The following is a 68,779-nucleotide window of genomic DNA, read 5'->3' on the forward strand; positions in this document are numbered from 1 at the left end:
CAGAAGGCAGCAGAGAATTCGCCCTTTTCAGCTTTCCCCCCCCGACCCGGGGCTCAAAGGGGGGGCTGCAGCCGAACCCCAAAGGGGGGAACACAGCGGGGGGGTGGGTGGGGAAGCGGCGCAGCCCCCACGGGGCAGAGGAACCTTCTCGCGTCTCCCAGCCCCGCCCAGACTAAACAGCTGATAAAAGGTTTTCTTGATAAGGGGGGTGGGGAGGTGTCTCTTGGGGGAGGCCGGTGCCACCCCCCAGCGCTGGGTCTGGGGGGTCCCTGTCCAGCAGCAGGCGGGACCCGGGCTGCCCTGGAAGGTCTCAGCTCCACTCTCACCTCCAACTGAATTTGGGGAAAAAAGGGGAAATATCCGAACTTTGGGGGCTCCAGCCTGAGCCCGGGGGCGACGTGGCACTTTGTCCCTCCCCCCCCACGGAGGGAGCAGAGAACCAACAACCCTTATTTCTTTTTCCAGCCCTTTTTAACTTCGGCTCCTTCCATCCTCGGGCACTTTAATTACAGAGCAGGACAAAACCCAACCTCTGGTGGTCCCTCAACTGGGTGTTCCCAGGGCCGGGCTGCTCCCTCCCCACAACCCCCCCTCTGTTTTCTCTCGGTTTTCCTTCTTTTTCTTCTTCTTTTTATACCCCGGCACACACCACACAACCCCCCCCACACCCCTGGGGCGTCCTGGAAACCCAAAGGCACCACGTTAACCACCCCCCCGGAGCCCAGCAGAGTATTTTGGGGTGTGGCGGTGCTGGCCGGGGCTGCCCTGGCCGGACACCCTGTAATTCTGGGGCCGGGGGCCGAGCCAGCGCTTAAAATTAGCTCCAGCTCCCCCCCCCTCCCCCCCTCCTCGCTCACCCCCATCCATCCCCCCGGTGCTGCGGGCGGGGCCGGGTGACTCGGGCTCCCCGGGGACCGGCGGGTGCCCGGTAAAGCCGCTTTCCCCGGCAACGCGAAGCCGGCACCGACCCCCCCCTCCCGCAGGGGGGTGGGAGGGGGATTTGGGGCAGCGTTTTGGGGGGTCGGAGCCCCTCGGCCGGGGGGGAATTGGGGCAAAGTCCCCCCCGAAATGTCTCTGTTGTAACGCGGAATTGGGGGGTGCGGGGGGGGGTGGGGGGGTGGGGGCCGGGTGCCTTTACCCCCCCACCCCCGCGGCGAAGGGGCCGTGTCTCCGCAGGCCCCTCCCCCTCCGCTGCCATTGGCCGCGCGGGCGGTGACGTGCGCGGACTGCGGTTGTTCCGCGGAGCGGCCCCGCGGCTCCGGGCGCTTCGCTTTAAAGGGGCCGCGCTGGCGGCAGCCCCGGCAGCGGCCCCGCCGCACCCCACCGCGCCCCACCGCGCCCCCGAGCCGCCGCTGCCCGGCCCCGGCCCCCTCCGCGGCCGGGAATAGCACCGCGCAGTCTGCGCGCCCGCCGGCACCGGAGCGACCCGGGCGCTCCCGGGAGGTTCCCACCCGGTAAGGAGGGCTCCGGGGGTTAATCAGGCGTGAGTCTGCATCGGGGCGGCCGGTACCGAGAGGTACCGACCTGGTAGGAGGCTCCGAGGAGGGTGCACCGGGTGTCAGCACCGGGAGAAGCCGGTCTGGTGGGGCTGGCGGCGGTACCGGGAGGTGCCCGCCCGGTGCGGGTCTTCGCTGGCCGGTAGGACGCTGCGGGCAGCGGGGCGGCTGGTGCCGGTACCGGTGCGTCTCCACCCGGTTGAGCTCTCGACGGACCGGTCCGGCTGGTACCCGTACCGGGATGTACCGACCGAGCAGGATGCTTCGTGTACCGGTCGTGCGTGAGTCAGCCCCGTTGCGGGTATCGCCGGTACCGGGAGGAGCGGCCGGGCGTGAGTCTGCACCAGTCCCGGGTGTCGGGTTGAGCCGGGCCGGTACCGGAGCTGGAGCATCAGCCGCTGCCGGTCCCGACACCACCGACCGCGGGGAACTGACACCGGGCTGGTCCCGGGAGACCGAGGGGCTGCGGATGCTCAGCGGCGGCTCCGGGGAGGGGGGGTGGGGGGGGGCGGAATCAGGGATCCACGGGGAAAACCAACACCGTTAAAAAAGGGAACATCATCCATGGGGTGTTCCCATTCCCCCCACCCTGGGGGATCTGGGGTGAAGCGGGACCCGCGGGGCAGAAGGTGGGACCCTGGCAGAGGATTGGGGCTGGCTGACACCCTCCGAGCTCTTCCCTCCTCTGGTTTATTAACTCCCTCGTTTGGCTCTGCTCCGGGAGGAGTGTGTCTGGCCGGGGATGGGAGCAGGATGAGGGGGTATCCCAGGAGCGATGCGAGCCTCTCGTGACGGTGCCCCCGTGGCCCCGTCATGGGGATCACGAGAGGATCAGGTTTTGGGGCACAAGAGCTTTTGGGGCAGCTGGACCCTGTCCTCTTGCTTTGCCCTCCAAGGGGTGGGCAGACGCGTTTCCCCAAGGTCAGTAGTTGGGTTGGAGTTAAACCCCCAAGCAGCGTGTTCTACACCCCAGCCGCATCCAAATCATTTGTTTTAAGGTTAAAAACATTCAAAACAAGCAAGGGCAGAGTACAGCCGGTGATTCAGACCAGCCCGGGGGCTCTGCTTGCAATTGGGAAATGCCCCCGTGCCCTTCTGCTTTCCAAGCCCAGCAGGTCCCGGCTCCAAAACTGGGTGCTGAGCCCCATCCGGGCCGGCTCAGGGATTCACACGGGGCTCGACCCCGTGGCAGAGGGTGGGTGTGCAGCTCCTCTCCGTGCAGCTCGTCCTGTGTTGAACCCGTGACGGGACAGAGCCCACGGCGGGGCAGAGGTTCCCTGGGACACAGAGCTGATCTGGGGAGATAATCGAGGGCGTCGTGGAGTCGCGCTGGGCTCCGGCCCTTCCTCCCGGCAGAAGGATCCCCGGGATGGCTGGAAGGATTACCAGAGGGGGGGGGGAACCCAGAGATTCGGGGGATAAACTACCCCGGGGAATCATTTTCCCGCATGTTTGGATCCTCAGCCCGAATTCAGTTCGCTGCAGCCTTTCTGTTGGAGGTGGTTAAGGAGCAGATACCTGGGTTTGTTCCCTGTCTCGCCCTCCAGGCTTTGCATGATGTTGGGCAGCGCCGCCGCTTTGCTGTTAGCTCGGAGGGAGCCCCTTTTTTGCAGAAGGTGGACGGACGCGCTCCCGGGAAGCAGCAGCCGCCGGGTGAGTCATCTCTGTGCAGAAATAGCTCCTCTGGGAGCCGTGACAGGGTCCTGCAGGGATTTCAGAGCTCTGCACCCCGGATGGAGCCGGATGCTCCATCCCACGCTGCTAACGGCATCCCACAGGCTCCTGGCTGGATTGAACGGGGTAACATAGGGCTGGGAGATCAGCTCAGTGGTTTTTTTGGGGGTGTTTTTCTCACCTTTGCTCCCCTCCTGCGTGGGGCAGAGCCAGGGTTTGAGGTGGCTGCTTGTCCTGCAGCCGGAGCGCTGGGTTATCAGGAGCCGCTCTCAGCGCTGGTATCTCCCTGTTCTGTATCTTAAAGGGAAAACAGCACATGGGGGGGGATGTAATTTGCCCAACAGCCCCCGGAGGATGGTGAGAAGTCCCACCCCAGACCTTTACCCACGCTGGTTTGATTGTGACTGTTCTTTTGCATAAAGGTGATGCTCGTTGTGGTACTGGGGACAGCTGGGAGCCCAAAGCAGCTCCTGTGGGTCCGTGGCAGGGATGCTCCATCTCCTGCCAGTAGCCAAGAGCAGCAATTGTCCAAACCCACTTCCATGGCTTGTGGTTTTCCTTCAAAATCCCACCAAAAAACACAGTCCAGTGCCCTCTCCTCCCAGTACGACCCACAGAAGGGAAGCTGCTGTGTGGGGGAGGTTGCTGGGGACGCAGGGACAAGGAGCCTGGTAGTGGAACTGGTTTTGTTGTCCAGCTCTCTGGAGCAGCTGGATTTAGCCCCGCAGAGCGGAGCCGCCCCTGGGAGGTGGGAGGGCAGAGCTCGTGTGGGGCTGGGCTGAGGATGAATTAACATGGGATCGACGTGGCTGATGCTGAGTCCAGCTTGTGCTGCTCAGAGCTACAAGAAGCCAAAAGGGACCAGAGTGGCTGTTCCCCAGCTCACAGGTCAGGGTTTGTGTATGAAACATGATGGATGGATGGATGGATGGATGGATGGATGGATGGATGGAGTCCCAGGAACCTCAGCTGAAAAGCCACTAAAGGGACTCTCTGTCCAGGTCTGTGTTCTGCCAGCCATTCCTGTTCTGCAAAGCACAAAACTCTCCCCCCTGAAGAACTTTTTCAGGGCTCTCCCCATGTCCACGTCCCACTTACAGCCACCTGCAGTGGGATAACCAGCCCTCCCCGTGCTGCTGCACCAGTACCACAACGTTTCCTCCAGGCTGAGACCCAAATTATTCTCTCCCTGCTGGCAGCTCGTTACAAATAACAGCAGAAATTACAATTAGTCCTTCACTCCTTCACTCCTGATTCTTTTCTTCTAGTTCTCTTGGTTCAGAACTGAAAATCCCGGTGGTTAAAGCCACCCCCAGGGCCAGCTGTAGCATTATTGGGCTCCAAATAAATACCTGGCTGCTTCCCCAAAGAAATCAGCAGCGTGTGGCTGGAAGGCTTCACACTGAGGGGCTGTGATGAGCTGTCCACACAGGGTTTCATGTCGTGTCCCCTCTTCCTTGTGCAGTGTCACCTCCACGCTGCAGCCAGGGTTTATTTCAGCAGAGTCATGAAGCGTGTTTGTGCCTGAAATAGTTGGATGCTGGGCTTCAGACCAGCCCAATCCCACACAAATCACCTTCAGCTGAAATAACTCTTCCTGTTGGCATGCTGGTGACCAAAAAAAAACCCCACCCTGTAATCATTGAAATCCTCCTAGTGCCAGGCTAAGCCGAGCTACTGGTTACCCAGTTAAAATTTCCAGTGTCCCAGTTGGGTTATTCTTCCTGTTAACCATCTGCCCAGGTTTCCAGCCAGCTCTGGCTGTGAGGTTGTGGGGTTTTGGGGGGGGGGTTGAGGTTTGCCATCCCTCTGCTTTGCTTGCTGGGGACCACAGCAGGTCAGCAGAATTCAGGAGCCGTATCCTGGGTTCTGGCATCACTCCAGGGCAGGAGCCTGGCTCATTCTCCCTGGAGCTGCCTGGGCACCAGCTTTCATTCCAGGATAACAACTCCATTTAAAAAAAATAACCAAAAAAACCCCAAACTACTGATACTGGAAGAAAACTGGGGCAGTTTTGGCCCAGGGCTTGTGTCGCTGGGGTTTACTGCTGCTGGCTCGCTTGCACGTGTGGCACAGCCCGGGTGCTGGGGGGAATTAAGAGGGATCAGAAGCATTAAACGGGCTCTGCCCCTCGCTCTGCTCTCCAGAGACTCTTAATTCCTCCGTCCCTGGTACAAAAGGTCCCAGGCTTGGGAGATGGCTGCAGGACACAGAGCCTGGCCGTGCCGTGACAGTTGTTGCCGTGCCGGGACGTGGCAGCTGGGGAGAAGCCAAACCCTAAACCAAACTCTCCCCCCCACACCCCCCCCTCTTTCTTTGTGGTTTGCAGCCCAGCGAGCCCTGAGTGCTGCCTTCAGCATCGCGGCGCCAGCAGAGTGATGGTCTTACAATGAAAAGGTGCTGCGAGGGCGTGGGGCTGCCATGCCTGTTTAAGGTCAGTGCCATCCTCCCCCCCCCCCCCCCCCCATCCCCTCTCTGCTCAGGGAGCAGGACTTGGGTCCCCATCCTGTGGAGCCAGGAGGTGGGTGGGTGCTGCTGGAGCCAGGGTGGATTCAGCTGAGTGGGTGGGCACGGGGCAGGGGGGCTGGGGCTCACCAGCTTTGCACTGTGTCATCAAAGAGGATTGATGTTGGGTTGACGTTGGGTTTAGGGCAGGGCAGGAGGTGGCTCTGTGCCATCCCTGGCTTCTCCAGAGCGTGTGGTGCCTGCAGAGCCCAAGCCTGGGAGGAACCACACCCTGCAAAGTGTTGTCCTCTCTCTTGGCAGCAATGCGGGGGGGTCTACAGGGACACAGACCCCTGCCAGAGGTGGGACAGGAGCAGGCTGGGGAGCAAACCCCCCCATCTCCTCCCCAAGGCCCCTCCCTGCACTAAACACCCCAAGGCTGGCACTGTCCCCAGGTCCCCTGGGAGGGGTCACTGGCACAGTGACCGCCTTGCCTGTGGGGATGGGATTAGCGGTGAAAAAACGAGCCCTTTATAGGCAGGATAAACCCCTTAGGGCCAGGGAGGGGGGTAAATCAGCAGGGGATTATCCCCCCCACCAAACCCAGCCGGGTTAAGGGCCGGGTGAGGACCCAGGGGCCGGGGGCCTGTCCCCGCTGTGGTTGTGCCTGAGCTGAAGCGAAGCACCTTGACCTAAGGGGTGGGTGTTCTCCCCCCTCCTCGCAGGGCGTTGGTATGGCCAGTCCCCGGCCACCCAAATACCTCCTCGTCTTCGACTTCGACGAGACCATCATCAACGAGAACAGCGACGACTCCATCGTGCGGGCGGCGCCGGGGCAGGTGCTGCCGGAGCACATCCGGCAGACCTTCCGCGAGGGCTTCTACAACGAGTACATGCAGCGTGTCCTGGCCTACATGGGGGACCAGGGCGTCAAGATGGGGGACTTCAAGATGGTCTATGAGAACATCCCCCTGTCCCCTGGCATGCCGGAGCTCTTCCAGTTCCTCTCCAAGAACCACGAGCTCTTCGAGATCATCCTCATCTCCGACGCCAACATGTTCGGCATCGAGTCCAACCTGAGGGCAGCCGGTTTCCACTCCCTGTTCCGTAAGATCTTCAGCAACCCATCCGGCTTCGACAAGAGGGGGTACTTCACCTTGGGGCCCTACCACAGCCACAAGTGCCTTGATTGCCCGGCCAACATGTGCAAACGCAAGATCCTCACAGAGTACCTGGCAGAGAGAGCCCGGGAGGAGGCGGAATTCGAGCGGGTCTTCTACGTGGGGGATGGGGCCAATGACTTCTGCCCTTCCATGACTCTGACGTCAGCCGACGTGGCTTTCCCAAGGAAAGGCTTCCCCATGCACCGCATGGCCCAAGAGATGGAGAAGAAGCAGCCTGGAGCTTTCCAGGCCACCGTTGTCCCCTGGGAGTCGGCTGCAGAAGTTGCCCACTATCTCCAGGAGGTTCTCAAGAAGAAGTGTTGAGGATGGGAACAGACTCTCTCACTCTAAGCAGCTGGGAAAGGAGAAGCTTGGGGGAAATGGGGGGGTGACATCCTGTACCCCACGCTCCTCGGCTCTGCACGCTCAGCCCCCCACCCAGCTGCTTTCCTGCCTGTCCTCCCTGAGTTCCTCCTCCCCCCGGGTGATTAAAGCACTTTCTCCAGGTCCCCCCTGCTCCTTCCCCTGCCGTGTTGATGAACCCTTCTCTATGCAGCTCGGCCATCTCCTCCAGCGTTGCTGTTTGCCAACACTAAGAGTGATTTGGGTGGGTTGGTTGGTTTTCTGTCCCTTTCAACGTCACAAAAGACCTGCAGCCAGCTCCTGGCAGGCTGGGTGCTGCACATGCTTCCTCCTGCCTTCACCTGTCCCTCACCCACCCGGCCATGCCAGGAGCTGCAGTGCTGCTGCCTTGAACCTGACGCTCAAGGGCTCCTTTGCCTCTTTGGGAAGCCACTGGAAGTGTGATCTGGGGACTTGGTGCTGCCCGGCCTCCCCTCCGCACCCCGCTGGGGCAGGTGGCTCCTGGCTCAGCTCCTGAGCCTTGCGATGGAGTCAGCTGTCCCTTGAGACGTTATTCTCTGAAGAAACTGCGATGTGAGGGACAAAAAAACCTTTTGGAGAGGTGGGACTTCAGGAACAAACCCTTTAGTGTCCATCCCTACTCACCCAGGGCACGGTGAGTACATCCCTGGGCGGGGAGGAGGACCTGTCCTTGCCTTCCACCTCCATCCTCTGCTTCTGCTTCCAGGGTGAACCAGCCCCCACGTTCCCCAGGGCAGGCAGGTTCCTCCTCGCCCTGAGCCAGTACCAGTCGTCTCCTCGTGTCTCCCACTGACCCCCCCACTCACCCAGGGGTCCATTCCCCTCCTGCCCTGGTGCCCAACCTCTCTTGGGAGATGTGGTGCTGTAGCATTTCTGGCATCATGTCCCCAAGAGGCCAAACCCCACCCCCACCCCACCCCCCTTTGCCCCACTGCAGTATTAATTACCCCTTCTAATTGCACTCTGCATGGGGGAACCAACAGTATTCGCTGCTCTCTGGTGTTGGCTTCTCCTGGATTTATCCACAGCCTTACCAGCCCCCGAGGGCGGCTTGTGACTCCTCCAAAGCCTGGAAACCCTGACAGCAGCCCTGAGCAGTGAGGAAATAACCAAAGCAGCCCTGAGTTGTTCCTCTATTTCATCCCCCACCCCAACAAGACCCTCCCCAAAACTTTGTTCTTCCTCCTCTGGACCCTGTTCAACTGTGTGGAACTTAAAGCCATGGAATTAAAAAGAAGAGTACCATTATGTACATAGAGATATATCGCGATATATTGCAGGTACGCGGGCTGGTTGTAGCCAGAACATAAACCCAGTGTGAGACAGCGCGCCCAGTTACACCTACGTGTTGTCTCTCATCCTTGGGTTTGGGAAGGGAAGGGGGGGTGGCACTGGGGGGAGCAGCAGAGCAGGGCCAGGCTCCAAGGGATGCTTTGCAGGTTGGGGCTGACCCTATCAGCACTCCTTTGGGGCGGGATGGGGCTCTGTCTCACCCCTCCTCTGCCTTTTGAGCTCATGGGGACAGCAGGCAGGGTCCTGGGGCGGTGGTGGGTGCTGCTCTTCTCCTTGGCCCCCGTTGCCTCCCTCTGCAGTTTGGGATGCTCAGCAGGAGCATCACCAGGCTCATCCCAACGTGCTGCCCACCGTGTTTACATCAGCCCAGCACCAGTGTCCCGGTGCTGAACCTCCCCAGCACCAGCATCAGCCAGAGCTGCTGCCATTAAAAATGTAAAGACAAGGCAGAGGGGAGAGGGGATGGGCTGGAGGGGGGTGCTCTGGGCACTGGCACCCAGTCTGCCCCAACAAGGGCTGAGCTGTGGGATATCCCAGCTGTGCAAAGCCATAATTCAAAGGCGAAGCACAGCCCTGTCCGAGCAGGATGCGACCCATCCAGGTAGGTGATGCGGGGTTTGGGGGTGCAGGGAGCTGCCCACCCTTGGTGCTCAGATGGGCTCCACGTAGTTGCCGGGGAAGAAACCAGCTTCTTCACCCATGACGCCCTCGTACCAGCCGTCTGAGTACCGCCGCGTGACGAAGAGGATGGCGCCGGGCTGGAAGGAGAGCTCGTTGTCCTTCTGCTGCTCGTAGGGATAAAGGGCCACCACTGCAGGAGGAGGGAGAGAGGGGGCATGGAGCCCAGCAAGGCCACCCCAGGGGCCAGCCCACCACCACAATGATGTGACCAGACCACAGCATCACTCGCCATCCCACCCTGGCCAACGCAGGACCCTCGGTGTCAGGTTTGTGGGCAGGGGCTCAACTGAAAGCACCACGGCAGAGAGATCTGAGGGGGGTCTGGGGAGCCACTGTACCTTTCTCCAGGTAGTTCTCGGGGGCCCAGGGAGGGTCCTCTGCTGCAGGAGGTGGTGGTAGGGCCATGTCCTCAAAGTCAGGCAAAGCTGGTGGTGGCAGCACCTCCAAGTTGTCTAGGGCTGCAAAACCCCCAAGAGATCAATGGGGAAGGAAGGACCCCATGGGGGGGGCAGAGGCCAACGCAGCCCTGGAACCTCCCAGGATGAGCATCCCAGGACCACCGAGCACTTACCTGGAGGCATTAGATCCAGCGGGGGCAGGGGCAGGTCCTCTGAGGGTGGTGGGGGCATGGCCAGGTGCCCCGGCAGCGGTGGGGGTGGTGGGGCAGCAGCTGGGGGTGGTGGGGCAGCAGCTGGGGGTGGTGGGGCAGCAGCTGGGGGTGGTGGGGATGGTCCTGATAAGGAGGGGGGTGGTGGTGGTGGTGCAGGGATGCCTTCACCAGGGGCTGCTGGAGCTCCGCTCGAGCTGGAGGAGGGGGAATAGCAGCAGTGTCAGGATGGGGGGCCCAGCCTCTGCCCCCCACTGTCTGGAAACAGCCACGTGCCCAGTGCCAGGACAGGCTGCTATGTGCCGTGGTCACCATGGGCAGGAGATCTGGCAAATCCCCCCCAAACCCCAGACCTTCCATCCCAACCCAGCAGAACCTCTTCCCACCCTGGTCCCTCCCGACCCCCAGGCAGCGCCGGTACCTGATGGAGACCAGAGAGGTGGTGGAGGAGGCCGCAGAGAGCTTGTTCTCAGGAACCACGGGGGGCTGGATGGGTTCAGGGACCCGGGTGCTCCTCCTGTGGGCAGAGCAGGTGCTGACTCCCCAGCGCAGGGCCGGAAGCCCAGCGGTGACCCCACAGTGCAGCTGGTGGCTCTGTCCCCCACCCTCATCACCCACTCATCCCTGTGCCCATCCCCACGCAGCCTCACCCCAGGGTGCCTCCAGCCTGTGCCGTCGACTTGATCCCCTTCCGAGACAGGGTGCCGGTGCGGGACAGCTGGGTGCTGTGGTCCTGTTGGGCGCAGGGAGACACGGTGAGGGCAGCCAGAGATGACCAACAAACTCATTGCACCCCTGAAAGCTTCGACCTTCCGCGCCCCCCCCCCCCCCCCCCCCCCCCCCCAGCTGCAGGAAGCAGCACCCCAAGGTCTCTGCTGGGTCCCCCCACCCCCCGATGGGAGCAGCCGAGTGGAAAGACCCATCTGAGATGCGGAGGCGGCTGAGAGGCACCCGCCACCGTGGGAACCGCGGCCCCAGCACCCCAACTTCCCCTCCGGCCCCACGGCGGCTGGTGCCTGTGAGGCTGCCGAAACCACCACCCCCACCCCCCCCCAGCAAGGCGCCTTCCTGCGCAAGCGTTTTCGGTGCTGGGAAAGGCGCCGTGGGGGCGAGAGCGTTGTGGCTCAGTACAGGTCCCAGCAGCACTGTCGGCCCTTGCTGAGCATTGTGTGCCTCAGTTTCCCTTTGCTGTATCAGACTGTGTCTCCCCTCCCTGAGCTGGGACCGTGGGCCCCACATGGGCTGCAGGGCATGGACAGACCCCCTTTCTCCATCGAGGGGGGGTTTGAGCCCACCCATGCACCCATCAGTGCAATGCTGGGGACATCGAGACCAAGAGCACCCATCCAAACCCCCCTCATGCCCCTGGGACATCCTCCTTGCCCCAGGCTGACCTTTATGCCATGGCCAATGTCATCCAGGATGTTGAAGTTGAGGGGCTTCCTGTAGTAGGGCTCCAGGCTGGGGGGGTTCGGGGGGGATGTGATCTTCTGGTAGGACGGGAACTTCTTGCTGACAGTCAACAAGCCGATCTCCCGGCGAGACACCTTCTCCTTGTGCATGTCAACCCTCTGTGGAGATGACATTGTCCCCACCATCCCATCACAGGTTGTCCCCACCTCCTGCTGCCCCCTACAAGTCCCACCACCACTCCCAGCCCCATCTCCCTGCCTGGAAGGGAAAGGGGTGGGAGGGAGGTCGCAGGGGGGGGATCAGGATTGAACCTGAACCCCTTGGCCCAGCTGAAGGCACAGGGGCAGATCCTGCTCTGCTCCGTAACAGCAGGACAAGCGATGTCCTTGATGGCAAAGCTGGCCCTTCCTAAAGCAGGGATTGGGGGGACATGGCAGGGACAGGGGAGGGGGCGGTGTGAGGCTTGGCCACCCAAAAACTGTTTTCCCACTGCTTCCAGTGTGACGACATGGTTCTGTCTCCTCCCATAGTTGGAAAGGCTCCAGGCAGCTTCCAAGTACCAGGAAGAAGATGGGAGGCCACAGGACTCTGCATCAGTGTCCAGAAGCTCTGGGAGGACCAGGCCAGGCCTTAACAAGGGGACACTACGCCAGCCAAGCCAACAGTCCAAATCCCATCACTTCACTTCGGCATCTCTGAGGTTTCCTGGGCAGTGATTCCCTTCTCTGGGATTTGCAAGTGCCCAGACTGGGAGATCACCCCAGACACCAGTTTCCTAGCCCCGGGGTGGACTTCTCCCTCCACGATGTGTTGGGTGACCCCCCCCACCACCACCCACAGAGAGGCAATCTGGCATCTCCACTGCACGGTGATGCTATGGGTGGGCTGATGGGCTGTTGAAGCTGCGGGGAAGGAGGGTGTCCAGCCCTTTCAAGGTGCCCAAACCCCCTTTCCCAGAGCCCATCCCCTTCTCAGGACCCAACGCCAGCACCGGTTGGGGCACGGTCCCACCTGAGCCACGCAGTCGATATCCGCCTCCACCTTGCGCAGCTGGGCTGCCTGCAGGTCCAGCAGCCGCAGGAAGGCGCTGGCCAGGCTGCTGACCTGGTACGTCACGCTGGCCAGGGACTGGGTGCTCATCGCCATCGTCTCCTCCAGCGCCTTCCGCTTGTCGCTCGCCTGGAGGGGGAAACCCGGCTGGTGGGTCTTGCCCAGCCCGTGCAGCGCAGCCACCGCTGCCCTCCCTCTCCACGCTGGAGTCACACGGTAGCCAAGATGCTTCCTTCTGCTTTCCAAATGCATCAAACTTCCTCTGGCTGCGCCGGCAGGACACACGGACACCCGTGTTTGGCTTTCCCAGCACCGGGGACTTGCTGGGATGCCTCCCAGGGGTGCTGCTGTTTCGGAGCACAGCACCCAGCTCAGCCTCCCACCGCCCTTGGGGACAGCCAGCCGGCCGTGCCGTGCCACCAGCCGTGCCAGGGACGGTGTCTCAGTGCCCTGAACAGCTCACCATGTTTCCTGCTCAGCTCTGCTCCAGTGGGCTGCCCACCACCAGCACCCACATCGCAGGCTGGCCCCAGCCAAGACATCATCCCCCGGCACACAGGGCCTGAACAAGCCTTTTCCCTCCTGTTTCACCCCAAAAGCTCCTGTACCCCGCTCCCGTTGGGAGGGCTACCAGGTAAGGAGGAGGAGGGGGAGGGAAGCTGGCAGCAGCAGAGCTCCATGCTTGCTCTGTGTGCCCAGGCGTCTGGCTCGCCTCTGCCCTGCCAGGAGGCACCTCAGAAGCCTTGGGGACAGCCCAGGCAAGGCTGGTGGCCCTGATCCCCTCCTGCAACCCAACCCCCACCCTGAGAGCTGAACAGAAACCCTGCTGTGGAGCCAGAGGGGAAACTGAGGCACGGGAAGAAAAACATCCAAACCCCAACAACTGAGCGGCGTCAGGCAGCGCTCAGTAAGAAGCCAACAGGGATGCTCTAGCTCCTGTCTCCCAGGGCAGAGCCTTCACCCTCACCCACCAGCCACCCCTCCAGGACTGGGGCTCCCAGCTGCCTCCAGCATCACACCCAGCCCCGAAGCCAGAGCTCGTCCCCAGCCATCCCCGTCCCCCTCACCTGCAGGTAGTTGCTCTCGCAGTAATCGGCCACCCGCAGGAGGTTGCAGTGGTGGTCGCGCAGGACCTGCCGTCCCGCCGGGATGTCGCTCTGCTGCAGCTGCTCCAGCTCCGACATGGTGCAGGGCTGGGTTCCCACTTCCTCCCCGGCCACCTCGGCGCCGCGTTTTGAAGCTCGCGGTGGTGCTGACGTAGGGCCTGCGGGCGCCGCGGTGTCCCCATCCCCTCCTGGGACAGCCCGTGGCTGTGGAGCACGCCCCGGCACCTTCACATCGTCTCATCTCATCCTCCCAGCCGCTCTCACATCGTGGCCCACACAGGAGAGCTGAGGAGAGGTGGGGGCCCAGCGGGGAGGAAGCCCCAGCCCCATGGGGGGAACATGTTGGGGGGACAGGGAGAGGATGTGGGGCAACTGTGGGGAAAGATGTGAAACTGGCAGAGCAGAGTTAAGGACCAAAAGGGATCCCAAACCCCATCTCTGACACCCACAGCCACTCTCCAGGAGCCCAGAGCTGAGCTTCCAGGGAGGGCAATTCCCTTCCCTTCGCCTTGGCAAGGGATGCAGCAGATGACAGTGCAGGTCCCCCCACCCTGGAACAGCCCCGTGCCCCCACAGGGCATCACCCTGGCTGCCCAGACCCCACTCAGCTTGGTGCACAGAGCGATGTTGTCCCCGTGAAGACACCCAGCGTCCCCTCACCCAGGCCAGCGTGTCCTTCTCAGTGTTTGCTAACAACAGTTCAGAGCTCCACGGGTGAGGCTGAGTTAGAGCAGGAAATTCCCACTTCCCCGGTGCTTGGAAATCCCCCTCCACCCTCTCCTCCTCCTCCTGGTCCTCCCCCCGCAGACGCTTCCTCCAGGCCTCCCCTGCCCTGTCCTCAGCCCCGGCAACTTTGCAGGGGCCAGACAGGAGCAAACCCCAGGTCAGGGCTTGGCCCTTCCTGAGCCCACGGCCCCACCAGCACAAGGATGAGGGAAATGATGAATTTCCTCCAGCCCCAGCCCAGCTCCTCACGCCCTCCTCAGGACCAAGAGCTGCTCCCTGGCCCGATGAGGCCACACCAGCCCCCAGAGATCCCCTCACCACAGCTCCCCTCCTCTCCATCCCCTCCCAAACTCCCTGAGAGCTGCTCTCATCTCTGCCCCAGCCAGGGCAGGACCTAGATACACTGTGGACTCAAAGACACCCATGGTGGGAGCTGAGGGGCTTCCCAGTTGCCCCAGTAACCCACCCAACCCCTCCTCCCCCATCCTCACCCTCCCCACAGCCCCACCACTGATTACCCCGGGGCTTTGAGGTTAATACCCAACACCTGACCAGCTTATGCTCCTGAGTCCATTATCAGCTTAAGGACCAAAGACATCTGCTCCCCGCTGCCCTCCCAGAGAGCTGGTGGCATCTTCAAGCCTGGAGCAAGAGAACCAGGGCTCAGTCAACAGCATCTCCTCTCAGATGGATCTCTGAAGGTCTCTGCTGCTGAGAGGGGCAGCCCCTTGTCCCTGAGGTAAGTGGCTTTGCTCCCTCAGGTAAAGAGCATCATGGGGGCCACACGGTTTGGGACCCCTCCATGGGTGGGTGGCTTTTGGCTCCTTGTGCTCTGCCAGGAGCATCATCTGGGGCTGGGTGTGTGTTGAGGGCATCCATGGGGAGAGGAGCACTGGGCACAGGCACCAGGAGAGCAGCTCTGGAAGCCCAGCTGAGGCCAGGGAGCGCATCTTGACACCTCCCAAAGCAAGACCAAGGCACGTTCCAGCTTAGTCACCTATTTAAAAGCTTCCAGCCAGGTTTTCAACCCCACGTTTAAATGGGAACAGATCTCAGCAGCGCAGACCTGGGGATCTCACATAACCCTTGGAGAGGCTTTTTTGGCTCTTCCAACCTGCGTGGCCCCAAAATCCTTCTGTCCCAGCAGCTGAGTTCAGAGCAAAGGGGCCTCCATCCATTTTGGGGCTCACAAGAAATGTAAATCTGGGGACAAGAAGGGCTTTGAAAGGTGCCTCCTTTCCGGTTTGTAGCATCAGCCCATCTCTCACCATGGGGGTAGCTCAGGCATTAACAGTGTTTGCATTCTTAGGGCCAAAGCAATGGTCCTAATTTGCTTTAGGAGAATCACAAGGTTGGAAAAGACCTTTAAGATCATCGAGTCCAGCTGTTCCTGTCCTCTGCTAAGCTGTATCTCTAAGTACCTCATCTCCCCAGCTGTAACTAATAACAACCCGTTTCCCTGGGGTTACAGGGCAAAATGGCTCAGGACATGACAGAGAAGGAGCTGCTGAAGATGGAGCTGGATCAGCTGAAGAAGGAGGTGAAGAATGAGAGGCAAATGGTGAGTTTTTCACCCCAAAGGCAAAGGGACTGTTCTGTGGGGTAATTTCCTGACCTGGCCATGTTGCAAAGGGGGGAAAAAACCCCAAACTCTTGAGATTAAACCTCAGATGAAGGCTGAAGTGTGTGCAACCACACTTCTCCCCTCAAGCCTGCCAGAGCCTGGGAGCGGCAGCCCCACGTGTAGTGAGGTGCCCATAGCACCCCAGGGATGCTCTCGGGAACACCCCATGCTGGGTGGGATATTCATGGCCACAGTTCCCCTCTCCTGGCTGCAGGAACGGGTTCGTAGGCAGCTGATGAGTGGGAAAGCAGCTCTGCAGTGAGGGTTCATTCCCATAACCCAGGCTGAGCATCTCCTTCCTTGGCAGGTCTCCAAGACCGGCAAAGAGATCAAGGAGTACATCGAGTCCATGGCGGGCGAAGACCCGCTGCTGAAAGGAGTCCCTGAGGACAAGAACCCCTTTAAGGAGAAGGGGGGCTGTATAATAAGCTGACCCCCCACTGCTGTCACCGCTGGGCACGGGGATATCCCCGTGTGCAAGCCAAGACTGTCAGAAAGCTGCTTTCCCTGTAGTCTGACCTCAGCGCTGGGGAGTCCAGAACCAAAGCGTAGTGCAGCTAAAGGATGGCAAAAGGAAAAAAAAAAGGAAAAAAAGAAAAAAAGAAGAAAAAGAATTGCCCCACTGCCACAGGAGATGAGGCTCAGCAGCCAGCACAGCGTGTGATTCTGTGCTCAGAGCTGATTTACATCTGGCTTCCTGCAAGCAAAACTTCTCCATTCTCAGCAGCCTGCAGCAAACTGGGCTGTAATGAACCAGCAGAGCTGTGGCTGGACTGATGCTTCTCCATGCAGCACAACCCCAAAGCCGAGCTATGGAAGAGCCTCCCAGCAGGACCCTGCTCAAGCCAGTTCCTCTCGGTGCCTCGGTTTCCCCATCTGACACAGGAGGGCGATACCCACCCCACCGCTCTGAGGCTTCCAGGGGTCTGAACCTTTGTTCTCCTTATTCCTACACCTCGCCCCAGCTGCTCTCCAGTCCTACACAGCTCACACCCATCATGTACCTTGAGTTGAGAGCCAGGGGATGGCCAGGGGTGAGCTTCACCCAACACAGGGCAGGGCATGGGAAGGAGCGAGCCCCCAGGCAGTGGGTTTAACCCTCACTCTGCCTGTCGGTCTCCCTTCCTCCCTTTGGATCCCCCCTGGCAGCTGTGGGAAAGCAAGTCAGGTTGGGTCGGGTCCTACCTGTGCCCATGGCAGCTCTGAGTGCTTCCCTGTCCGCTCCCTTCTGCTGCTGCAGGAAGGCACAGAAGAGCAGCCGGGCTCTGTGCAGGCAGAGGGGCTGTAAAGTCTCATCCCACCATGTCCCATCGGTGATGGGGATGACTTGAAGCAGGTAGTGTGGGGGGCAGCAGGTCCTTAGAGCAAGACAGGACTCTCCAAGCCCTAAGCTCGCAATGCCAGGCTGTGATCCTCCTGCTCCATAGCTTTTCTTTCCAGGACAAATTTCATCCCCTGCTGATCACCTGGGGCACGGCCAGCTTCTGAGTTCAGTAGGGTGACTGCAGTTTGGTTTTTTTGGGGTTTAGTTTGTTCTTACTCATTTTTAACCCCCATGACGAATACGTATTGTTTCAGGGAAATCTCTCCCAACCCCCCCAGATATCAACCCCACACAGAAGCAGCAGCTCTTCTCAGTTCTCAGAGTCCCTCTGTGTCCTGGTTTGGTCAGGATGGAGTTAACTTCATTTGTAGCAGCGGATGGGATGCTGTGTTTGAGAGTTAGAATGAAAGCAGTGCTGATAACACCCTGATGGGTTTAGTTGCTGTCAGAGAGTCAAGGACTTTCTCAGTTCTTCATATTTCTCTATTCATGAGAAAGGAGGGGCGAGGCCAGGACAGGTGACCCAGACTGGCCAAAGGGGGTGTTCCATGCCAATCACGTCCTGCCCGGTATAAAGGGGGCTGATGGGAGGAGGAGAGGTCGGCTCCAGGATGTGTGGTTTTTGGGGGACAGTCGGGTTCCGGGACGGCTCTGGGTGGCACGGCCTGAGCTGTGGGTTCGGTGAGACACTGCATTGTGTATCAACAGTTTCATCTATCTTTTGCTCTAAAGTCCTGTCAGCATTGTTGTATTTCATCTTTCTGCTATTCTAGTAAACTATCCTTATCCCAACCCACGGGCCTTTGGTTTCTTGGTTTGGGGGTTGTTGTTTGCCCCTTCCTTTTCCCTTCCCTCCCCCCCCCTTCTCCCCCTCCTCTTTTCCTTTAAAGAGCAGGCAGCTGGGTGGATCTCTGCTCTCAGCCGGGGTAAAACCACGACACTGCTCTGTCTCTGCCGCAGCACCTCCCATCCTGCTGCTGCTTCATGCTCGCCCACCTCCACCGCAGCAGCAGCCCTTGAGCGGATGGCAAATTGCTCCCCTGAGGCTCCAAAACCCTCTGCTCGCGGATTTAGACACAGCGAAGACAACGGCTGCAAACTCCGGTCTAGAGCCGACCTCTTCCACCCCATGGGACGGGGCGTTGGGAAGAGGCGATGGGGTCGGGCCCATCCCCGCGCTGGGGGCTGCGGCTGGGGCTGCGGGAGCACACGGACACAGGCCTGGCAGTTGCTCAAATGCTTTCGCATGCAGGGAAAGCGGGGTTTGACCCGCTCCCAGAGGGGGTTCCCTGCCTGGGGGTGGGCCGCTGCTTGGCCTGCGGCCCTGCCCAGCACCAGTGGCAGAGGCAGGGGCTGCCCCTCAGCCCCAGAGCCGCCCCAAGGTGGGGGTTCCCCGGCAGAGAGCACAGGGAAAGGCTTTTCCCCGGGCAGGGGGTGTCCCCACCGCTCCCCGTAGCCTGAAGAGCCCGACCCAGAGGCGGTTCTGCTCCCCTCGCAGACGCTCAATAAACCCGCCAGCTCGGCCGCGGCCTCTGTGTTTACTGGGGCTGGGGGGGGCGGGGAGCGCGGCTCCGCCGGGCCCAGCTCCCGGGCACCGCGCTGCCCCTAATCCGGGGCGGTAACCGGATGGGCCCGGAGGGGATGGAGCGGTTAATCGCCGTTAAACGGCTGGAAAACGACGTCAGCGGCACTAAGCTGCTGCCGGCGGGATCCGGCCCCTCCCCTCAGACCGCCCTGAGGCAGCGCCGCTGCACTGGCGCGCGGTGGGGGGCGGGGCGGGGCGCGCTCTCAGCCAATGGCTGCGCGGGAAAGCGAGAGTGTCAGCCCGCGCGCCCAATCAGCGCCGGGAATGGGGAGGCGTGCCCGCCCGCCGCCCTCTGTCCCGCACGCGCAGTGAAGAGGCGACGCCCCCGCACAAAATGGAGCCCGCCGGGCGCCCAGGGCGAGGCGGGGAACTGACAACGAGCTCCCGTCCCGCGTCCCCGCACACACACAACTCCCCCCCCCGCACCGGAGAGATTCGCTGCCGCCTCCCGCCGCGTTACCGGCGACGGCGGAGCCCAAAAATGAACACGAGGTCCCACCGAGATTTGAACTCGGATCGCTGGATTCAAAGTCCAGAGTGCTAACCATTACACCATGGGACCGCTGCGTGCTCTGCGCGCCGCCGCGCCCTCAGACTGCCCCGCGGCCGCCCGCGGCTGAAACCAGCCCCCCCCCCCGGCCCCGGCCCGGCCAGGCCGCCCCCTGAGCGGGGTCCCGCTTCCCTCCCTCCCCACCCCGGGACCCGCCCCCGTGCGTCCGTCCATCCCGGGGTGGCTCCGCTCCACTCCCCCCGCGGGAGGACGGGAAAGGGCGGCGGGGGGAGATGCGGGAGAAGCGTCCCGCGTCCATCCCCCGGTGTGTCCGTCCCCCGCTTCCCCCTCCCCGGGCGGCTCCAGGGCGACCGGTCCGGTCTCTCTCGGTGCCCTTGAGCCGCCCCGGAGGGTGCGGAGGCTGCAGAGCGTGTGGGAGCAGCACCCGTGCTGCAGCCCGGGCTACACGTGCCTGCCGGGCGGGGGTGCAGAGGGTCCCCCCCAACTCCCGCGCAAGCCAATGTTGTTAATTATTCCCACCAAGCACGTTAAATCACGGTACCGGCCCCCGCCGGGAGCTGCCGGTACCCGGGACGAGGCCACAGCATCCTCCGGCAGGTCCCCGAGCCTCGCTGCTGCCACTCGCTCCTTGTCCCAGCCCTCAACACCCGTTTCCCCCTTTAAATTCCCAATATTTCCCTTATTCCCTCCTTTATTTATACTTTTCCTTATTCTTTTATATTTTATTCTCATTCCCCCACTTCTATTTTTCCCTTTACATTTTTACTTATTCCCCCCTTTTTTCCTACTTCCTCCCTTTATTCCTCTATTTTTTTCCTCTATTTATTTCCCCTCCATTTTTCCTGTTTTTTTCCTGTATTCCTCTATTTTTCCCTCTATTTCCCCTTTATTCCTCTATTTTTTCCTCTATTTCCGCCTTTATTCTTCTATTTTTTCCTCTATTTCCCCTCCATTTTTCCTCTATTTTTTCCTCTATTTCCCCTTTAGTCATCTATTTTCCTTTATTCGTATTTCCCCCTTTATTCCTCTATTTTTTTATTTCCCCTGTATTCCTCTATTTTTCCTCTATTTCCACTTTATTCCTCTATTTTTTCCTCTATTCCCCCTCCATTTTTCCTATTTTTTCCTTTCTTCCTCTATTTTTTCCACTATTTCCCCTTTCTTCCTCTATTTTTTCCTCTATTTCCCTTTCTTCCTCTATTTTTTCTCTATTTCCCCTTTCTTCCTCTATTTTTTTCTCTATTTCCCCTTTCTTCTATTTTTTCCTCTATTTCCCCTTTCTTCCTCTATTTTCTATTTCCTCTTTCTTCCTCTATTTTTTCTATTTCCCCTTTCTTCCTCTATTTTTTTCCTCTATTTCCGCCTTTATTCCTCTATTTTTCCTCTATTTCCCCTTTCTTCCTGTTTTTTTCCTATTTCCCCTTTCTTCCTCTATTTTTCCTCTATTTCCCCTTTTTCCTCTTTTTTATTTCCTTTCTTCCTCTTTTTTCCTCTATTTCCCCCTTTATTCCTCTATTTTTTCCTCTATTTCCCCCTTTATTCCTCTATTTTTTCCTCTATTTCCCCCTTTTCCCTCTATTTTTTCCTCTATTTTTTCCTCTGTTCCCCCCTTTTTTCCCTCTATTTTTTTCCTCTATTTCTCCCTCCATTTTCTCCCCTTTTACCCCCCCCCTTTATTTGTTTATTCCCCCTTCTGTCTCTTTTTTCCCCTGTTATTCCCCCCATAGACACACAAACACTCTGTTATTTTTTTAACATTTGTTTGGTTTTTTGTTTTTTTTTCCTCTTTATTTTCAGAAACGGAACAGTTGGAGTCACGTGGGTTGTGGCCAAAAAATAATTAAAAATTAAAAAAAAAAAAAGAAAGAAAAAAACCCCCAAACCCCCCAACCAACCTCAGTGGAAGAGAAATGGAGCCCCCAGGTCCCTCCCCACCCCACATCCAAGCCACCGAGGGACAAGGGACGAACATGGATTAGAGGAGGCAAGGAGGAGGGGGGAACATTTTGGCTGGAAAGAGGAAAAATAAAATCGTTACAGGACAGTACAGTTCATCTTTTTATTGATTTATTTTTCTGCAACAGCCTGAAATTGTACTGGGGGGAGAAGCAGCACCCTTGGGTGCACCATCCTGTGGATGAGGAGGTGCTGGGTGTTCCTGGTGTTGAGGTGCAAGGTGATGTAGCCCCCCCCCCCCCCCCCCCCCCAAATTCAGCTCCAGCACCTCGTGCTGCCACCATCCTGCCCGCTCCCCCCCTCCCCAAAACCATAAGAAAGAACCCACCAACTGGGATTTCCCCCAGCAACAGCTAACGGGGTTCAGCCCATTAGGCTGGGGAAGTGAGGAGGATGGAGGGGGTTCTGCTGATGGAAGAAGTAAATATCCAAGCTCAAAAGGAGAAAAAATAATTAAAATAAAATGGAAGATTGAGCATCAAAAAAAATGAAAATGGAAGATTGAGCATCAAAAAAAATTAAAATAATAAAAATAGTCACAACCAACCATTTCTGCCTGCTGAGGTCTGGAGCTTTAGCAACTAACACCCACTTTCAAGTGAAAAGAAAGCCCATAAATTCTATTTTTAAAGAACATTTTTTTTCTTTGGAAAAAGAGAGTCACTTTTTAATTAATTTTCTGCTTTTTCTTTCTTTTTTTTTTCCCCCTAAAACTACAGCCTGTGGAGTCGCCACTACCTAGGTTTCCATCTATTGTCACTAAGAGGTAGATAAACAAAACTGAATTGGTTATATATAAGGTCGTGCCCACCCCCCCTCTGCCCCCCAGTTTGATGTGAGGTGAAGCTGGGGGACCCTACGGGCACCGGCCCCGCTCGGGGGGGGTCTCAGAAAAACCTGGGGCCTCACGGGGAATTCTGCCTCCTCTGGAGCCACCCCCACATCCTTCTGGTGCAGGATGGGAGGGAGGGGGCAGGGGGATGGAGGGGCTGGGTGGGGGTGGCATGGGTTAGGGTGACTTTCCTCCTGAAGTCCAGGAACTCGATCCTGAGATGAATCCAGATGTGTTTCTAATGAACCAACACAATTAACAGCTGGGTAATGAGCGCTGCCACTGATTATGGCCACCTTAAGGATGACTTGCTGCCCCGATCCCAGTCAATCCCATTCTCAATGGGGAATGGGAGCACCCACCAAGCCCAGCACCATTCCCTGCCTCCCCTCCCTGCCACGGGCAGCTCTGCTGGGGCCGTGCTCTGGGGCAGCCCCTTTCCTCTCCAGAACGTGGGCAAACTCCCCCCTGCCAGACTTAAGTGTTGCTTTGCAGAGACCATTTCCCAAACTGGTCCAAAAGCAAATTAAAATCATGAAAATGGCTTCAGTTCTGTCGTCCATCCCGACTCCTGGGGCTTCAATCCTTAATTACAATTATTCTTCAAGCAAAAATACTTTCCACAGTTCATATTCCACCTCTCTGCTGCACTGGCAGGGATGGGGTGCTGCCCTGGTCCAGCAGACAGCATCTCACCACGGCAGGACATCCTGCCCTGGTTCAGCAGACAGCATCTCACCATGGCAGGACATCCTGCCCTGGTCCAGCTGAGCATCCCACCACGGTAGGACATCCTGCCCTGGTCCAGCTGAGCATCCCACCACGGTAGAACATCCTGCCCTGGTCCAGCTGAGCATCCCACCATGGCAGGACAACCTGCCCTGGTCCAGTGAACATCCCACCATGGTGGAACATCCCACTGTGGTCCAGCTGAGCATCCCACCACTCTCTGCTGCTGCTCAGAGAGGCATTAATCTTCAACAACCCCCCTCAGTAATTCTGTATTGTACAGTAAAGCAGCAGGGATCCAACACACACCCAAGTCAGCCCAGGGCTGACTCTTCAGGGGTCTGCCTGGGCCACTGTCCCATCCCACCACCCTCCCAGCATCCTCAGGAGCCTTCATCAGCTCTCCCTAACTGCAGGGTGGAAAGTCAGGATGCCAAAACTGCCTCCCCACCAGCCAGGAGGGTCTCTGCTGAGCTCAGGGGTGCCAGAGACCATGGGGGATGGGGGCGTTGGGGGGGCAATGAGGGACCCCCACCTGTCCCTGGGGCTCCCTGCCAGCTCTGAGGTAGTTTGCACATGTACATTTCCAGCTTGCAGCACCTGCATGGTCTCAACCCCCCCCCAAAAACCAGGCCTGAAGAGCCTCTGGCTGTTTGGCTCCACTCTGGATCTCACCCACCATCACAAGTGAGTTAGAGAAAGAAACCTGTAAAAAAGCACCACCAAAACTAAGAGGAAAAGCTGATCCGACTGCAGGGAGACACATCCCTGCTCCCCACACCCTGCCAGAGGGGAGCTCCTGGAGAGCATCCCCAACTAATCCTAACCCTGAACAGCTACTGCCAAGCACCTGCTCGGATGCCACATCCATCCCGTGGCCACCCACCTCAGACAAAGGGACTGAAGCCTCAAACATCACCCAGTTCCCGCTGCTCCCACCTCCCGAAGCAAATCCAGAGCCAAATCCTTCACCCTCCAGTCAGGCACAGCACCACCCAGGAGCCAGAGCAGTATGAGGATGCTTCAATAGCCCAGGAGAAAAACTCCTTTCACAGGATCACACCCATTTCACCCCAACAAAAGAAAAAGTTACAATGGGAAAAAAAAATAAAAGAAATTAAAAACAACCAGGAAAAAAAAAAACCCAAATTCAACTCAGAAAATCCACCCCACACCCCCCCCCAAAAAAAAACCCCAAACCACCTCGGGTATTAAATTCTCCAAACACCAAGAAAGTCCCTTAAAAAGATATGGGAAAGCCTATGTGGTGTGGGCCAGCGGGGCCAGGGAGGGAAGCCCTACATCAATAAACCAAGATTAAATTGAATTAACGTCTGTGTTCCTGATCTTGAGCCTAGAAAACCCTCCCAGTAGCTGGAGTGAGGAATTAGAAGCCTTTTTCCCTGACTCATTAACTACCTGACTCATTTTTCCTTCTTTTTTTTTTTTTAATAATTTTAAACAAGCTAAAAAATCAAAGCAAACCCAACCCCAATGCCCAGGAAACACAGACTGGAGCTCAGAGGCAGCTTCATTTCAGTATTTACAATGGATTCTCCTCTGTAACACCCCCCCCCTCAGCAGCCAGGTCTGGCTGTGGGGAAGGAGCCCGGTCCCAGCACTGCTGCTGAGCCCACAGATGCTCCCAGCAGCTGAGGAAGTGGTCAGAGCGTGGAAGAGAAGAAAGGTTAACTAGGATTTGGGGGATTTATCTTTTTTTTCCATGTCCTTTTTCTCTCTCTTTCTCCAGCAAAGACTCTGAGAGCTTTAAAAGGAGGTGAACCCCCCCCAACCCAAGTCTCTCCTTAGCGCAGCGGCGGCTCATTCCGGTTGATGGGTAATGACACTGAGAAGCACCAAGTGCTTTCAAGACATCAATCTGCTCATCCCCACACCAGCCCTGGGAGGTAGGAGACCAGTACCACCCCCTCCTGGGAGGAGGGGGGAAACTGAGGCACGGAGAAGTGCTTGGCTCGCTTTCCTTTCCCCCCCAGGGGCACAAGCTCTGCCTGCTCACTGTCTGCCTGCAACAGCTCCCCAGCACGACCCAGCGAGCTGAAACCCATTTTAGCCCATTCCCCCCACCCTGCCCAGAGGTTCCCTACATCACCCCCCCTCACCCCAGCTTTAACAAACCCCACATCCTGCCTCAACCCCCCAGACAAGGATGCTTCCAACCTGCTACACATCCCCAGATGGGGTAGGGCTGGGGCTGCTCCTTGCTTATTAGTGGGGGGAGGGTGGAGGGAGGGAAAGAAATGGTAGAATAAACCAGAAAGAATTTAAAATAACCCCAAATTATTCCTGCTGGGATAAAAACAGGGCAGGGGAGCTGGTGGTGCTGTGCTGCTCACCTCTCCGGGCTGAGGTTTCCTCTTATTCTAGTGCAAAGAGGACCCAGGGGGAGTTAAGAGGAGGCTGGGGACCCTCCCTGCTTGCTTTTGGGGTTCACTAGGGCTTTGTTTTTGTTGTTTCTTCCCTGTTTTTCCTTTCCAGGCCTGACCCAGGGCTCGCTCCCATCTCCTGCCACCCATCCCGGCTTCGCTCTTCCTCGCTCAAGCTTGAACTCCAGAGAAACACAGGAGCTGCTCAGAGGCGTCATCCTTACTGCAAATCACTTTATATAAATAATTTCCTTTGGGAAAACAAAGAAATTCTCCCCCAAACCCCCCAAAAATAGAAGCACCAATCACTCCTCCATCACAGCAGCAGGACTGGTGAGGATGGAGGGGGCGGGGGGGGAAGAAGCATCAAAGGTTTCCCTGAATCATCAGATTTTAAACCAAGATCTCACTGCAACAACCAGATCAACAGGACTGGGGGTGCTTAGGGTGGGATGTTGGGGGTGAGGGGGGGGTGGTGGTGGTGTTTTGTTTTTTTGTTGGCTTTTCTTTTTTTTTTTTCTCTTTTCTCTTTTTTTTTTCTTCTTTATCCCTCAGTGATACAGTTTGAACCAGTTATCCCAAAAAAAAAAAAAAAAAAAAACCGCTTGCTGTTGGAAAAGACAATTATAATCACCGATGTCTGAATACACTGCTCTGTGCAAGGCTGGAAAACAAACCCCAGGTTAAAAAAAAAAAAGGAAAAAAAAGAAAAAAAGGGAAAAAAAAAAGAAAAAAGTAGAGAGCCAGAGATTTCAAGTAATAAGAAACCGTTTTTCCCCCTCAGAGAAATGCCAGTTGTCCTTAAAAAAAAATAGAATTAAGGAAAAAAAAAATTGAAAACCCCATCCCACAGCCCAGGCAGGAGAGCTGCTGGCCCAAATTCTGCTCCTTTGGCCCCAAATTGATGGGGAAAAAAAGTCAGTGCTTCCTTATTGCCAGTGATGTTGGATCCCTCCCTTCTCACCCACAGCAATTAGATTTTGGGGGGTGGGGAGAAGCAGGGGGAGGTGGGATGGGGACGGCAGCACCTGCTGCTCCCATATTCATCTTTTAGCCCAAGGATCTCTTTAACCATCGTTAAAATACAGGTCTTTTTTTTTTCCTGCAGGTAGTGTGAAAACCAGTGAGATGGGACTTTAAACCCCCCCAAAAAACCTTCTAGGGAGGGCAGAGACATTCACACCCCTCACTCCTCAGGGCTGAATTTATCCTCTCCCTCCTCGATGTGCGTTTACACAGAGAAAAAGAATCCCAGCAAACAGAATTGGCTCCCATTCATTTCTCTCCTTCTCCCTTTTTTCTTTTCTTTTTTTTCCCTTTTTTTCCTTTTTTTTTTTCCTTTTTTTTTTTTCTTCTTGAATCACTTTTCCTCGTTAAAACGGAGGCAAATCTCTGTAAAACATTTACCAGCATCATAGTGGAGAAGATGGTTTGACGCTGCCTCCGTGGCAAGGCAGGAGGCTGATCTGCTCAGGTTCTGGGATATATATATATATATACACATATATAAAAAATAATATATATATTTATATATATATGGCTTCCAAGTGTTTAAAAAAATTCAATTGCCTGAGCTGGTGTGGTTTAAATCCCAGCAACCCCCCCTGTACCCCACTTTGCATAGTCAGTGCTGCCGCGGAGCCCAGCCTCGTGTTCCCCCCAGGAGAGGAGGATTTGGGGATCTCAGAAAGTTCTTTTGCAGAAGCTGAATGTTTGGATGGAGTGGGATTGAGAAAAGCCTTTGGGGTTTGGGTCAGGGGTTTTAAAAATTAATTTAAAAAAAAGCAAGAAAGGAGGATTTTTTTTTTTCCCAATTGAGAAAGTTGCTGGGCTCCAACTGGTCCAAGGTCTTGAATCGTGACACCCAACAGCACTTGTGCCATGATGAAATTCATTAAGGGGCAGAAAACACCCCCGAAAAAATAGGAAAACCAAAAAGCTGCTGCCATCTTTTCCACTATGTCTGAAATCCCTGTCGTTCTCCATAGAGAGCTCATAACACTTGGTTACCTGCACATAACTCCTGGCTCATAAGAAATTATGAAACTTAACTTCTCTTTTCATTAAAAAAATAAAATATTCAAGACTATCAGCTTTTATATAAAATATCAGCAAGCCCCCCCCCAAAAGAAAAATTAAAACAAAAAATCAATTGCTGAGGTAACTTCATACCTTGAGGTAGCTTTTTTTTTTCCTTTTCTCATCTTTTTTGCTTTTTTCTCCTTTTTTTTTTTGTCTTTTTCTCTTTTTTTCCTCTCTCTCTGCTCAAACACACAGCGATACCTGGCTTCCCCCCCACATCTCCCTGTTGTTGCAATGGTTTATAAAGGACAATAACTGCTGCCGTGTCCCCTTAATCCATCAACCACTCGTTTTCCTGATGCCGCCAAGGAGTTGAACTTCAAGCTGGGTTTGGCTTTAGAGGATGCTCCCAGGAAAATCCATGCTCTGGAAGGGGGTTGGGGAAGGGGAGAGGACAACACCTAGTCTCCACTTTGGAAAATTCAACAGGGCAAAGCATCAGTGCCAGGGTTTGTTCCCAATTCCCTCCTTTTAAACCCCAAATCGGGGATGCTCCTGGGTCTCCTCCTGCATGGTGGGTGCAGGATCCAGCATCATCCCTCTCTTTTCTCTAAATTAATCCCAATTTTTTTTTTTTTGCTTTTTCACCCTCCCCATCCTAAAAGAAATAAAAAGAAGCCCCCATAACTCAGTGTAAATCTGTGTTTCAGCTGGACTTTGCAGCAGAAAAACGCAGTGTGGGGGCTCACCCCGGGGGCTGCCCCATCCCCAGCGTAGAGACAAGACCTTCCCCTGCCTGGAAGAGGTGATGGCAGCAGTTACTGTCCCTTCCAAATACTCAATATTAAAAAACAAATCCTTAAAATCTCTCTAAAATATAAAAAATCCACGTAAGAGTGACGGGAATCAGTAACCATATTACATTCCTTTGACGTATATATTTGGCATCGTCTCATGAGAACAGTCTCACCACAGAAAGGAGGCTGGTGGGTGGGTTTTTCTTGGGCTGCTTCTTTTAAATAACTGGAAAATACCTTTCTGAACTAAGAAAAATGTGCCAAATTTCAAGATTTTTTTTCCCCACCTGGAAAGGTTGAGGGGGGATAAGACACAAATAGTCCCAGGGGAGTTGGTGGGAGCTGGCATCCCCCTCTGGTTGCTAATAACATTCCCTGGGTGTTTTCTGGAGGCTCTGATGGGATTTCGGGGCACAAACCTCCTATTCCAGGTGGGGAACTGAGGCTGGGGCAGCTGGCAGAGGATGGGGAAAGGAGTCAGGCATCAACCCAGCTCCAGATCAGTGGCAAAGCCGAGTCCCCCACTGCCAGGCATCTCCCCGCTACACACTCAACCCCTCCAGCTCCTTTTCTGACCCCCAAAAAACCATTCCCCATCCATTTAGTTCCCATAATCTGATTATTTAAGAGATGAAGATTTAGATTTCCTACCAAGCAGGGGTTTCTTTGCCTTACTGTTTTGTTTGGTGGTGGTTTATTGCTCTTGCTTGAAGGGAAGAGGGAAAAAATCAAGGTCCCTCCCTCACCCCTTCCCTTCCCTGGGCAGTTTGCCTCGTCCCTAGGACAGGTTTGTCACCTTTGTGACAGAGATCACTAAAAAATACACCCCAAAACGATGGCACATCCCGCTTCCACCGTGAGTTCATAGGCTTAAAAATACAGTAATTAAAAACAAAAAGGAGATTTCTTTCTTTAAACTACCCTAAAATGAAAAGAAAAAAACATTCCAACAACTGAAAGGAACAAAAATAAAATCATCCTGGAAAATGAGAGGTGCTCTCCTGGCTTCAAAGGCTTCAACAAGGCACCACAGGCAGTGCAGGCAGGAGGAATCCTGCCCTCCCACCGGTGGTGCTGAGCTCCCAAGGGGCCCAAATCCATCTGGTTCTAAGGTGGGGAGTTTATGGTTTGGTTTGTTCCCCCCTTCTTTTTTTTTTCCTCCCTCACAATGGATTTTGTTGCCCATGGGAGTTGGCAAAAATCCACTGGAATTCTGCTTCCCCTCCCCAAAAATGAAAATAAAATAGGGGGAAAAATAATAATTAAAAAATAGATCAGAATTAAATGCTCCCAAAAAACATTTAATGTCACTCTGGGAACGTCCACCAGCTGCAGGGAGGGAGCGAGGGGCCGGGGAGACGCAGCCCACCGGGCACCCCAGCTGGGATGGGACCTCCAGAAGCTACTTAAACAAGAGGGGCAAATCCTGCACCCAAGAGAGAGGGGACCCAACACTGCAGCAGCCACAGCTTCGCTGCACAGGTCATCCCTGGGCACCCAGCACCGGGGTCCCAGCTTCATTTAAGCAGCTGTCGTGGCAACGTGGAGCTGTGAATGGATGAATTTTTTTTTGCCTTTTTTTGTGTTTTTTTGGTTCATTTCCCCCCCCCTAGCCATCTACCTCAGAAGCCAATCAAACTGCCTTTTAATCTCAATCGGTTAATGAAAGAAGAAGTCATTAATTAGCATCTCTACGGTAACTGATTCCCAGCCACTCTTAAGCCCGGCACTGGCTCGTTCCGCGTTTCACGTTGGTGTCGGTGCTGCTCTTATTTCCTCCGTGCTTGTGTCTGGCTGCTCTGTCCCTTCTGGTGCTGCTGCTTCACCTGGGCCAGGATGTCTCGGATCTTGCGCTGAGCCATCTGTGGAGGAGAAGAGTGAAGAGTGGGGAGGGAGCTGGGGAGGACCCCGAAGGAAACTGCTTTGTACATCCCAGAAGATGCCGCAGTGTTTGCAGGGCTGGGTGAAGTTGCTCCCTGAGATCTCTTCCTGCTCTGGTTTTAGTGCTGTTTCCTCCAGAAATTGGGTTTGGGAGGGGATGCTCTGTGTGTGCACGTGCTCCCCCCCCACCCCCAGCTCCTCCATCATCCCCCCCTGGCAGAGAGGACAGCTCACCCTCACCCGCTTCAGCCACCACCACCAGCCAGGCGTGGAAACAAACCTCCACTGTGGACACAACCTCATGCCAGCCACCAAGGAACCCACTGGTGTTGGCGTGGGAGCTGCTGGGGTCGTACCTGGCTGGCGTAGAAGTGCCCGATGATCTTCACGATGACCTGCTCGTTCTCATCAGGGGTCTGGTCCCGGGGTACCACCACCTCCGCTGCCGTCAGGTTCTGCAGCTCATTGACCTGTGGGCAAGGGGCAGGGATCACATCACCGTGCAGGAGGGATGACTTCCCCCAAGGAATCCCAGCCCTGGGATGTCCCCAGGCACTGGGACAAAGCAATCCCCACCTCTGCCCCCATCCCAGGGATGTCCTCCCGCTCCCACGGTGCTCCCATCCCACCCGAGCATCACTTCTGCTTACGGTTTTGCCCCCTTTGCCGATGACCCTGCCCGCAGCCGAGGCGGGGACCCGGATGTGCGTCTCCAGCTTCACTTCTTCCTTCGGTCCAAAGAAGTTCTCCTCCTTCAGCTTCCCATAAATCCTGCCCTGCGCCTGTGGAGGGCAGAGAACATGGAGTCAGGAGCCGTCCAAGACACCCTACCCCTCACCATGCCCCCACGTGCTCGGTGGGTGTCCATCCCTGGGGACCCGGAATGGGACAGCATCCCATGGAATCCCTGTTCCTCCACATTTCAAACCAGTTCAGCCTCTGCCAGAGCTGATGCCGAGTTTATCCAGCTGCAGACTGGGCTCAAAACTGGGATCACCACCCTGCTCCTCCCTTCCCAGCTCCGCAGGGTGGTGGAAAGGGACACCCCAAATCCCCCCATGGCAACAGCAGCACAAGGGGAACCTTGAACTGAGCTTCTGGAGGGCCTGTGATGACGACCATGCGCACTTTGGAGTCCGGCGTCTCCGGAGGGGCAATCTGGAGGGGGGAAAGAGACAGGAGCTGTGGTGAGGAGCAGCACGGGCAGGGTGGTGGCTGTGCCCTCCCTGCCCTGCGCCGCAGGATTGGGCCCCCAGCCCGACTGCCTAGGCTTTTCTGGAGGGAAAACCACCAGAAAGGTCCCCACTCAGGGAGGTGGTGGCCTTGCAGGGACAGTCCCTACCTTGATAGAGGCACTTGCGAACCGGGAGAGCTGCTTGATGTGCTGGCCCTTCTTGCCGATGATGGCACCAACCGCCTGCGCGGGGATGAAGACGTGCACCGTCTCCTGCTCCGGAGGCTGTGGGAGGGAAGAGCCACCATTGAGGGCTCACTGCAACCCCTTTGGGGATCAGGGGTCCAAGCTCCCCCCACCCGAGGTGATGCCCACACCTCCCTGAGGGTGAGGGGCTGAGCCACCACCCTACTTCACGGGCTCTGAGCACCTTCACCATGCTCACCAGATCCTGCACCCACGCCAGACCTGACCTGCCTGCTGACAGGATGGGATGCTGAAGGCATAACCCCGACCATCGCAAGGGGTTTCTCCATGCCAGGGAGATCCCTGAGCTGGAAGCAGGCCCAGTTTAATCTGCTGAGTGTTCACCTACCATGAAGGAGCTGTACGGAGCAGCCCCGGAGACACTGCTCGGCGGAGGAGGTACTGCGTTGGAGGAGGCAGGGAAGAGGCCAACAGCAGCCAGGTTAAGGCCAGGGATGAGGTGAGATTGCAGCTGAGGGCGAGAGGAGAGAAATGCTCATTGCTTTCACCAGGGCATCCTCCTGGAGAGCTCCCCTCAGCCGGGACACGGGGCAGGACCCGACCCCACTCACGCTCATGGCAGCTACATCGTTCTCGTAGGCTTCCCTCACTTTCTTCATGATCTCCTGCTCTGCCTTGCAGCAGTTCTCAATGGAGCCCTTCACCGTGATGGTCCTCTCAGGGTTGTACAGAGTCAGGTCCTGCAAGCTGATAGGAAAGCCAGTGTCAGCACCCTGCCTCACCTGGGTCCACTGGTCCTTCTCATGGGTGTACTGGGGAGACGGGGTGTCACTGCCACTGTGTACTGGGACTGCCTGGTCCTGGTCAGAGCAGGGACCAGTGTGGTGCTTTGCACTGGGAAGTCCACTCTGCTTTCACCTAAAAACACGGCTTAGGAGTAAAAACCCCAGTCCCAGACACCACACCAGCCAGTCCCCAGCTCTGCAGCCCTGGAGGGATGGTGAGGGGCACAGATGGGACAGGAAGGGGACACAGAAGGGACAGGGCATACAGAAACTATAAAGCCAAGATTTTTTGAGATCTTTGGGGTTAAAGCCCCTACACCACCAGGTGGGTCCCAGCTGGAGGGCAGGCACTGCTCTCATCACTCCACCCAACTTCTCCTCATCCTCCCCATGCACCCTGGCCCGAGGAAGGTCTGCCCTGGCTTCCCCGAAGGGAGTGAGGAGCCTTACGATGAGATGGTGATTTTTGTCTCTGTGTCCTGCTCCACTTTCTTCAAGTTCCTCCCTTCTTTGCCGATCAGGCGCCCCACAAAGTTGTTATGGGCCAAGATCTTCAGAGGCACTTCATCAGCTCTGGAGAGAGGAATGGGTGGAAAACAGACATGAAGGATGACTGCAGCCAGGAGGGATTCGGTGCAGAGGGAAGGGGAAGCTCACATCCCCTTGCTCAGCATCCCCTGGGGCCCTTTGAAGCCAAAGCTCCTGCACACACAGGGGAGCATCACCCAGCTCCAAGCACTGGGGCGGTACCAGCACCCAGCAAAGAGCCGCGGATGGGATACACACGGACAGAAAACAGGGGGGAAACCTTACGTCTTGGTGTCCTTTGCCTCCTTCTGCATGATCTCCAAGATCATCTTGCAGGCAGCAGAGCAGCCCTCGGGGGTGGAGTGGACGCTGATGGCTTTTTCTGCAGCCCCCGCGTTCTCTTTCCGGTGCACATCGATCCTGCAGGCACGGGGTGGGCGCTGGGACGGGGCAGGGGGAGCGACTCTGCGGCTTCCCAGCTGCTCCACTCCCCCCTCCACATCCCCATGGACCACCTGGAGCTTCACACTCAAGCATAACGTTATACTGCACCCAGGGAAGGAGATGGGATTAATTCTGGGCTCTATTTTCAACGTGGACACCCCAGAGAGAAGCTCAAACCACAGAAACCCAAATTCCTGTGGTTTGAGCTTCACTCTTCATCTTCAGCATCTATTTATTTTAAGCAATGGGAACGATGAAGTGGTGGAACAAGCACGTGGCTGGGGGGTGGGATGGGCTGCCCATCACTCCACTTAGATCAAGCCTTCCCTTCCCTGAGGGACAAGAGCCAACACAAGCTGGGGGGCCAAACGCAAGAGCCTGCAAAGCTCAACAGGTTTGTGCAGAGACACCCCCCCCTCCATGACTGCTCAGGTCCTGTCCCATCCACAGCAGCCCCAGCAAAGGGAGATGTGAGGAGAAGCACAGCCAAGAAAGCCTGGGCTGGGGGAGGTGGCTCTTGGACACATTGCCCTACACAGCAGGAGGAGCTGGGGGGGAGCTCCAGAGAGCTCCAAAAAATGAGATTCTCCCCAAAAGGGTAATTAACAATCCAGCCTTGTCTGGCTCTGCAAACCACGGGGCTCAAGGCAGCACAAACCAGCTCGTGGGGGGGGGGGAAAGAGACTCACTTGGACTGTGTCTGCTTGGTGATGTTCCGGATGGTGGCCCCTTCCTTGCCGATGATGGCACCCACGTACTGGGTGGGCACCAGGAGGCGGAGGGGGATGTCCACGGGCTGCTGCTTCACCGGCGCTCCGGCGGTGACGGGGGAGCCCTGCCTGGGAGCCCCGCGCGCCCCGAAGCCGCCCCGCCGCCCGTTCTCCGGCCCCTGCACGGACTGCTCGTCGGGGATGTAGGAGACCTTCAGCGCGTGGTTCTCCAGCTGGTGCCCGTTCAGCTTCATGATGGCTCTGGAAGGGGAGAAGGGGTTGGGATAGGGGCGGGGGGGGGTCTCTCCTCGTGCACCCCACGCCCAGCAGCAGCGCGTCGGCACCAGCTCGACCCTCACCAGGGCGGGAGCACCAGGAGCAGGGACAGGAATCATGGAGTCACCTGGGTTGGAAGGGACCCTTTAGAGCACAGAGTCCAACCACAGCCTGACCCTGCCTGCTCCACCTCTAGATCATGTCCTTAAGGACTTCATCCATCCACCTTCTACACCCCTCCAGGGATGGAGACCCCACCACCCCCTGGGCAGCCTGTTCTGATGCCCGACAACCCTCTCAGTGAATAAATTCCTCCTGGTACCTACAGAACCATCGGAGGTGCCAGAGATGCTGTGGGGACCAGGGATGCAGGACTCCCCACCCATCCAGGACACAGCTAAATAGTTAAAGGGGAACCTCTCCAAGCACACGGGGGAGGGGATGGGAGGGACAGGGGCAGGACAGGACCGTGCAGGATTCCCACAGATCTTCTCCCTTAGGATTTTGGGGGGGGGGAGCGGAATGTTTCAAATCCCTCTGCTGGCCAGACTCTGGTGACTGCAAGAGCCGGACGCTGTCGATAGATGGGGCTGGTAGCAAGAGCAAAGCCTCAGCTTTTGGCCACGGCTCTTGGCGGCTCCTTCAAACCTCCCTGGGCTTTGTATGGAGGAAATCAAAGCTGCGGTCAGTGACTCACCTCTTGGAAAAAAAAAAACCCAAAACCCACCCCAAAAACACACCAAAAAATAATATAAACACAAAGAAAACCCTTAAGAATGCACCGAAAAACCCCTAAAACCAGCTGAACAGAGACTTCCCCACCCCAACAGGATGCAGAGGGACCAGAGGAAGATGCTCTGCAAAGCATACCAGCCACAGGTGATGTCTCCAGGGATGGTGGGGAGGCCACCACGGCTCCACCAGAGATGTGTCCACCTCAGTGATGGAAACCTTTACAGGTAAATCCCACCCATCACTCCCCACACTCCTCCAGGCTGCCCCTCCAAGGAAAAGAGCTGATCCCATCCAGCCCTTTCCCAGCTCCCCTGAGGCCTCCATCGGGATGAAAGGGAGATGAAAGAAACAGCAGTGGAACCCTGATGATTTTCCATATGGATTCAGCACAAAGCCTGATCTTCCCCAAGCAGGATGGGGGATGGAACTACAAGCCCCCAGTGACACAGCCATCAGCCAGAGAAGACACATGGAGCCTGACACCTACCAGCTCCTACGATCCCTGCTCTCATGGGTACTTTTTTCTGGAGATGTAACTCCTGAAATCACACTGGGAGAAGAAAATCTCTGCTTTGCCTTGAGCAGAACATTAAGGGTTTACTCACTGGGCTGCAGAGAGCAACCCAAACACACAGACATCCCCTGATGGGCTTCAAATCTGGGTTCTTTCCTCCAAGACTTGCTGCTTTTTTAGCCAGGATTCAGGAACTCTGGGGTAACCTGACCCCCAGCACTGGAAACGCTGCTTTGCACAAGCAGGGAAGGGGCTGGAGGTGCAGGGGGGGGCAGCCTGAGCTCCCAGGGGACACTTACTGCCTGGTCTGCTCCCGGTTGGCGTAGGTGACGTTAACAACGGCGGTCTCACTGTCCGTGTTCACTGCAAGAAGAGAGGCAGAGTGAGAGAGGCAGCACCAACCCCAAGGTGTTCTTCCCTCCCTGCCTCCCCCAAACAAGTCCCTGCCTGGATGTGTCTTCACCAGGGCACCCTGGGGAGCTGCAAACCACCTTCTCCTGCACGGGAGAAGCATCCATGGCCATGCTGGGACTCATCCTGCACGGCACAGCCCCTCCTGCCTTGTTCAAAGGACCCCACCATGCCCCACAGCGAAGTCACCAAAGCCAACTCATTCCTGCCGTGCCTTGCTGCAGCCCAGGGACGGTCCCTGGAGCTCCTCTGATCCCTCCTTTCCATTTCTAGGAGCATTATGGTAACTCTACTCTCACTAAACATCCCAGGGGCAACATTAAACCCTTGGCCTCGACTGATTGCCATTAGAGGCCGAGATAAGATCTGCTGAGCAGAGACAGCTCTAGTCCCCAGCCAGCCTGGGGAGAGCATCCTGCACCTTCCCCGGGAGCAGCCGCTGGTGGGGACCCCACGGGCACGGTGGGAACGATGGGGATACCCACAGGTGCTGCCCAAAGCCATCACAGGGGACTCCTCCTCTTTGTTCTTTTAGTAACAGGGATCAAATTAAGAAAGCCCCAGCGCCCAGGCTGAGACCTCTTGACATCTTCAGCTGCAGCTTCTGCTGACAAAGGAAAACCACGTGTTCCTCCTCACCCTCCTCCCCCCACACACACCAAAAACACCCAGGGCAGAAAATGTCTCAAATCCATCTCAAAGCCAGCTGCTTCTTTCTCTCCAGTCCTACCTTGCTCACAGTTCTCTACAGTGCCATACTGGGCTAGCAAACCATCCAGAACCTGCAAAAAGGGAGATGAGGGGAAGAAGAAATAACCAAACCAACCCAAAACCAACCACTGCACACCGGGATCGTCAGGACAGACCAGGGAAACACAATCAATTGGCAACAGCAACTTTCTACTCATTAAGGTTTCACAAGCAATTAGATGGAAGGAAGCTCCTGCCTGCCCCAGGATGCTGAACCCAAAGGGGCTTTGGAGTCAGGTATGGGAGCAGGAGGAGAGTCAGGGAAAAGTCCTGACAGTCAGAGGAAGAAACACTCTGGTTTGCTCTTTATACAAGAGATAAATCAGAATAACTGATTGTTATTAATGGGGATTTTTCTTGGTGCAGTTTATGGAGCTCCCACCAGCTGAATTTACTCCCGTAACAGAAGAGGAATAAGCTGCGTGGACACGAGGATCGAGCGTAATTAGACATTAATTAATAATGAAGAAAAGGGTAAATTGATTTTAATCCCAGGTATAGAAACCAGGGCAGAAGGGGGCTGGAATCAGTCCTTAAATCTGATCTGCCCTTCTCAGCTCGCCCCTCTTACCTCCCATCGCAGCTGGGGGGGGATGTTGCGGATCTGAATCTTCCGGCTCCTGAAACAAACATAAAGTGATTAAAAAGCAGGTTTGGTGCCCAAACCCACGGACATCTCACCCAGCTTTGGCATGTCTATGCTCTACCAGGGTCTCTGATGGCTTTTGGCTCATTAAACCTCAGCTCTGACCAGGGTTGTAAGCCAGGAGCTTCACAGAGAGCAAAGTGCCCCAACCCCCCCCTGCCCCCCAACCCTCCTGCACCGGCTGCAGCCCCAATGCCAGCACAGCTGGGAAGGGAGAGATTTGTGCCAGGTCAAATAAAAGGATTAGAAACCAAAGAGGGAGCCCTGTGCTCACAAAACCTACCCAAGGGATGACCCTGAGGATGCCACCAACCCACTGGAGCATCCCCTCCGCATCCAAAACCCTGGGTGACTCTGAATCAAGGTGTGAGCATCCCAGCTCCAGCACCAAAGATGTCTGGGGATGCTTCTCCACTCAAGGGTTTTGGCTCTTCCCAACCTCACTTTACCCAGAACAGAAATTGGTGGTTGGGTTTTTTTTAATTGTGATGCCGAATTTACCCCAGGGATGCTGGTCCCCACCCTCCCCCACCTACCCCTCACCCTGCAGCTGCTGCAGACAGCTGAGAGCAACTATGGGCTTGTCCAGCAGCTCCAGCACCAGTGTGCAGCTGCTGGTACCCCCATGTGCTGCTGGACACCCCGAGAGGCCCCACCTAAAGGCAACCACACATTTAAACCCCAAGCAATGGGCAGGATTTAGCACCCAGGTAAGGAGCTGCCTCCGGCATCCCCTCTGTCCACAAACCCACCCACATCAAAATCCCTGGATGGGCTGGCTGGGCCAGCTGGGTTCAAACCACACTGGGGTTTCCCAAAGAAACCCCAAATTCCCAAAGATTCAGGCCAGAGGGTGGGACAGCCAGACTTGGGGCTGCTCTCCCCTCTAGAAGGCAAAGGAAGCCCACAAGTAGTACGCTTTTTCAGTGTTCCAGCCAACTCAGGGACCAGAAAGCTCCAAAACACCAAGTTTTGTCACTTCTACAGACTCAAACTGGGTGGATAGTGGAAAAAAAAAAAGAAGCCAAGCCTTAAAATGAGGTGGTGTTGTGAGGGGCTGCAGGGAGCCAAGGCAGGGGGGTGAAGCACGCTCAGAAACCAGACCTCTCCTTGACACCCTGATCTGCATCCCAAAATCAATGGGAGAGACATTAAGAAATCCGGGATGAAATAAGAATCTCACAGTCCAGGGAGGGTCAAAAGGGTTTGGGGGGAAAACAGAGGAAAGCCCTGAGGTCTCCCACTGCCCACCCTGCCACAGAAACTTCTCTGGATAGCCACCAGCATCTGCATGGGCAGAGCACGTGTTCTGCACATCCATGACCAGAATCAAATGGGGAAAAACAACCCCCCAAGAGCCATTTACACCCTCACAACGTAATTCTGCTGGTGGCATCCAATTTTCTCCCCCTAATGAAGAAAAAAAAATTAAAAGAAAGAACCAGCTCTCCTTTGCTGAGCTTACCAGAGTGCCTGCCCTGGCAGAGCATCACCTGCATCCGTGCCAAGGGGGTGCCAAGGGGGTTGCTCTGCGCTGCACTGGGGCTGCTGGGCTTCTATTAATATGTTAATTAAACAGTAATTCCTCCCATTGCGACCACAGCACTGGGATTATTTGCTGCTCCTAACAGCCTCCATCAGCTGAGAGATATTAAAGCCCTGTGAGGCTGCGCTCTGGGAGGGAGAGACAGGTCTTTTGGGGGGTTCTTTTAGGGGGTCAGCCAGGTGAGCTGCACAAAGCAAAGCAGGATCCCAGGAAATCCTGGGGTGAGCTGAGTACAGGACTCCTGACCCATCTCCATCAGGGAGGAGGAAGGAAGACTTGGGTCCACATCCATCCCCACCACGGTGAGGTCTGGCTCGACGCACAGCTGTCCCCCCTCCAACAAGCAGCCCACCCACTCAAATCCAGCTCCACCAGAGCACTGGGCAGCGGCTGTGGTTGGAATTAGAGGCAGTCATGACTAAATAACCCCCCTGGTATTTGCCTGGCTAGAAGCAGGTCCTGCTGCATGGAAATCCTCACTGCAAACGCATCCCTCTCTGGCTACCCAGCGCAGCAGCCCGGCTCTGCCCTCTCCCACCTCCACGCCGAGCAGGGCTTTACTCCAGATAAAGAACTCCTCCACGAGAAGGCGATGCCCTGGGATTTTATTCACGAGGTGCCAAAGGCAGGAGCTCCTCCCTCCTCCTGTGTCTCTGAAGGGTTCTCACAAGCTCCGCTCTCCCGACCTCGGCTGCCAGCCAGGACTGATGCTCGTGTCCCCTCGGAGCCAGGGACCAGCCTCAGCATCTCCAGCCTTTGGGGAAGGCAACAACTCTGCACGGATGCTGCTCTGCTTATAGGGGAAGCAGGAGCCTCTCGGATCCTTGGGGTGAGCTGGAGCTGACTGATCAAGCTGGGGAGGGGGGGAAAAGGTCTATTTACAAGTCTGGAGGGTTTCTGCCACGTGCTGCTGGTGGTTTTTCTTTAAAAAGAGGGGAAAAGAAGATTGGGAGAGGAGGGTGAAATGCTGCAGGGCTGCATGGGGAGAGGAACCGTGGGTCTCAGGGCTGCAGCCTGGCATCACCCTCCTCCTGCTCTGCACCAGTGATGCTATTTGCGACACCGGGATTTTTCAGTCCCCCTACATCCCACCCTTCAGCCCTCCAAAACCCACCCAGGAGCCCTGTGTGGATCTGCTGGATCTCCTGCAGAGCTGGGAGGCAGAGTGAAACCTCTGAAATCGCCTGACACTCAGTAAATCCTCCCCAGCCGTGGGCTGGGCTCACAAGGGGAAAAACACCCACCCACTCTGATGCAGGTGGGCTGCAACAGGAGGCTGCGATGAGACCCCCATCATGGTGAGACCCCCACCACGATGAGACCCCCACCACGGAGCCACACCACAGGTGAGCATCTCAGGTGAGTCCCCAATCACCCCGCGCAGTCGAAGCCCCAAGATCTGCTCCATCAAAGGCTCTCCTCGGGTTTCCCTTCAGCCAGCTCTTCAAAAACCTCAATAACCCCCCCACTGGGGGGAAAACCAAAGCAACAACACCGAGGACCCTGCAATATCCAGGTACCATGGAGATTTCTCACCCTCTCGTGCCGTGCCCATCGATACCGTGTGGGTCAAACCCAGAGCAGAGGGACCGAGATGACATGGGGAAAAGCAGCAGCAAAGGAGATCCCTCTTCCTTTGGAAAACACCCACCACGGGAGCCTGACAGCCCTGGATCCAGCTGGAAACTGCTCCACATCCCCCAAGCACCCAGAGCCCTCCCAGCCTGTGCAGCATCACTGGCTCTGGGTGTCACAGCGGGAGCCGCGTCCTTGGAGCCCACAGCACATCAGCAGCGTGAGCTCACTGTGCCCACAGTACCCTCTGCAGAACCCCCCCAGTCACCCCTCTGCAGAAACCCCCCAGTCTCGACCCTCTGCAGAACCCCCCCAGTCACCCAGGGAGGCAGAATCACCGTTAAGAATCCCAAATTAAGCTTTTTTTTGTTGTTGCTTTGGATTTTAATCTTTAAATCTCACTGGGAAATAAATTCAGCCATCAGGAGATCCCTCTTCTCATCCCTGGATGCATCCCCAGGGATCACCTTCAAGAGGGTGGTCAGAGCCTCCCACTTAATTAAGAGTCTGTCGGTAATTCCCTGGAGTGGACTGGCACGCTGGTGGCGGTGGCAGGGACCCAAGACAGGGGCACGAGCTCGCTCAGCACAGGCAGCCTGGCCGGGGGCCAGCCAGAGGCGATGGCAAAGCAGCACCAGCACAGCCCATCCCTGCGCAAGGGATCCCCTCGCACCAGCACAGCCCATCCCTGGGCAAGGGATCCCCTCGCACCAGCACAGCCCATCCCTGGGCAAGGGATCCCCTCGCACCAGCACAGCCCATCCCTCTGCAAGGGATCCCCTCCCCGTCGCACGAGCGCAGCGTGGGGTACTCGAGGTGATGCTGTGAAGGCAGCAGAGCTGCTCCTCACTGCACCACCAGCACAGGAGCATCCCTGCCTCCCATGAGGAGCCCAGCGACACTTGTTGCCACCTCCTCCCCATAAGGTTTTGGCCATGGATCTCCCCCCGAGACAAGGGGGGCTCTCTCCCAGTGCTGGAGAGAAGCCTGGCTGCACCCACAGCTGCTGAGCGGGTTGGCAGTGGAGCCTGGGATAAAACCTGCATCTCCCCATCACCTCTGTCCCCTTCCCAGAGGCACATCAGCCTCACGGCACAGGGAAGGGCTCACCAAAGGACTGGGGTTGTTATATCAGGATTTGATATATATTGATATTATACGTCAGGATTTGACCCCAGTCATCACCAGCACCAACAGCACAGAGGGATCAGTGCAGTGGGTGTGGGATGCTCAGGTCACCCCAGCATCCCCTCCTGTGGAGCCCCAAACAGCATCCCTGTGATCCGCAGGGAGTGGACACCCAACCTGCCTGCACTCCCAGGGCACCAGTCACACTCAGGCCCCAGAGTGGTTCCCTCCCACAGCCCCAGAGTGGCCATTCCCAGCCCCACCAGCCCCCCAGATCTCCCTCCTGTTCCCCAATGGTCCAGGTTTTGTCCCGACAACTCGATTCCTCTTTAAGCCCCAAAGCCAGGGGCTGATCAAGCGACCGTTACGGGGCCAGCCCTGAGCACGCTGGCAGGAGCTGCAGGTCCTCTGCCCCCATCCCTCTGCACAAGGGTGCCAGGAAAAGCACATCAGGCTCCACTCTCACACCAGAGCCACACATACCCCAAGCACACCTTCTGTGGGATGCTGGCTACAGCATCCTTCTTATATCCAACACCTTCTCCATCCCCCACCAGGTGTTCCTCAAAGCAGAGATGACCAACAGCACCGAGATGCTGAAGGACCAAGGCAAAGCACAGCCAAACTCTGGGTTTCCCCCTCAACACCAACCCCATCCTGGCCATTCCCTACCCGAACCAGCTCCCCAAGGCAGGAAGAGAATGGCCAAAGCCAGAGACATGGCAGGGGTGGGGGGTGTGGGGGGACACGACACACACACACGGGACCTACTAGAACTGCACCACATTAATGATGCCTTTTCAATCAAATGCAAATGTTATGCAAATTTGGGGGCTGAAAACACAGTGCATCCCTGATTCAATTAACAGCATTTCATTTATCTAGTTAGGCTTTGATTCAGGAAAGCACTTAATCCTGTGCTTAATGTGTTGTTGTTGTTGTTTTTTAATGTTTTAAGCATTTTTAAATAGGGAAATGTGGTTGCTAAGACACAAACGTTGCCAGGGGGACTCAGAGTAAAGTTGTCGCTGAAATTACTTGCTTTTCCCTCAGAAATTGACAGGTTTTCAATCTGCCATCACCTCTCTGAAGCAGGAATATTATCCCTACACTCCCACCATTGACAAGGAAACAAAAGCACAAGCTGGGAGGTACCTGCTGGGAGCCCCCAGCAGATGCCCACACTCCCCAGCACAGCCCAGCACTCAGACAGGGTGTGTTCTCCAGGCTTTACCCACTTCACCTGAGATCTGCTGTCTTTCCTGCTGCTCTCCAAACCAACCCATCTCTCAGCTTCTCCCTGCACTGCTCAGTCAATTAAACCCACCAACACATGGCCTTCCCAGCAGGACCAGGCACGTGAGGTCCTTGCTGGAATCGCTCCCACACTGGTGAGGCAGGAAAAACCCACATACCAAAGTCACCAGGTGATGCTCAAGCAAGGCAATCCCAATTCCCCTCCTCAAACGCAGCACTCCTCAGATCTGAGCCATACTTAGCAGATATTTGATGTGTTTTCTGCACCCAGACCTCCTGGCCCAGCTCCTTACAGAGGTGCAGCAGGTCCAGGTTGAACTTTTGGAGCCTTCTGGGGTTTAGGGAAAGAGAAAGAAAGGATGGCAAAGTCTTGCCCTGAGTTTGCAAGGAGCTCTGAGATGTGGAGGCATCACCCTGAGCATCACCACGACTACCAGTGATGTTCCACATGAGTATGTTGATCAGTAACACAGGGTTTTTTTGGGGGAAGCAGTAAATTAAGGGCATTTCTAACAGAATTTAACTTTTCTGCCAGAGGTGGGGCTGTCACTGCCCTCTCCTGGCCATGCCTCTCCCCATCACCAGTGTGTGTCCCCCACAGCACTGCCCAGCTCCCTCGTAACCCCACTTTGGCCCCTTGCTTCACACCTGGTTTCACCCTGGAGCTGCTGATTGAGGTGGTTTTGGACCACAACCTGAGCTGTGGGGTGGGACAGGTCGGGTACAGCCACGAAGAGCATGAGAAGGAGCAGTGGAGTCCTACCAAAAGGCCCCCCAAGGCGATGCAAACGGAGCAGGATCCAGGAGGGATGGAACGGGAGAGCGCATCCGTTTTCCCATCCTGGGAAGGGACCCAGCTTGCAGCCTGCTCAGGAAACACAGCTTCAAACAATGAGGCTTTAAATGTTTTTTCCTATTTCTCTCCCATAAAGAAAAAGCAAAGGCTGCCCAGAGACCCACCTACCCACCTTCAAAACACCTTCTCCCACCAGACACCTCAACACCATCAGTGCCATAAACTCTGACTTCACTCCCATCACCCTCCTTTCTAAGAGCACCCGGTGCTATTTCAAGATGCTATCTTCTTCCTTCCTTCCTTCCTTCCTCCCAACCCCAGGGACCTGTTCGCCCTCAGATCCTCATTTTTCTACCAAGAAACTACTTCTCAGTAAACCCCACGCCAGCAGAAAGCCTCCGTGGCCCATCAACGTTCACTGGGGGATGTGGCCAAGGCAGGAGAGTCCCAGCTGTGTGACAGCAAAGCTGGAGCTGCAGGGTGGCTGATGGGAAAGAGATTTGGGGGTGGAATCAAAGGAGGATGAGGTTGAGAAAGAAATATGCAAATAGGTGTAATGACGAGATTAAAGCAGCAGTGGCAGAAAGGAAAGAGGAGGGAAAACCCGGCTGGTGCTTTGAAGAGAAAGGATCCAAGAGGCCCCTCCTGAGGGGATCAGGCCAAGCCAACAAAGACATTTGGCTTCTTGCAGTTGGAAGGAGGCAGAAGGGAACCAGACCTGGGATTTCAGGGCAAGGCAGATGCATCCTCCACGCCAGAGTCTCACACAGCCCCGCTCACCTTGGCCAGGAGTTATCTCTGGCTGGCAAGCACGACGTGATTAATCCTTTCCATCAATCATCTCAGCAACCAGAACTTGATCTTGGGCTAATAAATCGCCTAATTGGTTTCTCCCCATTAGCTCTTTTTTGGAGCCGCTTCACACCTGGACAATCAGCCCCAATAATTGATGAGGGTTCTTTTTTCAGGGAGCTGCCAGGAGAGAAGTGGCCCAGGAGCATCCCTTTGAAAGCCTCAGAGATCTCACTCCTGGTTTTGGAAGAGCTGCTGCATCTCTGGTGCAGAAGGGAGGGACTGGTTGATACCCAGGGCTGGGAGAAATGTCTCACATCCCCTTCTCTATTCAGCTGCTGTGATGCCTTCCCACTCCTCCTTCCCCCCACCAATCCCAGATAGGTGATGCTGGCACAGAGCACTCCACACGCACCCAGCCAAGTGCCCAACCTCCCAGAGGGCTCAATCCCTGGATGCTTCAAGAAGATCCAAGAGATCTCAAAGAAACCTCAACGAAATCTCCAAAGCCCTCATCCTCTGCTTGCCCAGAGGAAGGCTCTCATCATCCCCCAGACTTCTGCAGCGAAGTCCTTGCCAAAGTCAATACATCAAGTTCCTGCAGACAGGACAAGCTGAGCAGTAAGTAATAGAGAGGAAAGATGGATGACTGCTAGACAATGCACCCATTTTGCATTATCTTGCCATTCTGATTTGCTGGCACGTTGCCACATGTTGAAAGGCTCTTTTGGATGCTCTGAACATGCCCCAAAGCCAAGCCCAGCTAAACTCAGTGGGTTCCCACAACCAGCAACCCAACCCTAAGCAGGACACACCACCTCTGACAACATCTGGCAGATGACACACCAGTTCCCTCCCAGCCTCCTCCAGCTCCATCCCAGTTTGAGGCAGCAGCCAGGGAGAGATTTTTTCATCCCTTAAGAAAGAAAAACCCCACAAAACTTCAATTCTCAGGCTGAGCTCAGCCAGACCTGACCCCTGAGCTGGCACCAGCTGGACTCTGGGCTGGCCGAAGGCAGGTTTTCCTGCAGATCATTACACAGGGAAGGGTGGCAAAAGCAGCACTTGTTCCTCACCCCACCTTTTACCCATGGACCTTGAAGCACTTCTGGAGACCTTTGCTTCAGAGCCCAGCACAATGCCATGACCCTTAAGGCAGCCAGGCAAGGGAGCACAGAGCACCCTCTGTGTGCTGGAGGGATCACTGCCAGCTCCACACAGCTCTGAGCATCCCTCCATCCCAGTCCCAGTATAAAACCCCGAATCAAAGCACACACACCAAGGTCTGTCCTGCACTTTGGTGCATCCTGAGCATCTCCCTTCCCCCACCAGGGATGACTTTGAACAGAGAAGGTCCTAAGTGTGGATTCTCACTCAGCCACCTGCCTCCAGGAACTACAGCATCAGCCACCCATACAGGAGACAGCTCAGCTGACCAGGCATCCCACCACCCTCCCCCAAACCCAGCAAGGCACGAAATAATCCACCACCAACCTCCCACCCTTCATTACTGCCTTCGTTAAGGTGGCTGAGGTGCCACCCACAAACCTCCTGCCCTCGCCTTCTTGCCACGAGAGGGCACCTCTGCCCTCCTCCAGTGCTCAGGACACATTTCTAACTGGCTCCCAGTAGCTCTGATGGTGCTACAGGCTCAGGGATGCTTTGAGGTGAGTCCAGGCTGTGCAAAGCAGCCAAGCTCAGCATCAGCCCCAAACCCCACCAGCACATCATCTCAGGTGGGTCTCAGACCACTCTAAATCTCTTAATAACCGAGCATCCTCACCAGTGATTGACAGCTGTCACTCAGAGAGGTTCCAGATAGTTTTGCCTACAGAAAGTGGGGGTGGCAGCCATTCTGTATTCCCAGTCCCCTGGGACAGTGGGCTGTTGGGTCTCTCCCTGGAGACCTTCCCCACCCCCTGGGCTCAGAGCCCTTCGAGCAGGGAAGATGAGGAGGGGTCGGGTAAAGCCACGGGGGAGCCGCAAGGACTTGGGGGCCCGACAGCATCGGATGTGTGAGCACAGGCTGGCACAGCAGAGGAAGAGGAAACAAAACTGCTTGTGACTTCTGAGGGTGTTTCTGATGAAGGTCTGTGTCAGGAGGAGGAGGAGGAGGAGGAGGAGGAAGAAACGGCGGATGAAGCCGCACGGGGACTGGCAGCTCAGAGGGCTGATGTCACGGTGCCGGAGAGCGACACAGTGCCACAGACCCTCGTGCCTGGCAGGTACAGATAAGGCTGGATCAAAACTAAATCGATATAAATTGAGTCTCCACACAGGGCTCCGTGCCAGTAGCACCCAGTCTGGTTTAAGCCCAAATCAGGTCGGACCAGTGCAGCTGATTGCACGCGGAAGACAAGCCCTCCGACATCAAAGCCGACTCACAAAGGCAGAATCCAGGAGTTACAACAGGGATTATGCTATCTTCTCCACTTAATTCGAGGGTGGAGACCCTTTTACCAGAACTCAAGTTAAAACCCGTGATGCTGTTAACTCAGACCCACCAGTCCTCCCAGTTTGGGTGGGGAGCTGGAGGTTCAGACTTCCAGCAGCCCCGGCGGCAAGTCTGTCCCCATCACGTCGGGCACATATCCCAGCCCAGATCCCAGACAGGAGCTCCCAAAGCCCCTTCCAGCCCCAGTTCCAGCACTGGCAGGTCCGGGCAAGGACAGCACAAGGATGAGCAGCAGGTTTGGTGTCGCTGGGTAAAGCTGTGAGGTTTTTTCCACTGAAAACTGCAAGTGAAATCAAAATGCTTCTGTTCTCTCATCCAAGGGAAGGTAAAGAGAAGAAACTACCTGAGATGAAAAGGTACAAGTAAGGCTGTTTTGAATTATTCTTCGTTTTAAATAGAAGAACAGAGTTCACCAGCCCTGGTGGAAGCCAGAGTCACTTTCTCTGACGTTTCTTCTTCAGAGAGGAGGATGAGAGCAAAGCAAAACTCTCCTAAGAAAACACAAACTGAGAATTTCCACTGAAAAAGTGAGAGGTTAAGGCTTCTCATACTGAGCCCACACCCACCAGGGGCTGAAGAAGGATGCCAGTGACCCCCCCTCCGACAGTCCACCTGAGGAAGCCAACAGCACCCACAGATGCAGCTGTGCTCCCCCTTGGGCATCTGCTTGGGTCTGGGAGACAAACATCCCCCAGGCTGGACCAGCAGCAGAGGAGATGTAAAATTTCCAGACAGGAGCGGACATCCTGTACTTGTCAGTTTGGGGTTGGGGAATTTTTTTAAGCAAGGGGAAGAAGAGGAAAAGGTGGAGACTCAGGGGGGACAAGGTAGGAGCTGGAGAACAGCAGAGATGGGGCTTTATGATCCAGCACCCTTCGTTACAGAGTAAATCGCTGTGCTGAGGCAAAGCCATTTAAAGCCCACCACTGCTTTGGCACAAGCAGCACTGCTGAGCCAACCCGACACGTGCTCCCCAAAATAAATCCAAGGCACCGGGAGGGAAACCCAGCATGAAGCTGAGGACCTGGTCTGGAGTTCTAAGGAAGCCAATTCCCCTGGGACGTGCCCGTGCCCCCTCTCCCTGCCCCTGCCTTCCAGAAACATCCACATCACCAAGTTCTACCGGCCCGACGCAGCTCCCAAAGCCACAGGAACACGTATTGGGGGGTGTTGTGTGTGTGTTACTAAATATAAAGTCTGCACTGTGCCGGTCTCCACGCCAGGCACGCGGGGCTGTGCGGCCAGCGCGGCACGGGAACGGCATCACGAGGCGGGCGAAGGCTCCCGGGGCAGCTCTGCTCCCGGGCCACAGCCCTTAAAGTCACCAGTACCCTCCCTTCTCTCCGATACAGACCACATGTGGAAGCCAGAGCCACTCTGCTCCTCTGCCGCAAGCTGCGGATGGCGGGAGAAGCTCCTCGTGGTGCTGGCTCAGCTGTGACCAAATACTGAACACCAAGGACACAACACCCCTACAGAAGTTGTATATTTAGGCTCCAGTTCAGCACACGCCTCCTTTTACCACCAGCACAGCCCTGTAAACCTCAAAGAAAATCCGCTTCCCCATTTGAAAGCGCATCCTTGGGAGCCCTGTGAATCCCAGCCTGGAAGCACAACACTTACACAAGGGGTTTTCAGCTTCTCGTGGAACAACCACCCCAACAAACAACCCCACAACCCCACAGCAGCCACGCCAGCTCTCCTCCCTTGGAAAGAACCAGGATTCTCCTCCAGACCTTCTTCAGCTGATCAATCTCTTTGTAAATGCATTTACACCAGAGGCTTGAACCACAGGAGACCACAAAGCACACATGAACGTCTTCATGGCAAAGAAAACATGTATATTTGGGTGTGTGTATATATAGATACACACACACACGTGTACATAGGAATAATTCAGCTATGATTGACACCCCTGGTTATACAGCAGGACCACAGAGCTCACTGCACCCCAGCAGCATCGCTGATGAGGATGCAGATTTTCCCTGACACCTCACAAGTTAACACTGCTCCTGCTGCTCTGTGATACCTTAATACCAACATCACTTAACCAGGGGTAAGTCTCTGCCTGCAACACACTTCAGAGGGTCCAACCCCCAGCTTTGGGGTGCTCAAGAAAGAGCTAGAAGGGAGAAAGGAGCATCTCTGGTACCAATCTGTCCTCACCACGCCGTGCTCTGCACCCTTTATTCTGCACCTCACCACAGCTCCCAATCCCTTACCCACGTGTCTCCTGAAATTCCCAAACAGGTTGAAAAGCCTTTTGCCACAAGCACCAGACCCAACAGCTCTCCACACAGCCAAGAGCTAAAGAGTAAAGGGACAAGTAACTGCTCTGGACCTGCCAGCTTGTACCCCCAGCACCCACCTCCACAGCACCCTGGGGGGGTCAGTAACTGCTGGACCCTCCTGGTATCAAGCCGGCAGATCCAAATCCCAAGAAGTCAGGAGGAATCTCAGCACTCAGGGATGTTTTCCCACGTGTGCTCAGCGCACCGGGCACTAAGCGCTTCCGACAACGGAGCTTTTATGTAGATGCTTAAATGGGACTTGGATAAAAAAAAACCCCAACCCTGGCTCCAGTTGTGGGTGAAAACCTGGCCCAGGGAGCCTTTTTTAAATTCTCTTCCCTTTTATTTGGCTCTAGATCACAATTCCCCTGTCTCTTTTACACTCCAGTCCCAGAGGCTGCTCCCCCCCCACCCCTCAGTATCTCTGCTTTCAACTTCCTAAGAAAGAAAACTCCAAGCAGGACCCTTGCTGGAGTCAAAACCTTCTCCTTTCTGTATGAACCGGTTCCCCCCAATCCCAAATGCTGTTTACACATCCCAGTAACCCCCAGTCCGTGTGGGATTTGCATCTGGTCGCGCACCACACGGAGCCCTGCCAGCTCCCAGGGGCTCCCGCTGTACAGGGCTGCTGCTTGTTTTATTAGACATGTTTGTAGCATCTTAAACCCAACCCGGTGGATTACTCTTAAAAAACAATAAAGCTTGGAAGGAGTTCTGCTGGGGATGCCCGTGGATTAGGGGCTGTTCCCTCAGACCAGTTTGCTCCACGCAGGCTGGACAATCACAGTAGCCAGGAAAGTGTGAAATTTCAGCTCTGACCATGTCAGGGCTCCCAAGTGGCAGCTACAATAAAATAAATGACCCATTTCCTGACGGATCACAAGGGTTTCTCTGAGAAGGACAGAGAGATTTTTATGTTTGCTTGGGGGTTGGGGTTTTTCCCCCACCCTCCCGATGCTCCCCTGCTCTTTGAAGCAGGGATGCTCTTGTTCCTGTGCCACTGTCCTGGCAGTGCCATTCCGGGATGTTCCCATCCCTGGTACGGTCCCCACCGACATCCCCACTCCCCCCATCACCAGCCAGCTCCTGGTCCCTCACCTCCAGCCAGAATCCAAATAAACTCTGTGTCCTCCCCAAGCTCTTTGGGTTCTATTAGCCTTCTTGGGGAAGCTCCCATGCAGGGGCTGTACTGGCAGACAGAGTGGGCTTAACTGGAGGCGACGGCGCTGGGAGGATGAACTGTTTCCCAAAAGCACTTCCCAACCCACAGAGACCCCCCAGGTACCCCAGAGCATCCCCTCCAACCCAGAGCCTCAAAGCCGCAGCGATAGCGAAGAGCATTCGGCTCTGCTTCAGATGGTCCTAAAACAAAGGCAAACCCTGGGAAAGGGAACAAGAGTCGGGCAGCATCCCCCCTGGGAAGGGCTGGCAGGGACCACAGAAGGGCTGCAGGACCCCAACCCTCCCCAGACCCTTTCCAGAAAGCCCTGTCCATTGCTAACCCCATCCAGAGGGGAAAACTGAGCGGGTTACAATTAAAGCATCATTTTTCTTTCAAATCTATTTACTTAAAGCCAGGAAGAAAAACGCTCCAGCACCTTCCAGAGCAGGCTACAGACACTGGACATAAACTGGTGAGGAACTGGTTTCCACCCACTCCAGTGGGATATTGCATCAGAAGCAGAAAACACACACTAGTTTTGATAAAACCAGTTTAAAACACCCCCTCCCATTCACCTTCCCACAGCATCCCAGTCTCTTACACCAGTGGTGCAAGCCCTCCAGCCTGCTGTGGTCTGAGACATCTGCTCTCGGCTCAGGGTGGGGGGGGACATCCTGAGGTCACCTCAACGCTCCCCCAGCCCATTCCCTCTCCAGGGACACAGGTCCTGACACTGCCTGGGTAGAACATCCCAGGGGTCACCAGAAAACACACAAGGAGGAGGACAGACGGACACACATCCACCTCCCCTGGCAGAAACAAGGAAAAACCTTCCAGCAGAGACCCCTGCAACCCCCCCAGCTCCACAACCTCCAGGGTAAAGTTGCAACTTCCAGGTAAATCCCAGCAAAGACTCCTGAGCTGAATCCCCCACGGGGTTTGCACCTTTACTGGTAACCAGCAGACAACCTGGGAAGGCAGCTGGGATAAAACAACATCTCCGGAGCAGAGCAACACCCCTGGGGCTTTGGGCTTCTTGTTTTGTCAAGTCCAGCTTAAGAATAACTTTCCTTGGGAGCAAACCACTCCATAACTGCATCCACAGGAGCTAAGCACCATCCCAAGGGGACACAGGACCCCGCAGGACACTGGACCCCTGCTCACTGATGCATCTCTTCCCCCACTGCCACGCTTTCTTCTTAAAAGTTTTTCAACTTTGCTGGGCAACTGCATTTCTCTACCCCCTCAGACACCCAGTGCAGACCCTCCCAGATCATTTCCATGCTTCAAACTGGGCAGAAAAGGGCTTTAATGGTGCACAAAGCCACAAACCCATCGGTCAGTGAGGAGCTGGACAGGGAGGAGGACGGGTAGACCTTGCAAATTACTTCTTTGTCCAGTTCCCCCCCCACTCCATGCTGGTTTGTGGGGGTCCATCCGGCAGCTGGGAACCCCCCTCACCCACAAACCCAAAGGGGCAGCTGGCAGTGCCACCCAAAGCAGGTGATTTAGGAGCACACATCCTTGCCTAAGCCTCTGGTCACGGTGGAAATGCGAGTTTTCACCTAAAACTTTCGGGAAGCTCCTCTCCAGGGGGTAAAACAGACCCCAAACCAAAGCAAAATCCCCAGGAAAGGCTCCACAGGCTCTTTAAAAGGCTTTTTTTTTTTTTTTTCAGCAGAAAGCTTCCACTTCCCAGTTTCAGGCTCCTCAGTTTTACTCCCCTCCTCCATTTTTTGGCAACAGGGAGACACCAGCATCCCCCCCCCAGGGTCTTCCCTACACGCCTGCTTTAGGCTCCCCACAGAAACTCGTGTACAAAACCAGTGGCATCACTAAAAGAAAGAGATTCAGAAAAGCCCCCAAAAGCCCTCACACCCTCCACTCCTGCACCCAGCCAGTCCAGCAGGCAGCAGGAGGGCAGAGCCTTCCAGTGACCCCAGATGGGAAAAAGGGGCTGGAGATCTGTCCTCCTGCTCCAACCTGGAGCTGCAAATCCCTGGGCCAACCTGGGGCCATCCAGAGCAGCTTCAACTCTGGGAAACATTAACATCGCTGGGGGCTTGGGCTGGGAGGGGAGGGAAGGGGAGGGAGGAGCAGGGGAGGGAGGGGGAGGAATCTCCATATTTATTTATTTATTTTTAAATTCCAAAAGGTCTCAGTTTTCAAAGCAAGTACTTTAACCCCAACTTCCCCCTCCAGCCATACCTCTGTTTGCTCGGGTTTTAACCTAAAAGCCAAAAGATAGAGACAAATTCAACCAGAGAGGCAAGTTAGGTCCTTAAAAACTGCCAGTGGGGATCTCTGCAGGGATTCCATTTCTTCTTTCCTTTGGAATTTAAAAATCACCCAACTCGTTAACAAAGGGCATCTACACAGGACGGGCTCCCTCTTCAATGGGTTTAGAACCTGAGGTTTACAGTTAAATCACCATTTCTTGGGTGTATTTATGACCAGTTACAGCTCCAGTAAGAAGGGGGAAATCAAGGCATTTTCTCCCAGGTAATCAGGAAGTATATTCCTTTTCCCAGGTGTGTTAAAAGGGATTCAATTATCTCAGTGTTAACCCTCAAGGATGAAGTTTACTGACAAATTGTTAATGACTAATTTCAGGACAAATCCTTTCCAGCTTTTCCTCGCTGGAAATCATGGAAACATCTTCATTCCCAAGTGACTCCGGTTCTGAGAGGTGTAAAAAAATCAGAGAAACCCTCAGCTCAGAGATGAAGAGGGGTCCCAAAAATAAAGCAAAGTGAAAAAAACCCACAACCCTCCAGATGAACACCCTTTTTGGTAATCAAAAGCAGGAACGAAGCAAAGCCCATGGAAACCAGCATCCTCAGAAAGGAGCCCTCACCCCAGCTCTGGGTTCCTGGAAACAAGGGGGTCCCCTAATTTATTTCTAATGATCCTATAACTCGTAAGCCAGACTTATTTTCAGGGGGAAAGCCTGATCTTCAGGCTATTTTCCCTCAGCCCTGGAGACAGCGACTGGGTTTTACTGGCAAAAGGGGGGTAGAGCAAAACTTCTTTGATTTGGGGGTTTGATTCTCAGAGAATCCAGGCATCTGGGGGGAGAAGGGTGTGTTTTTGGACTAACACTGCCAAACAAAGACCTCACACCCGCTGCTACCAGCGCAATTCCACGTCTTTCGTTACGAACAATTAATTAATTGCCCCACGACACACGCGCAGAGAGACTGATGCTCCGGTGTGAAGAGGCTCGCTGGAAAAAAGGCTTTAAAAATAAAATAGACACAAAATAAACCCAGTTTGGAGGCTTCTCCATTCATTTCTCTTCTCCACACCGAACCCTCACGGCGTTCACAACATCTAATAATTCCAACACCTCTGCCTGGGACCTTCTAAACCCACAACTCGCTTGTGAACAACCTCTAGGTAAAAATACTCTTAGCTGTAGATCTGTGGGCTGTTATCAACCCAACCCCCTCTCCCATCCCCACCCCCCTCCCCACAATTACTTGGTTTCATTCTCTCTGGTCGACTCACTTCCACATTCCTCATATTTGGAATGTCTGCTTGATGGATTCACTTTTTTCCCCCCCTCACCCCTCCTCCTCCTCCTCATTCATTCATTCTTTCGACCCCATCGACTTCAGGCTTTTCAGCTTCCCGGTTCCAAACCCCCCCCCCCTCCCCTCCCAAAAACGAAACAAAAACCCCACCCAAACCTTTCATTTTAAGCAGGAAAGTTGAATTATTTTCATTTTCTCCCGCACAAGAACTTTTCCCTTTTCAAACCTCCCGAAGAATAAAACACAAAACGAATTTCTGAGGATTTTTTTTCCCCTTCAATCCCGAGTTTCTCCAAGTTTTTCTATCAGCAAAGTTAAAGGAAAAAACAAACCCAAAACTCCCAACCAAGATACTTCAAACAAAGGCAAAGTAACCTTAAAACTCAGGGGCTTTTAATGAAAAAAAAACCCCATATTTATCAGCACCGACTTCTCCCTCCACTCGAATACTTCCAAAGTATTTCGTTAAAATGGTTCCCCGGGATCATTAACATAATTTGCAGCTTTAAGTGTTATTTGAGGAATCAAATTAATTAAACAACTGGAACTCAGTTCATCCTGAGTAGGCTGGTGCAGCGGTTACACCCCCACCCCCCCAACCCCTCTGCCTTGTGCCACATTAACACGTTTGGCTTTTGTTTTAATAAATTTCCAGGGTGGGTCTGGGGACAGGAGGGGGTTTCAAGGAGGAAACCAGGAGGGAGAGATTTCTTTACCCAATTTCACACATCCTAAAACCCCACTCACATCATATATCCTGAGCATCCCTATTCTCCCTTCCAACGAAGAGAAAACAACCAAAAAGCCAAAAACTCTTATTTTTTTCGTTTGTTTTGGGTTTTTTAATTATTATTACTTCAGAAATTAGCTGGGAAGCCACGAGGCTCCTGAGTTTTCTCCCCACATTTCTAAAGGGGAAGAATAAGGTTTAAAATTCAAAACTCGCATCAGGTGGGGTGGGGGGTGGTTGGGTTCAGATCCCACCAACCCCATCTGATTTCATCCTCACCCGTAATTAACCATTTCCTGCTCTCTGCGCCTTTAAACTGGAAATTCCAGTCTTAAAAACAGGCAGAAAGGGGGGGGGGGGGGTAGGGTGGGATTTAAAAATACATCGCCTTGGAGCCGATCACACACAAACCCCCCCACCGGGGAGGGGAAGGGGGGGGGGTGGGGAGCAAAATACACCGATTTCCCCCCCACCCCCCCCCCCCCCGGAAAACTTTTTGGGGCAAACAACCTGCCGAGTTTACAAGCAGCTGCCAAGAAGTTGCGTTTTCCCGACCCAGAAACACAAATTCCTGCCCCAAAGTGACACAAAGTAACCGCGGGCACTGCCGGGGGGCGGGGACCGACCCCCACCCCCCCCATCCTTCCCCCCGACACCCCCCCCCCATCCCCGGAGCGATGCGAAAGCGGCTCCGGTCCCTTTAAAAGCAGCACCCGGAGAATGTGGGTGGGGGGGGGTCTGAGTGGATTTCAACCCCCTCCCAGCCCCCTTAAAAGGGGTTTAGCAACTCAACTCAACTCAAGGCACCGCACGATTTTAATCCACAGAAACGCATCCCAACCTTCCTCCCACCCCTAGCAAAGTGTGTGTGTCCCCCACACACACCTCCCACCCCCCTCAATATTCTCCCAACGACGGACACCAAGGAAATATTCCCATTTTCAGGGAATTCCTCCCCACGTGCTCTTGGGGGATGAGATCCCTGTGCCCCCCCCCCCCCCCCCCCCAAACCCACCCTGATTAACCAGCAGCATTACGGAAATCAAAATAAGGGGGGGGGGGGTTTGGGGGGGGGGGGAGCGTTTCAATGTCACCCTTGGGAGGGAAAGTGCTTTGCAATAATTAATACCCTTGATAATTAAGGCACAACGAGCCACCCAGCGCTGTAAGGAGAGGTATTGATCACCCCGGCGCGGGGCGCTGAGAGATCAGCATCATCCTCATCCTCCTCATCATCAAATCTTGCCCAGGAAATGATTAAATTAAATATAGAATGTCTGTGGCCGTTGGGATCAACCCCCGTTGAGGGGGGGTGGGGGGCACATTCTGCCCCGACTAAAGTTTGGCAGCCCCCCCCACCCCTCCAAGAGAAGGGGGTGACTCCCCCAAAAAAAAGAAGGTCCCACCGCTCTGCCAAAGGCAGGAGGGTGTGTGGAAGGGGTGGGTTTGTCAAGAGATGAAGGAACTGGGAGAGTTTGGGGAGGAAGAGTTGGCGTCGCCTCCTCCCTCCGTTGAAGTAACCGCCTCGTCACGTGGCCGACGCGGGTTTCGGGCTGCGCGATCCAACGTGGACTATTTGGGGTTGGGGAGTAACTCACCCTCAGCCTTAAACCTCCACTTAAACTGGATCCAGGGGGGAGAAACGCCCCCCAGAAATTAAATACTCTTCATATTCCATAGCTCACCCTCAGCAGGGATGGGGAGAACCATGCCCAGGGCTCCTCCGGCATCCCACACGCCAGCGCAACAACAAAGGGCCAAGAAGATGGAGAGGGCCGGGCTGGGCAAGGCGGGCGGCGGCGGGCGAAGCCGCTGGGGCAGGTAGATGGAAACCACTCAGAAACACGGTTCTCACCCCAAAATACAAGTTGCCGGTGGGCAGGAGCTAGGCCAAGGTTTTAAATCCCTCCCTGGCATGGCCCGGTGAGCCCAGCCCCATGTTGGGTTGTTGTTGTGGGGGGTTTTTTTAAGCCTCTTTTCTTTAAATCTTATTGGGGTTTGATGGTGAAAATTCACTTAAAACAACAACAACAAAAAATATAAACCAAAAAAAGGAGGAAAAATAATATTTTGCGTTGAAAAATTTTTAGATTTCTCTTGGAAAACAAAAGATTTCGCCCATCTCACGGTGGAGGAGCCCAGCAAGGCTTGGGAAATCCTTCCCAGCGCCCCAAGTTTGAAAAATCCCAACCCCAAAAATCACCTCACAGCCACCCATCGCCATGGGCCAGCCGCTGGGTAATTGTTTAACCATTTCTTTCAAGAGGGGAGAGGAGAAGAAAACCAAACCCCAAACCCAAACAACAAAACCCAAACAAAAATAACCCCGAAACTTGATGGCAGAGGAAGTTTTCTTTAAAAAAAAAAACAACTAACAAACCAAACAACAACAAGAAATTAAATGTTGAGCCTCGAAACTGCCCAAATCTCCAACACCTCTCATTCCACACGCTCGGATTTGAGTCAAATATTTTTATCTTACACCAAATATATTTTTCCCCCCCACTCTTCAATAGAAATTCGCCCCCAAAAAATGATATATATTTTAAAAATTATTAAACCACTGCATTACCTTTGCTTTTTGGGCACCGAGTGTTCGATCTCGAGCTGTTTTCCGTGAAGCTCCACTTTCCCTAGAAACAAAATGCGGCTTGTTTTTGAAAATCTGGGTGGAGTGGCCCCGAAAAAAAGCTTCGGGTAACCCCGCATCACGGGAAAAACCTCCCAATTTAAGGCAAAATCACCACCGACTGCGCACAAAATACCTTCCCCCCCCCACACCCCCTGATTCCTTCGCAAGGGGGTTTATTAAAGCCAAGGTTGGCTTCCAACGGGAAGCGGTGGGAAGGGGTGTGGGGGGGTGTGTGGGGGGGGGAAGGTGGACAATGTTCCTCAGGAATATCCAATTCCTTCGTTCATCCCGCTTCGAGCGGAAGAAAAACGAGGAATAATTATTTTGAGGGGGATTCTTCGCCTGGAGTTAATTCCGCCTTGTTTGAGCCCCGCGAGGAATCCTCCGGGTGGGTTTCTCCTCACACACACACACACATCCCCCCCGCCCCCCAGTGCCCCCCCCCCAGGCCCATTAAAGGCTCAAAAAATTGTAACTCCGTGGTAAAAAATGGATTTCCCTCTGAAAACCGAGGGGGTTTGTGCGCTGCTGGGTTATGATGATTTTATTTTTAATTATTTTAGGGGTTTTGGAGGCGGGGGGGGGGAGGGAAGAGAAGAGGAAGAGCCCGGCGGGAGGAGCCCGGAGTTGGGGGGTGAATGGGGGGGGGGGGGGGGATAAAAATTCAAATATTTTAAAAATTCTCCGCTTCCCGGGGAGGTTTTTCTCTCCCTGCGAGCAGCATGGCGACCTTCGCGCTACTCCACACATCACATGCCCCAGGAAACCCAGTTTCAAATCAAAATGGCCAAAGTCCCGGCCCACCCGCCCGGCGCCGCGACGGGACCCCCGCACCCAGCCCCGCCGGGGAATCCGGGGTTGGGGGTGGGGGGAGGCCCACGAAGGGCTGCGGGGGGGAGGGGGGGGATCCCGCTCTTTTACTCCACGCTGCTTCTTTTTTTGGGGGTGGAAAGGAGAGGGGGGGGAAAGCGGGGTCCCACCCGCTGATGCAAGCCCCGACGGGGCGCAACGAGGGAGAGGGAAAGGTGGGGGGAGACCCCAACGGGGGTTAAACCCTGGGGCTGAGGAGGGGAAATGGAGGGGAAATGGAGGGGTGGGGGGAGTCCACCGCTCTCCCAGGAGGGGGAAGAGAAGGCGAGATAACGCCTCTTACCCGAAAAAGTTTCGATGGCTTTCATGGCCCACTGCTCGTCGGGGCAGTCCACAAAGGCATAGCCGGACTTGACCAGGAACTGCCCGCTGAAGGAGATCTTGTGGTCGTTGAAGACTTTCTCCAAGTCGGCCGGAGTCACGTTCTCGTTTAGGTTCCCGATGTACAGCTTGTTCATGGTGGCGGCGGCAGCAGCAGCGGCGGCGGCGGGGGGCGGCGGGCGGGCGGCAGCGGGGGCGGCAGCGGGGGCGGCACCGGCACGCCGGGGCTCGGAGCGCGGCTCCCGCGGGGGCTCCACCGTGCGCCCGCGCCGTCGGGCTCCGGCCGCGCTCTGCCGCCTCGCAGCCGGGCCGGGGGCTTGGTTCGGGAGCCTAGGAGGGGAGGGGAGGGGGCTGCTTTTTTTTCTTTTAAACCCCCCTCCCTTTTTTTTTTTCTTCTTGTTTTTCCTTTTTCCCCCTTTTTTTTTTTTTCCCCTCGCTGGATTTTTTTTTGTTTTTTGTTTTTCTTCCTCTCCCTTTGGGGAGGGGGGCGGCGGCTGCTGGAGGAGAAGGGGAGAGGAGAGGGGAGGGGAAGGGGTGGGGGGGGAGAGGAAAGGGAGGGGAAGGGGGGGGGGGTTTCTCTAGGGGAGGGGGCGGCTCCGGCGGGTGGCGGCGGCGGGCAGGGCGGTGGCGCCGGCTGCGGGGGCCCCCAAGTCGGCGGAGTGGCACTGGAGTGTCACCGGACGCCTCTCGGCAGCCGGGCACCGCCTCTAAATAAAACCGACCTGGAAAATGAGTGAAAATGTTTGCCGGAGGAAGCCACGTGGTGATGCGGGAGGGCCCGGCCCCCGGGGGGGAGGGGCCGAGGAGGGGGGGGGAGGGGGGCGGTGGCCACTTATTTATTTATTTTAATTTAAATACTACGTTATTTACCTCCACGCACACCCCTTCTGCTGGGAGGGAGGGAACGCAAGAGGGGGTGTGGGGGGGATGATATCCAGCTCCTGTCCCGTGTGGGTGTCCGTGTTTCCCCCCACCAAACACACACACACACCCCCCCGCCCCCTCCACTCCGCCCAGCCCCGTCCCGTCGGAGGCACTTTCCCATCTGCTGCAGCCCCCCGCCCCCACCGCGCCCCTCCCCCCCTCCGCGCCCCTCCCCCACCCCTTTCCCCCGGTGCCTCAATGGGATTTTTCTGGGTGTAAAAAAACTTCGGCATCAAAGGGGCCGGGAGGTCCCCTGGCGCCAGGGGATTGGGGATGGAAAAGGGGGGTGGGGGGGGGTTGGAAACGGTCGGTTTTACCCCCGCCCGGGGCTGACTCGGCCCGGCGGGGCTGCTGGGGGAGCCCCCCCGTGGGGGGGTATTGTCCGCGGCATTGTTTTAAGCCCTTCATGTGCAGCCCCGCGGAAGCCTTCGGGGAAGGTGGCGGGGCGGGGGGTGGGGGGGCTCCTCCCGGCACAAAAGGGCCCCACGGTGGAGGAGGGCGCTTCCCCGACGAGGCGGGGGCTCGGCTGGGCTGGGGGGGTGGGCGCGCCCCGTCAGCAAAGCAGCATGTGCGGAGCAGCCCCCCCCCCCCCCCCTTCCTCTCCCCTTCTGCCTTTTCTGCAGACCTTTATTTTTAGGCTCAAGACGGGCTGGAAATAGCAACGACCCCCCCGGCCCCACTGATCCACACACCACACGCCACCCCCACCGCCTTCCTGCCTCCCCGACGGGGCGGGCGGGGGAGCCCCGGTGCGCCGGGGGCTCGGCCCGGGATGCTGCCGGGCGAGGAGGGGGGCGGGGGCGGCAGAGGCTTCCCCCACACCCCCCCCAACCCCGTGCTGCAAGTAGAGGCACGGTCCGGCCCCTCCGCGCCTGCAATTACATGTACCGCTCCCGAGGAGAACTCGCTCCCGCCTGCCCGGCCGGGGGCTCTGGTGTGTGTCCCCCCGCCCTCCCTACACGCCGGGAAAGATTTTTTAAAAATTAAACCAAAAATATTCCCCAAACAACCGATTTCTCCCCACGGAGGGGAAGGCTCGGCTGAGGGCTCTCCGGGCGCGTCTCTCCCGCGTAGCTCCGCGCTCCCTGCGCGGGCGCGTAACCGGCTCCGCGCCGCCCTCCCCACCTCTCTTCCTTCCTTTCCCCCGCCTTTCGGGGTTGCCGGACCCCGGGGGCTGGGGGTGGGCCGGGGCGGGGGGGTGGGTCTGGGAGCTGTGGTTGTTCCCTGGGTGCTGCAGAGACGGGCTGTGTTCTATCGCTAAATATTTGTTGTTGTTTAACTAAATGTTTCTCTAACCGGGAGTTTTCTCCCCCCCTCCCCAGGAAGCGCCACGCGGAGAATTTGTTAGTAAATAAATTGGATATTTACGCAGGAACCAGAAGCTGAGCAAACCTCGAGAAAGAGATGCACACGCCCGAGGATGTTTCAATGGGCTCCGTGCATCAGCCTCCTCGGAAACTCATCAAAATTAATTACAAAAATCCTGGGAAAACGCTCATTTACAGCAAAGAGCCTTTAGCTTCCCCTCCTGCGCCGATCCCTCCCGGTATCCCGGGATCTTCGCCTTAAGAACGTGTAGATGCTGCTCACCAGGGACAGTTTGGTTCCCATCCCTCCAGCTGCACGACTTGGCTCTCCTGGAAGTACCAAACCAAATTAGTTTGAGGACTCCTCGGAGCAGCACTGCTGCATCCCTGCCCGCCTTCCTGAGGTTTCCAGGGTGTAATCCAAGCCGAAAATCCACAGGTGGAAAGAAGAAGAGCCGTGAAATTGGGAAATGATCGTGATTGGGGAGGAATTCCCTGCAGCTCGGTGCATTTCAAACCCTCCCTGGGTGGAAACTCGGAGCACACACCTTCCTGCAAGGATTCCTGCCCCACACACACCCAGCTAAAAGAAACCATCCAGGGTCTGCTTCGGATCTACTTCTAATCTTAACCAGAAAACTTTTGTTGTTGCTTCTTATTGATTTGCCCAGTCCTTTCCCATGTAATGTAATCCTTTGCCAAGGGAAACGAAGGCAGCCAAACTTTAGAAAAAAAGAGAGAAAAAGGGGGGGAAAAAAGAGGAAAAAATAAGGGGAAAAAAATTCCAAACAAAGAGGGAAGTCTTCAATTTAGATGGGAAACAAGAAAGGCTATCAGTCAACCTCCTTCCCCTGGCTGGAGCATTCCAGATGCAAGGTATTTAGAGAATGCAAACAGCAGAGAGAAATCATTGATCTGCTGGGGGGCAACGGGGCTGCAGGGGCTGGGGGGGAAAGGCTGCTCCCCACACCAGGGTAAAACCAGCTCTGCAACCCCACCCCTCAGAAAGAAATACAAGGGGTGGGGGGAAGAGTTTTCCCTTCGCTGACAGAAATGTTACCAGCAACTGCAACAGGAATCCAGTGGGATTTCTGGAGCCAGCCAGGGCTGAGCAACAGCTTGCACCCACCCATCACTTGGAAAAGCCTCTCTGGCCTTTTCCTTCCCCCCTCCCCCCCCTCAGGATTTCCTTAACTTGTTTCGGTTTTTTATTTTAATTTTTAAAATGAGTTTGTGTTGATTTTTTTTTTCTTTTCTTTCTTTCTTTTTCTCCTGACTTTACAGACATTCCCCAATTTTACAGCCCTGCTCCCCCATCCTCACCCAGCTGCTGATTCAACACGTGAAACTTGGTTTGGGCAAAAATTTGGTTTTGTGTTTGTTGGGTTTGGGTTTTTTTTGGGTTTTTTGGGTTTTTTAGTTTTGTTTTTGATTGGTTTTTTTTAAAAAGAGATTGAAATCTTCTAATCAGGCAGAAAAGGTCTCAGTGAGTTTTTACAATTTATCCACATATTTAAATACTTCTTGTTGCCACTTAAGAGTTTTGGGAAATTTCTTAAGGGAGAAGCTTGAAGCTGGGTGATAAATAACACAGCTGAGATTTCACCAGCCTGGGGGTTTGATGTGAAAGGCTGCAGTCTGCTGGAGTGGTGTTGATCTGAAGCAGAAAATATTTAAAATATAACTATTTTTTAATGAGAGATTAGCAGTAAACAGGGACAGATTATATTCTGTTTTTTTTCTGCCAGTTTTCACTTGAATCTTTCTTTAATTTGTTGGGGGTTTTTTTTCAATTTTTTTTTTAATCTCTGGTGATATTTAATTTGTACAAAATTAAAGATGCACCTGGAAACCCCAGAAGCTTTAGAGAAAAGAAAAAAATCTTCATTTTTAAAGTTTGAAAAGACATATTAATTCCTATCTAATAAATATGGGCTGAAAATTTTCAGTAAAACACCCAGGAAAATAGAAGGAAAAAAAATCAACAAGAATTTTATTTTCATGAACTCTGCCTCAACCAAATCTCGACCAGCAGGAATAATCTGAATATGGGGCGAGCCTGTCCTTAAAACACAGGTGAGAGCTCAGCAGAGTAAGGAGAGTGAGGGTGGGAAATATTTCCTTTTACTTAAGTGGAATCCCAGTTTAAACCACCTTTTGTTCAGTTTTTCTTAGGTGGAAAATATTCCCTGGAAAAGGCAGCTCATATCTAAGAGGATCTGGTTGATTAGAACTCCTGTTAATGAATTTGTTGAGAGAACTGCTATCAAATTAACAGTTTGCTTGAAAACAAAATTAAGGTTTGCAACAGATTATTAATAAAGCCCTGGACCTCTCTCTGTTTCAAACACCCTCTTGGTACTGAGATGATGCTTTGCTCAGGCTGAGGAGCATCCCCAGCCCCACAGGAGGGGTGGAGCGGTGGGAAATGCCCCTCTGCTCCCTGAAGGGTGGGAGGTTCAGAAGAAGCAGTGCTGAAGATGGGAACAGTTAAACCAGCAACGTGCCCCCAGCTCTGGCTATTCCCTAACCACCCCAGTGTTTAAAAACAAAGGGAGAACCATGGTAAACCCTGTCTCCAAAACCACCTCATGCCCTGAAAACTCCTTTAGTTCTGGTACTAAAAAGCTGGAGTCTCTTGAAAACAAACCCAAGAGAAGCCCACACAACCAAACAGCTCTTGGCTTCTCCTCTACATCTGCTGCTTTGCAGTTTTGGGGCTCCCAGCAAAGCAGGGTGCTCAGCCCTGCTCTGTGCTGGGGCTGGGTGAGCTTCCCAGGTCTCCTGGAGCAACAACCTGGATTCTCTGTTTGGGGGTTTCAAACACATAGAGAAACAGTCAAGTTGAAACCAAACAAAGCTGCTGTGCAGAGATCTCTTTTTCACCCCCCTCTCCCTGATGGAAGTGGTTCATTTGGGAGGGGGGGGGGGGTTGCAGTCATTTTCCTTGGGTGAGCAGCAAACTCCAAATTCGAGGGGAGGAAAAGACTTGTGAGCACGAGCCCTGAAGTGATGCTGCTCAGAAAACTCCTTTAGTTTTCAAATTTCCCCTCCTCCCCACAAATGAACATGCCACCACTTCGTTACAGCAGACCTTTCCCACCTATTGATTAAGTTTTTCTTCCTCAAAATCACCCTGAGCAGCTGGACAGAGAGCTGGAGCTGCGGCTGGCTGGGGGGAAAGTCTTGGTCTTGCTACAACGATAAACCAAAGCAGGAGAAAGCATCGTGGGGGATGAATCCTGCCGTTGCTGAACTCCCCCTGACCTGATTTCAAGTAGGAGCTGCTCTTTTGAACCCCCCTCCAAACATTCCCAGCGCTTACGAAGCGCAGATTCAGTGTTTTCCCTTTCACTGACTGGAGGTATTTGTATCAGATTTCCTCCAGCCGGAGATAAATGTGTTTATATCAGATTCATGCCCCACGAGTACAAATTTGGGGGCCCTACATATAATCGAGTCGCCGTTTAAATCCCCCCCCCGAAGATCAGTGGGCTCTCCAGAGCTTGCTCCTTTTCATCCCTCCACTTTGTTTTCAAAGCTCCGTGAAGCAGGAGGCAGCGCAAAGCTCATCCACTAACACCATCCCGTTTGTACCTGGTTCTTTAGCCCCAAAACCAAGTGTAACCCGGCAAGGGGAGGGGGGAAGGGGGGAAAAAGCTGAGCAGGAATGCTTTCTGCTGTGGGTCACTTTAAAAAATATAGGTCATTTCACAATCAAAACCTTGACCCACATCCCACCGCCTGTGCCGGGGCACCAGCACCGCTGGGCTGCTGGAAAGGTGATGTTAGGAGAGCAGCAAGGGCACGAGATGGAAATAATCCCACGTTACTGAACCGGCCACTTGTGCAGGCTCCTTGCCGTGGACGGGGTTGTCTAGTTTCTGGTCCTGCTGGTACATACTTGGGATTTAGCAGGACTGATTATTTCCTCTCCTTTCCTGCAGCTCCACCGCTCTAATCTCCCCAGCTGGTTATTCCTGGCTCTGTCTTTGCTGGAAGCTGGGATAAAGGATGGGGTTTTTTTTTTCCACATTAAGATAAACCACCACGAGGTAAAGTGCTAATGGGGCAAAGCACAGGTAGTTTTAATGTTAAAGTGAGTCCAGATCATCTCACCAGCCTCCAGAATCACAGAATCACCAGGATGGGAAAGACCTTTAAGATCGAGTCCAACTGTTCCTATCCTATGCTAAACCATATCTCTGTGTGACAGCACTCACTACATAGAGCTAGGAATTGTAGTTGTGAGATTATTTTATATATATATATATATATATATGCAGCTCAGTGGTCCAAATAAATCTTCCCCACACAGACTCACCTTCCCTGAATGTGTTTGAAAAAAGGGTTGATGAGGTACTTAGGGATATGGTTTAGCTTAGGACAGGAGTGGTTGGACTTGATGATCTTAAAGGTCTTGTCCAGCCTTGTGATGCTGTGTGATGTTACAGGTGCTTCGTGGGCTTCTTGTTACAGCAGCTACTGTCCCCTAGGTCCCTGCTCCCAGGAGGAACGGAGCTCCAAGAACTTAAGAAAACAGAAACAAGCAGAGCACACAGCAAGGAGGAGAAGTCCATGCTTTCCATGTTTTGTGGTTCCCAGTTTTAGTTGTTGTGGGGGGTTTTTTCCCCCCCCAAAAAAAGTGGGAAGGTGCTGAGACAGCTGCCCCTGAGAGCTGAGTTCACCAAGAACTGCTGGAGCCTCAAAAGGCCATAGGGTTTGTCTGCAGTTAGAAGGGAGCTTTGGTGATGAAAAACATGCCTGGTGCTTTGTTGTTGGGGAAAAAAAACCCTGTTTCCTTCCCACAAGCACCGGAGGGGGAGGCAGGTCTGAACCCTGGTGAGAGGATGGAGTGATGCTCCTCACTCCCAAGGTGCTGGGTAAATCCAGCACTCCCATCACTCACCATGAGCACGAGGGCTGCGATGAGGAGCCAGGCAAACCCTTCAGCTGATGCCAAAGCTGTTTCCAGTGTGTTTTGGGAGGTCAGAGCCCCTCAGCAGAGTCCTGGGAACAGGCATGAGATTTCCCCTCCTGACAGCACCAGCCTTTGCTGTGCCAGATGCAGAAGATGCTGTATGGAAGCCGAGGCTGTGAGCGGGCAGCAGGACCCCAGGCAGCCCCAGGGAGGGAGGGGAATGCTGGATGTGGGCTGTGGGGTCAGGGCATGGGGAGAAAGAGGCTCAGATCTGGGGCTTGTTCCCTGGGAAGGTCTTACAGGATGAATGAGAATAAAGCACATAGGAGTTACCTCCTCTGTGAGACATTGCTGGTATTTCAGGAGGAGAAATGGGCTCCCAAGAAAAGCTTTGAGCCTCTTCACCTTCCACAGCAGCAAAGCTGAGCTAGGAACAGAATCGGTGCTGAATCAGGACTGGAGTTGGAGTGATACACCAGTGGCTGCAATTTCAGGGAGAGGATGGGGATGAAAAAGGTAAAAATCCCTCCTTCCTCTCTCCTGGTGCTTTGAGGAGCTGAACAGATGCCAATACTGACCCATCACAGCCAGGTACAAGCAGGAACCTCAGATCAGTCTAATGCTGCACACAAAGCTGAGCAGGAAGCTCTGTTCTCTCACCTGGGGCACACAGCACCCAAAATCTGCCTCTGGCAGAGCTGAGATGCCCTGAGCTGTGCCACACAAAACAGCGACCCCAAAGCACTGCTCTGGAGGGAAAAGGGAAAACCTTACTCACCACGTGCCCATAGGAGGTGTGAACTGTGTGTGAGAAGTCAGAGCTGAACCGTGAGAAGGTTCTGAAAACTTTTGGGAACGGATCAGACCGGACCATTCGGGGTGAGTGAAGCAGAGCCGAGGCTGCCTGGCAGCAGGGGAGGGAAGGGATGACCTCTTAAGGTCACCTCGAGCCCTATTTTCCATGATTACAGGGACATCTAACACTTGGAATGCTCAGTAGGCAAAGTTGCCCTTGAGACGTTGTGGTGGCTCAAAGCAGAGCAGAAGGACCGTTTGGGTAACCCAGCTGTGACCTTCCCAACACACTCCCAAACCCCTGAAACACCAACTCCCCAAGGCAGCTCTGCTGTGGAGCAGAGCAGAGCTGTCTCACTAAGCACTGCCCAGCAGGGCAGGGGGAAGCAGGGCAGCCCCAGCTCTCCTATTTGATTTGCAGGGAGACAAACATCACTGGTGGGTGAAACCTCAGCTAAAGCATCTCCTGCCCCAAGCCAGGACCCAGCTGAAGCTTGTGAAGTGATTCACATCAGCAGAGAAGGCAATGGGTGATGGATAACGATGCTCTGAGGGTAGCATGGCTGTGATGGGCTGAAGGGGGAGAGCAGCAAGGTTTGCATCATGAGTCAGACCCTGTGTTATGTTGGGAAAAGCAGATGCAGGCACACGGCCCATCTCTCCATCAGCATGTCGCCCTGCGCTTCCCAGCCCTCACCTGGCACCCAGGGGTTCAGCACTTCAGGCATCAATGGGTGGGTATCACACAGTGGGGACAGTGCCCACCTGTCTTTGGGAACATGGGAAAGGGTTTTCTAAAGTTTGAGAGACCAGGAGGGGTTTCAGAGCTGCTGTCTGAACCGCCTCACGAGCAGATGTCCTGAAGCCGCCGTAACCGTGAACCCTGGGTCAACATTCAGCGTTGCTGGATATTTATTTCACTCTATTAACTTTCCATCCTACAGAGGCACTTAATGAGAGGAAAACAAATAGGTTACACTTTGGAGAAACAAGATATCCCAGTTGGCTGGGAGTGAAGTACCCAGGATACATATAATAAAGGGACTGGGATAAACTATTCCATTTTCATCGATAAGCAGCCGTGCTAAGAGTGTAAATTGGTTACTCACAACTATTAGAGTGCATCATTTATTACAGCAGGCACGATGCTCCTGCGTGGGTGAAAAGCTTTTGGAGACCCTGGCACGCCTGTGCTGCTGCTTAAAGGACTAAGCCCCACGATAAGGAGTCGCTGTGAAAGTAGTAATTACTCCCTGAAAGCACCAAACTCTTACTCTACTCTGCCCATGTCCTCCTGAGACTTTATCTGGGTGCAATATGAACACAACGGTTCTTGCTGGGGGAGCTGGTGGAGCAGCAAGAGCTGCGTCTGCTGAGGCTGGGGTGTGATTCCCACCGTGCTCCTGGGTCTCCTGGAGCAGGGATAGAGGGAGCAGGAATTGAAACCAGCTTGTATCTGGCAGTCTGTCCCAGAAGAGCAGGGAAAATGCTCCTTTAAGAAAGGACCCACAAGAGGGAAAGCCTGTCCATGGAGACACAAACCTCAGCACGTTGTATTTTGAGAGGTGTTTGGGACAAGAGGTGCTTGGAGCACTGTACCAGCACAGCAAAACCCTCTCCCACACCCAAACCACCAGTGACTCCATTCTGCCCCATCCTTTCTGCAAAACCACTCAGGGCTGCTTCTTGCTCAGCCCCATCATCCTGCTTCTTCCCCAGGCAAATCCCTGGCAGAGCTGAGCCAGCACAAAGCTGGGGGGGAGACACACTTCCACACACATCCCTCCTGCAGCCAGGGGCACAGGGATCCTGCTCCCAGTAGCTCTACTGAGCTCCAACAAAAAACAACAACAAAAAGGCTGGCAGACCTGAGGGGAAGGTTGGAACTTGGATAACCTCCTGGAAAAGTTCAGGCTGCTCCAGGGAACCGAGCTCTGCAAGCCAGCACAGCCAGCCACAGGCACTGCTTCACTCAGGTAATGATGTGAGCAGGGCTCAGCTCAGGGTTAGGCTGGCACAAACAGGACCCTGCTCTGCTCCATCAGCAGACTGAAGCTGGGATCCAAGAGCAGGAGGTACCCAGGGGGGAGCATCCCTAAGGAAGACTTACATATTGAAGTCTAGCAGGTTCTGTTCACCCAGAGAGAACATCTCACCAGGCACAGAGCTGCAGCAGAGCTGATAGGATGTACTTACCCCACACACACACCTTAATGGCACCACAAACATCTGCAGAACATCTGCTCTCCTAACCCCAGCTGCACAAGGCCAGGGTGAGGTGGTGGCCTCACTGACCTGTGTCCCCAGCAGCCCCCACAGCAGAACCCCCATCACTCACCCAGGACAGAAACAGCCCAAACTGATGCTCAGCTCCCAGCTGCTCTCCCTCACCCCACATAGGCAGCTGTGGGGTCACCACCTTCCAGCTCATCAGCCAATGCTGCCTCACCATTTCCTATTAATTTCCTGCCTGCCCCCCCCACCTCAGGCTTTTTCCTCTTAGAACACATAGCTTGGGGTGGGAGTAGGTGGTGATTTCAGCACTTGGGGGTTGCACACCAGACTCAGGATGCCCAGACTTGGTGGTGACAAGAGTAATTATGATGGGAGCTCGTGTTTTTAGCAAAGTTTTTCCTCCTGTAAGAAAGCAAAGGAGCAGGTTGTGTCCCTCTGAGCTTGCACTTCCACTTGACAAAGGAAACTGTGGAGAGGAAAGAAGCTTTTCCCATGGAGGACAGCACTGTGTGGAGTTAAGGCTCAGGCCAAGGCCATGCGTGCTGTGCCTGTGATCCCTGCTCACTCCTCATTCTGTGATATAGTTGTGTTTAATTGCCATTAATGTAAACATATTTTAAAAGGTTATTTTCCTGCTCTGCAG

The 68,779-nt window shown here is 55.0% G+C and overlaps 4 protein-coding genes across 5 annotated transcripts; 2 read left to right on the forward strand and 2 right to left on the reverse strand.

The window, feature by feature from the left end:
• Positions 1–1,287: 1,287 nt before the first annotated feature.
• Positions 1,288–8,420, forward strand: PHOSPHO1 (phosphoethanolamine/phosphocholine phosphatase 1). Its single transcript, XM_084275635.1, has 4 exons — positions 1,288–1,454; positions 3,044–3,149; positions 5,500–5,604; positions 6,341–8,420. Exons 3-4 carry the CDS (start codon positions 5,560–5,562, stop codon positions 7,100–7,102), a joined length of 807 nt encoding a protein of 268 aa, XP_084131761.1. The 5' UTR covers positions 1,288–1,454; positions 3,044–3,149; positions 5,500–5,559; the 3' UTR covers positions 7,103–8,420.
• A 204-nt stretch (positions 8,421–8,624) lies between these two features.
• On the reverse strand, positions 8,625–13,390 carry ABI3 (ABI family member 3; the record flags this gene model as incomplete). The annotated part of the gene is made up of 9 exons (XM_084275356.1): positions 8,625–9,266; positions 9,475–9,594; positions 9,708–9,940; positions 10,165–10,260; positions 10,394–10,476; positions 11,138–11,314; positions 12,168–12,409; positions 12,722–12,833; positions 13,274–13,390. 9 exons carry the CDS (start codon positions 13,388–13,390, stop codon positions 9,106–9,108), a joined length of 1,341 nt encoding a protein of 446 aa, XP_084131482.1. The 3' UTR covers positions 8,625–9,105.
• Positions 13,391–14,711: 1,321 nt separating this feature from the next.
• On the forward strand, positions 14,712–16,522 carry GNGT2 (G protein subunit gamma transducin 2). Its single transcript, XM_084275636.1, has 3 exons — positions 14,712–14,777; positions 15,510–15,599; positions 15,970–16,522. Exons 2-3 carry the CDS (start codon positions 15,516–15,518, stop codon positions 16,093–16,095), a joined length of 210 nt encoding a protein of 69 aa, XP_084131762.1. The 5' UTR covers positions 14,712–14,777; positions 15,510–15,515; the 3' UTR covers positions 16,096–16,522.
• A 13,049-nt stretch (positions 16,523–29,571) lies between these two features.
• IGF2BP1 (insulin like growth factor 2 mRNA binding protein 1) lies at positions 29,572–58,091 on the reverse strand (the record flags this gene model as incomplete). Of its 2 annotated transcripts, none has more annotated exons than XM_084275712.1 (15): positions 29,572–29,664; positions 30,040–30,153; positions 30,334–30,465; positions 30,767–30,841; positions 31,026–31,142; positions 31,453–31,575; positions 31,676–31,811; positions 32,300–32,422; positions 32,663–32,797; positions 33,511–33,792; positions 35,356–35,419; positions 36,198–36,249; positions 36,789–36,837; positions 56,704–56,764; positions 57,917–58,091. In XM_084275712.1, the coding sequence occupies 15 exons, from the start codon at positions 58,089–58,091 to the stop codon at positions 29,572–29,574; spliced, it is 1,731 nt and encodes a 576-aa protein (XP_084131838.1). The 2 variants fall into 2 exon arrangements, with proteins under 2 accessions (XP_084131838.1, XP_084131837.1); XM_084275711.1 differs by having other exon boundaries at positions 36,780–36,837.
• Positions 58,092–68,779: the final 10,688 nt, after the last annotated feature.

The sequence above is a fragment of the Gallinula chloropus genome (genome assembly GCF_964237585.1).
Source record: "Gallinula chloropus genome assembly, chromosome: 26".
Lineage (NCBI taxonomy): Eukaryota > Metazoa > Chordata > Aves > Gruiformes > Rallidae > Gallinula > Gallinula chloropus.

Excerpts from the sequence above, each read along its gene's own strand:
- PHOSPHO1 (XM_084275635.1), top strand. The coding sequence starts at position 5,560 with ATGAAAAGGTGCTGCGAGGGCGTGGGGCTGCCATGCCTGTTTAAG. Across the intron at positions 5,605-6,340 it reads GGCTGCCATGCCTGTTTAAG|GGCGTTGGTATGGCCAGTCC; the intron begins GTCAGTGCCATC and ends CCCTCCTCGCAG.
- GNGT2 (XM_084275636.1), top strand. The coding sequence starts at position 15,516 with ATGGCTCAGGACATGACAGAGAAGGAGCTGCTGAAGATGGAGCTGGAT. Across the intron at positions 15,600-15,969 it reads TGAAGAATGAGAGGCAAATG|GTCTCCAAGACCGGCAAAGA; the intron begins GTGAGTTTTTCA and ends CTTCCTTGGCAG.